The sequence below is a fragment of the Eriocheir sinensis genome, chromosome 63 (genome assembly GCF_024679095.1).
Source record: "Eriocheir sinensis breed Jianghai 21 chromosome 63, ASM2467909v1, whole genome shotgun sequence".
Lineage (NCBI taxonomy): Eukaryota > Metazoa > Arthropoda > Malacostraca > Decapoda > Varunidae > Eriocheir > Eriocheir sinensis.
The window spans coordinates 7178608-7250696 of NC_066571.1; the positions used below are offsets into that span (position 1 = coordinate 7178608).

The window sequence follows — 72089 nt, forward strand, 5'->3', positions numbered from 1 at the left end:
ATCTGTCTCTCCTAATCCACCTTTTCTTAACCAATTATTTATCGTTCCTTCCTTTCACGTGTTCCCGTTCTCTCCTTCCCCATATATAAATTTGCCGTTTCCTTCTTTATTTTCCTTCTTTCTATTGTCATCTGTCTCCTGTTTCTCTTCATCTATTATCTTCATCAATTCTTTATCCTTCTATCCCCACGCATGTTGTCTGTATTTTCTTTCCCATATATCCTTTCCCGCATATATATTTACTGTCTCCTTTATTTTCCTGTTTTCATTGTCATCTGTCTCTCCTAATCTTTTTTTTTTCTTTATCTCTTACCCTTCTCGCCCTCTTCCCCTCATTATCTAATCAATCTCTTCAAACTGTCTTTTCACATGTCTCTCCTATATTTTATTTCCTCGTATTCTCCTTTTCTCAGTCGTTTTGCCTCATCCAATCAACCTTTGTATTGCAGTCTTCCTCCCTACAAGTCTATCTACATCTATCTATCTTCTAGCCTATCTATATTTCTTCCTACCCTCTTTTCAAACTGTCTTTTCACACGTCTCTCCTTTATTTTATTTCCTCGTATTCTCCTTTTCTCAGTCGTTTTGCCTCATCCAATCAATCTTTTTATTGCAGTCTTCCTCCCTACAAGTCTATCTACATCTATCTATCTTCTAGCCTATCTATATTTCTTCCTACCCTCTTTTCCGATACAGCTTCCCTCAAGTAAATTCATCTCCCTTTTCATTTATCTTCCCAACCCTCATCTCCCTCTCTTCCTCAACTATCCATTTTCTCTCTCCACAATTCACATTCTCCAATTTACCTTCCCTCCAACCCTTCATCTCTCTCTCTTTTTCCCTCTTCCTCGCTCTTCTATTTTCTCTCCGGCAGCCTTCCATTCCTCTTCCTCTCTATACGTCTACTCCTTCCTCTCCCTCTTCAATCTCCCTTCCTCCCTTCCTTCCTTCCTTTCTTCCCTTCCCTCCATATCTCCTTCCTCACTCTTCAATCTCCCTCACTTCCTTCCTTTCCTCCATTGATCATCCATTCCTTCTCTCCATATCTCCTGTCTCTCTTCTCTCTCTCTCTCTCTCTCTCTCTCTCTCTCTCTCTTCCTTCCTTTCCTTGATCCTTCTCTCCATATGATCCATCAACCCACGACCTTGTCACTTCGCCCACACTTCACATTGTCATCCTTCGCCCCACACCATTCGCTCCCTCCCAGCCATCCCCGCCCTTGCCTCCCTCCCCTCCTCGCCCCACCGCCTGGCAGCCGCCCACATCACCCCGAACAAGAGGATGCATCATTCTTCCTTTATCTCTTTCCCAGTCCAACGGCTTTCCGCACCCCCCCCCTTGCCTTGTCTTCCGTTGACGTAACACACACACACACACACACACACACATACACATAAAAAAATACACACGTAAAGTTAAGAAAGCAAAATAAACACGTTAGTACAAATAAATCGGTATATACACGAAAACTTTCTCTCTCTCTCTCTCTCTCTCTCTCTCTCTCTCTCTCTCTCTCTCTCTCTCTCTCTCTCTCTCTCTCTCTCTCTCTCTCTCTCTCTCTCTCTCTCTCTCTCTCTCTCTCTCTTCCGTAATGCAACATAATCAACAGTGTAATATCATTTTTACTTACAAGTCAATTTACGCGCTAATGAATCATTTCACACCTGCTAACAGCCGCCACGGAAATATATGAGAATTATATGAGTCACGCGTCAGGTGTAGACAACATTAATTACCAAAAAAAATCTCAGGTAATTGCACAATGGTTTATAATTATTCTCCCTGTTCGCTTTTGTTTTTTGTTTTTTCTTTTAACCTTATTTTTAAGTGAACACGAATTATGGTTACAGTTTATCTCTCTTCATTTACACTTGTTTCATATTGTATTCTTTTATTTTTAATGTTTCCCTTCAAACTTGAATGCGCACGTTTGATTGTTTTTTCCTTTTATCATTTTAATTTCCCTTATTTTCAAGTCCACTCAGTTTTAAATTCTTCCATGCCATATATATTCCTTGCTTCCAGGTGGCCACGAATTTATATTCCTTCATCATTTATAATTCCTTCGTTTTTAAGTCTTGCAAGATCATTTTCTTTTAATTTCAGGTTTTACGCATTTCCATAATTAGTTTTTTTCCGTATTTGTGGATTTTTTTTTTTCATTCTTGTTTTTTTCATCATTCTTAAGTTTCACAGGTTCAGTCTCCCTACTTCAGATATCACGCATCCTATCCCCAACCCTTTACTACCCACACGCTGTATCTCTTGCACTGTAGGGACGGGTAACCTTCAGGAGGGCTAAATAACCTTGGCCCTGACCGGCGCAGCTGAGTGGCAGGTTAATTTATCCCTTGATTTGTTAATTTACCCACGGGAGCACCTGATGGACGGCCTTGGGAGTTTTACAGATATATTTCAAGAGAGAAACTGAATCCCCGTAATAGTGTAGAATTGAGAGAGAGAGAGAGAGAGAGAGAGAGAGAGAGAGAGAGAGAGAGAGAGAGAGAGAGAGAGAGAGAGAGAATAAATACAAAAAAATAAAAACCTGGTGAAACGAACTCGAGAAAGGGGAGCTCACGGTCCAGGGTTGTTGGTACGACTTTACAAGTATTGGGCAGGAGAGGAAGACTCTTGAGACGTAAGATGCGGTTTGAATAAAGCCAACCAGTTATCTTATTATATATATATATATATATATATATATATATATATATATATATATATATATATATATATATATATATATATATATATATATATATATATATATATATATATATATATATATATATATATATATATATATATATATATATATATATATATATATATATATATATATATATATATATATATATATATATATATATATATATATATATATATATATATATATATATATATATATATATATATATATATATATATATATATATATATATATATATATATATATATATATATATATATATATATATATATATATATATATATATATATATATATATATATATATATATATATATATATATATACGGATTTGGTACGTTTTGCTGCCCCGATTTGGTACGATCAGCTAAATCAGATCGGCAACCCTGAGCTCACCAGTACCTTCCTCCCTCGACCCGCGTCAACGTCACCTCCCCCTTGTTACAATTCTGGACCATATTCTCACATTTCGGGGCTTATTGGACGCCTGTTACCCTACGACCCCCTACACAGGTCTGCCATTTAGTGCTTTAGTCCTAACAAAGACAGATAGGCCTAAAGAAGCTGTCTCGCGCCCACGCCACATCGCTTCTCTATTCTTGATCTTTTGTTTCGCTTAAAGACAACCCAATGCAAAACAATAGATGTAAAATGTGCCCCCAATACTCTTTTAATATAAATTCAGAGATATTGTTTAACCCGGTAGCAGCGACGGGCCAAATTTGTGGCTTTACCGTGTACCAGCGATGGGGGCCAAATTTTCGCCATGATATAACCCCCCCCAAAAAGAGATGATGCATAAACTAATGACATATGTGTTGATATATATTATGAAATGGTTTACGTGAGTGATGATTTTTTCTCATTTTTCTCGCTTAGAGGGGACTTTAAGAAACATGATCCCCGCAGCTACCGGGTTAATTCTAATTTAGGCTAGTTTGTGGTGTCCCGCTACTCCGTCATTTAACCTCCGCCTCTTGTTTTATCAGAGACAACCGAGGACTAAACAACTGATGAAATATATCCCCCCAATCTGCTTTTCCTGGTAATTCAGATCTCTTCATCTTCTAATTCATTTCCAGAGGCGTCTCGCTACTCCGTCATCCCCACCTCCGGCTTCACAGGTAAAACAATTAGTAATGAGTAGGCTAACCCCGTGGGCTCTGGTGCGAGGGCGAGTAACGTTAATTACCCCAGGGATGCACCATTAAATAATATATGAGATCAAAAGGTCGGAGTTCTTGTGTGGGGGCGTGCACTGTATTTAGTGAGGTCATGTCTAATGGGCTTCTTCAGTGTTTACTTTTAGAGTATTAAGCCTATTGTTGTGTTGTTGTTGTTGTTGGTGGTGGTGGTGGTGGTGGTGATTTGTTTGTTTTCTTTATAACGCCTTTTTTTGGTTACACGCACTCGAGTTATCTATTTCCGTTTTTTTGTTCTCGTTGTGAACCGGAGATGAGCACCGCCGCCACGCGCAGCTATAGCGTAAGCTCCCATCTTTACCCGTTTACCTCTAGTCAACCTCCCCGCTGCCTGCTTCCCACACATCTCCCGTCCTGCACACGTTAAAGGGACCACTCTATTCAGGAGCAGAAATTAGCGGGCTTTTTTTTTTTTCATTATTGTTTTCTTTTTTATTACGCCCTTGCACTGTCTCCTCTGCTGTAAAAAAAAAAAAAAAAAAAAAAAAAAATATCCTACACACAAAGCCTTCAGTAGGTCCGCGTTCAGCCGTCAATCAAATTCTTGTATTTAGTTTAATTCTTTACAACTCGTCAGTTCGCACTACGTACAAATATAACGATAACTGGGTCCGTCAAGCTGGATTATACACTCAAAGACATGCACCCGCGTTCAGCCACATTTCCTGTTGTATTCAGATTTTGATAAACGGTTCACACAAATTATTGGTCAGTGGTCACTTCGCATCACCTGCACGAACAAGCATGAATAGAGTTGCCAGGCACGATTTTGTTGTGATCTTTGTTCCCCTGCACACGTTAAAGGGACAAGTATATCACACACACAATGTCCTTCAGTAGATCCGCGTTCAGCCGTCAATCAAATTCTTGTGTTTAGTTTAATTCTCACATCCTTGTATTCTTGTATTTAGTTTAATTCTCACATCCTATTCTTGTATATAGTTTAATTCTCACATCCTATTCTTGTATATAGTTTAATTCTCACATCCTATTCTTGTATATAGTTTAATTCTCACATCCTATTCTTGTATATAGTTTAATTCTCACATCCTCATTTTCTTTCCTCTTGTATTCAATTTTAGTTTTCATTTCCGCTGCCTCGTTGATCGCTTCGCATTACGTAAAAACATGAACACCCGGGGTTATCAGGGACGGTAACGCACCCACTGATCTAGTGACAGGGATGAGAGTCAAGATACTGCTCAATTCTTCTTTTAGTGAGTTGGGTAGCATAGTGAAAAGTAGCCAACAGGTTCTGGTGGTGGGTCTAAAGGCACTGCAAGAGGAGGGAAACCTATCGGACTTAAGGTCTGCTGGGCCAAGGCCGAAGTATAGGTGTATCGAGGCTTACTGGATGAAAAAGTTGTCTGTTCATGCGTGCGGCGAGGACATTCATATCTTGGAAAATTTCCCATACATTGTTAGTGTAGTGAAAAACAAAGTCACATCAAGAAATCAACAGTGGATTAGATTGGCCCACGATGTTATGGCCTCACTCAGCATGAGTATATGGCGTGGTTGATCACAGTGCATGAGGACATAGATTCTAATCTTCAAGTGGCTTCTTTTTATGCTGTGGAATAATGAAAAAAACAAATCCAGAAAAGACTAATTCAGAACTTACCGTGTGACAGAAAAGCAAATAAACCAAAGGCAGCATCACCAAACACTCTAAGAACACATTTAAATAAACCAAACAACAGGGGAGGGAGACATTACAGGGGGCATTCTAACTTATCGAGTCTATAGTCTACATAATTATCTGGCTCCCAAAGCCTCAGGCCCATATTCTCAAACATTCTGGGGCTACACACCCACATTTGATAAGGTTTTTGTAGAGGTGAAGGGTATTGGCATGGGTAGTTTCATGAGTCTAGTGATAGTGTGTTAATGTTTTTGCACCATGAATGTTCAAAACACTCACGAGAACCCAATTAATCTTCTCTGTGGCCTGGAAATGTTTTGTTATGAGAACTGATGTCGTCTGACACTACTGGCATCAGATTAAAAAAAATGTAGCTGGTCACTTACCTTGACAGATCTGCTGCACCTGAACCACCACTCTTCACCTGGAGGTCCTGGAACCGTATCATGCCATTAGCCTTGCAACAGTAGTCTTGCTACCTGTGCTGTAGTGTGTTGCTTACTCACACCGGGAAGGTTCACCCCTGCAACAAACAACTGTCAATCAAACAATCACACATCATACAAGAACAACAAACATACAGTTCACAAGGAGGCAGAGGATGAAATTCATGACTCAGTAAAGATAAGGGACAGACAGATAGACAGATAGACAGACAATCTAAGAAATTCATTTTTTCAAAGAAAATTCACATCCATAAAGCACTACAAAATGAAGAAGTTTTCTGAAGTGAAGCAAATGAAAAATAATACAGCAGTGGTACATATTTATAAAAGTGACTTTATTTTCGTTCGTTCTTACCAATACATATAAATACGTAAAGTCCTTAAGAGTTACAACATGGATGGCTTGGGAGCACCAGAGCAAGTGGCTGGCTCTGGTGCCCAATGGAACACTAAACACTAGGAAAATTATCTAAAAAATTACAAAAAATTGAGAATTGAGCAAAAAATCAAGAGAAAGCAACTTGGAGTGAGCATCGGGTTTCCTCAACGACTGGTCCGTGGACGACACAAGTCAACTTAAGACTACGTAGTAGAATAAATTAAAGTAACACAGTAGCAGCACACGTTAAAAACTACCACAGATCATTGGAACACAGAGTGAATATTGAGCAGGAAAATGAGCATTGATGTTCCTTGGGCGGTGGGCCTGTGAGGGGATCGTGTGTATTGAGCATTGTACGGCTGAGAGGCCAGCCAGGAGCCTCCTGAGGGCAGTAGTTTTGTCCTGCTTCACCTCTGGACTCTTCTGGCATTCTTGGCCCTCCAGCGACACAGAGTTAGCATCCTAGGTCATTCTATGATTAGTAGTTTACTCGATCCACACAGAACTTAACATTCAACATCTTACACAGCCTTTTTTGGCAATATTAGTTTAGTGACAGCTATAATAGCCTATCCTGCATTCTACTGCAGAGATAAGTGTACTTTGAGATCATGAATTATCATCAGCTTGGCTCTGACATGGCCAAGCCCATCAGCTACATTCATAGCTCCCTCACTTATCAAACACCTTTTTTAACATGTGGAATCTTACTCCAACAGTAACTGCACCTTGCATTCTTAGTGATCTGTATCTAAACATACTTAACCACCATTGTGCATTCCATCATCCCAGACTGTCAAATAAATTTTTTGAGCTCCAGTCAACGTGTTTTCACACCTTTTCACATAACATTAATCCTCGTCCAGAGTAAATGTCCATAATACAGTTTCCATATTTCAAAAACTTGGAATCACTTCAGTACCATCTATTTTGATATACACTTGACTATCAAGAAAATATTTTGACACAGACTTGTATGAATTTCGTTTCTGCACCATAAATGGAAGCTTCCTGTAGGTCATATAAAAGTTGAACATTCAGTATAATACTAAGGATCCATCTCATGTACTGTACAAAACTGTTTACACTACATTATTTATTACACCTGTACCTCTTCAGTCCCTCCACTTAGGTTAATCTTATCACCTATGACCTCTGCTGTAGCATGAACATTTGAAGACCTTTACTATTGCATAAACATTACAAAAGACCTCATCCTAGAATTCTGCAGCCTTGGTTATGGTGAAGACACAGCTTTATGCACTTTCCTATGATACAAACACCTTTGAAGATCATTTGCTATAATTATACACACAATTCTTACCATCAGACAACACAGTTACGAGCTAACCTCAAAACCTTGGCACTTGCCTAAGCAGAACACTAACAAAATAAATCCCTATAAGTTCTAACACTAATCTTACTGGAAGCTGTAAAAAAGGACATGTGTTTGCACTTGAATATCAGTAAGCTTATCTGGCCTTTGTCATTTGTATTAAAAATCATCTGCTATAAAAATATAAGAATACTAGTTAGTCACATTTTTTCCTTTCAAAAATACTGAAAAATATGCATGAAAACTATAGGATAAAATGCATTTGTGCTTGGATCACCTACAGTAGAAATAAATAAATTAAGAAATTGATAAATAAATGAAAGCAAAAGTACTGTAGGTACACCATTCATTTCCTCCTAAGAAGGTTGGGATGAAAGAGTAAATGCCATGATTATGCTGCCTCATGTCATTCCTTCTTCTGCATGACAGCTGTAGCACTTATAAAATTCTAGTTCCATGTGCATATAGGTGAGTGCAGTGGCAGCACCATGAGGGGCTTGGCTTCAGCTACCCTCAGCTCTCAACCTTCCTCCATAATTTTGAAACAAATAAATGTTCCTTTCTCTTGGCACAACCTTAGCTCCCCCTTGCACCAGGAAAGACCTCAGCATCCCTCCTCTAAAAAGTAATCCTGGAGCTGCTGCTGGGTGGATGAAGCCATGTGTGTGTGTAGTGTTTAGCTGGTTGTGACATACAGGAAATGAGATGTGCTCATGGGGTCCCACCTCTGTGTCTTGAGTCCACCTTGTGTGTGTGTGTGTGTGTGAGTGTGTGTATTATTGTAGTCTTTCTTATCACAGCCATAACTTAACAATGTTTTATCCAGTCTTACATTTCTTTCATTACTGATAAAAATCCCTAAAGATGCACAACTGCAGACCATCATCTTTCCAGAACACAGACACATTATGGATTGATAGGATTACTGATCAGTTATTTGCTTTGTTACCTATTCTTGTTCACTATTTATGTTGAAAGTACTGATAATTACTATTATCAAATATCATAATCAGTTTGATCAACTAATGGAACTGATAAAAGTTTTCCATTCCACTGCCTCTGATATATGCCACTCTCTAATACATATCCTGCCGCTACCTTCAATGTAGTGAGTGTGTGGGGTCAGCAGTGCAGTATTAGTTGGAGCACGGATTTGGTGAACGTGGTCTGATTTCCTTGCTACCGATGCCTGACTAACTCTGAAAATGCTGAGCAGCCAAAGATCACAAACATGCCATTCATCAACAGTACATACCTCCACTGCTCAAATGGAGCACCAGGGGCCAAAGCCAAGCAAAATTAAAAAATTGATATAAGAACATAAGAATGTAAGGAGTCTGCAAGAGGGCAGTAGATAAAACTACTGTCCAGCAATTTTAAAGACTTGAAAATGTAGAAAATCTGTATAATTAGAAACTTATCATTATAGTTTTCAAACCTCTACTTGTTCTTGGAAATGAGATTATTACTCTTAAATGGATTTTCATGTCATTTCCTTAAATGTGCATTTGCCTAAGTCACAATTTTTTGTGTGGAGAAATACCCAAACTTCTTTACTGAATGACTGAGGCAGAGGAACCAGACTGAACCCTTTGTGTTAAGACTGCTTCTATTTGTACTATACATTTTATTTCCTTCCACAGCCTACTGTCAGCAGATGAAGCCTTTTCTTTGTTTACTCATGTTTTGTTTGACAAATTAAAGTAAAAACATCTCCCATTTGCATTGTGAATGCATGACCTTTTGACCTAAAAGAATCATGCACTCAGCAGTCATTGAAATCACAGCCTTGTTTGCTGGCATGATTCCTTAGGTTTTCTGGCAATGGAGCTAGTTCAGAAAATCTTGATGTTCTTCCAAAATGACAAGTTTTGCTTGCCATTGAAATTTTATATCCTTCCCAATGCCTTTCAGCAAAACAACTAACCTAGCATCTACTTTTCAAGCCATCCTTATAATTTTCTTGGAATTCTGGGCAAAGCACAAGCTTTTCTTACTCAAAAATTTTCATTTCCTTCCCTATTCATTCCAGTCAAATAACTAGCCTAAAAATTTATATTAAAGCCTTTCTTATAACATCCAAGGAGGTTTTGACAAAATGATGAGACTGGCTTTCCTCACTCTAGTTTTATCGTTTTCTTCCCTATTCCTTCCAATAAATTGGGTAGCCTAGCATAACATATCATATCAAAACCCCTTTATCAAATTTCCTTTGGAATTTGATTTTGGCAAGATAACTACACTTGCTTTCCTCAATTTCATATTATCATTTTCTCCTTATTCTGTAGAAAAACACCCTGACCTATGTCATATTCAAGTCTTTTTAATATCCCTTGAGGGTACGGCAAAATAACTGGATTAACTCTCCTCACTCTAGCATATTCAGTTTTCACTTTTATGTTCGGTTACAGAACCAGTCCAGTATAGTATTTCTTATCAAAGTCTTTCATAGAATATCAAAAGGGTTTTGACAGAATGACTACACAAGCTTTCCACACTCTAACACTTTCATTTCATTCACTATTCCTTCCTGCAAAACATGAAGCATAGCCATCCCTATCTAACACTTCTTATGACTTCCAAAGCAGTTCTGGCAAATGCCTTGACTTGCCTTCCTTCCTCTTTTCCTCTGTATTCCTTTCAACAAATCATGTATGTTAAATTTTACAAACATCTTTGTTTCCTGCTTCTTTTAAAAATCACCCTTGAGTAACTGGACGCTTTCTGAAGTACTCGGGTTTGTGCAGTATCGTTTAATAATCCCATGACATACTGAACAAGGAGTGAGCAGGTACATTGAGAAAACGAAATAAGTGCTTTCTTAACTGATATTTAAATTATTGGGCAACCTTGCATGTACTTGGGCTTTGTACATTATGACTGACATATCCTGCTACACACTGAACTATAGGGTGTGAAATAACAAGCAATCTGAGAGAAATGCAGACTACTTCCTTTACACCTCTGAATGACTGGAGGGGCTCATAAATACTTGAGCTTTGTGGTGTAGCTTTTTCATCCCATGACACATTAAACTGTGGACTGTGTACTAAAAGGCCATCGCTGCAAAAAACAGGCAACTTCTTTAGGAATCATCAAGTAATGGAATTATTTGGCAAGTATTAAGGCTTCGTACACTATCGCTGATTTATCCTGACAAGCACTGCACGGTTGATTGGATTAGGGGGCCATCACAAGGTGAAAATACCCTAGTACATACTTATATATCTTCAAATAATTGGATAATTGGATGACTTTGCAAGCGTTTAGGTTTTGTACAGTATTGTTGACTTATCCAGCAGCACCGTGAACTAGGGAATAGTTACTCAGGACCTATCACTGCATAAACCAGGCTACTCCTTTATGAAACATCGAGTAATTGGATGACCGTAACCATTTAGGTCTTGTATGCTACTGATGACAAACTGCAACACGCTGAACTATGAAGTGTGTATTCAGGAGCTCTGAGTGATAAACTAGCTACTTCCTTCATATCATTGGATGACTTCATAAAAATTTGGGCTTTGTACAATGTCGTTGATCTATTTTGTAATACTGTGAACTGTGGAATGTGTACATAGGAGACCTTCATTAAAAAACTACTTCCTTTATATATCTTTGAGTAATTGGATGCCTCTGTGAGTATAAGGCTTTGTACGTTATCACTAAGCTATCCTGCGATGCATTAGTAAGAGTTAAGGAACGATCACAGTGAGAAAACACTACTTCCCTGCTGCCTTTATAAATCTTTTGAGGGGAAAATGTAGATTACCTGGACAGTCTTCTTTTGAAACACTGACACCTAACAACCCCTCCTGCCTAACCTAACCTAACCTAGCGATCAAGCCCATAGCACAGACATGAAATTCAAGGAGGGGGGTTATTTCCATTGTAAGGGGTTTTACATTTTTATCCTTTCCTTACTACATATCTTTCTACTAGAATAACACAGTCATGCATTTATATTTGCTTCTAAGTGAAGAACTTCTGGGGAGGCTAATGAGATCAGGAGGGTGCTAAGCCCTCCATAGCCCCCCAAGGGTACAGGCCTGCTAGGGATGGTAACCTATCACCACAAAACTTGTAACTCCATGGCTAAAGAAAATAAAGAACTGACCCAACCTGCCCACCCAACCTAGCTCAATTGCAGCTAAATTAGTAACTCCGTGGCCGTAGTAAATAAAAATGTAGGAACTGAACCCTCCTGACTAACCTAACCTATATGACCAAGCCTGCCAGACGAATCTAACTGGAAATAGTAACCCAACGGCGCTTACTCTACTCAACTCACTAGCCCTTACTTGGTCTGTTTCCAAAGACATGGTGCTGCACAGAGCCAAAAACTATATGAAAAATATGAAAACTAACTAATGACTGGGGGGGTGGAGGGTGGGGTGGCGTCCAGTTGTCCCCTGTATATGATGCCCCGGTAAAACTATAGAAGTACAACATTAAGTGAGACCATTTGAAGGTTATTATTCTCGTGGGGGGAATATTGGAGGCGCGTAGTTAATCTCCATATTTACCTAATAGTGAACTGTGGAAAGACAAACTCTGAAGGGTTACTAATAAGGGTCGTATCATCAAACATTTCATCGCCCAAGAACACAAATTTGACAAGGCTTTCATAGGAGTTGTGGGCATTTCCAGGACTAGTTTTATGCCCCTGGTGGTAGTTCGACCCTTCCTCTGTACCGTGAACCTAAAATACCACTCATGAGAACCCGACTGATCCCCTTTTCGACCTTTGGAAACAGTTGACTTGAAGGGCGAAAACGTCTAACAATACCAGCCAAATTTTGTGTGCTCAACGAACACCTGAGATCAACGTGGCAGGTGAGGGGAAGTCAGGGGCTGTGTGCTGGAATGAACGAAATGGCTGTGAAAAGAAAGACAAGAACTGGAGGAACACTTACTTATCTTTGCAGTGTCTAAGAACCTGTGTGATGGAATGAATGAAATGGCTGTGAAAAGAACGATAAGAACTGGAGGAACACTTACTTATATTTGCAGTGTCTAAGAACCTGTGTGATGGAATGAATGAAATGGCTGTGAAAAGAAAGAACGGCTGGAACACTTATCTTTGCAGTGTCTAAAAACCTGTGTGATGGAATGAATGAAATGGCTGTGAAAAGAAAGAACGTCTGGAACACTTACTTATCTTTGCAGTGTCTAAGAACCTGTGTGATGGAATGAACGAAATGGCTGTGAAAAGAACGATAAGAACTGGAGGAACACTTACTTATATTTGCAGTGTCTAAGAACCTGTGTGATGGAATGAATGAAATAGCTGTGAAAAGAACGATAAGAACTGGAGGAACACTTAATTACCTTTGAACTGCCTGAAACTGTCTGGGAGCTGGATAAAATGGCTGCGATAACAACTGCAGGAACACTTTCTTGTCTTTGTACTGCCTGGAACTGTGCCTGTCTTGTGCTGTGGTCCTCGTGGGGAGTCAGGTGGTCCCTAACATGTGACTCTACTCAGTTTCATCATCTCTGTCCCTCCACGTGACTTTTGATAGACGCGCCACACCGTACAACGTTGCCAGATTGTCGTACTCAGCCGCTTATATTTCCGGACTTCCTTCTCCCAAACTGTCTTCTGGGCTCCAATAACGAAACTCATTTATAGTTATCGTTAAAAGAGTAAGATCCTGATGTTTCTTGGCAATGGTTAGGCGTCAGAAACCGGTAAATACTATGCTATGAGTACGATAATCTGGCAACGGTGGCGACACGTGTCTTGCCGGCTCGTGACTGGGTGAAAATCAACGTGTTCGACTGTTCGATAGCGTTGACTTCAGCTTTCTTTAATAACATATTTGAATGTTTATGTATACCAAAGAACTATTACACCTTCTTATGTAAATCCCAAACATGCCGATTTGAATCATTACCATATAAACACATTTTCACCAATTCACGAGCTATGTAGCAATGAGAATGTGGCCTATCTATTAAAATTTACGTTTGTGGACGGACAGATGAAATTTAACCTTTATAAAGATGCTATAAACGGTAGCCTACTCCTTGAACTCCATCGATAAATTACCCTTCTCTTATTCAGTGTGTACTATATCGTGTTAAAGATTAGTTCCTTAAGTGATGATTGCATTTAAGTTATTCATATACCCTAATTATGAGTGTTATTATGTGTTACTACAAAAATTTATCTCTAGATGACTGAATTAGGCTTGTATAGTGTGTGTGTGTGTGTGTGTGTGTGTGTAGAGGAAGGCCTGGCAGGTGCTGATCAGTGCTGGAGGAAGGAGGCATGACGAGGAAGAGGCCTGTAGGTGGTGTAAACCTTAAACACGACCAAACTAACTTAAAACCACTACCTGGCGGGGAGGACAGTCACGCTCCCCGCCAGGCAGCACAACTTAACACATATAAATCAGCTGGGTGCCGAGGACGCTGGCTCAGAAGGGCGGACCGAGCGACACGATGCCCGGCGGCTCGGTGAGGATGGCGTGCAGGGACTGGGACAGGTTGTGCTTCATGAGGTGCCTCTTGAGAACGTCCTTGCGGGCGAACGACTTGGTACACACGGGGCAGGAGTAAGGGCGGTAGTTGGCTTGCGAGGCGAGATGGCGCTGCAGGTTGGAGCGGTTACTGAAGGACTTGTCACAGCAGCGGCACCGCAGGCTGAACCGCACCGTCTCGCAATCCTGGAAGAGAAGAGGCCTATAGTAGCAGCGGTACCCTCCACCTGCTGGCCCTCCACCTACTGTTTGCCGTGGCTGATGTGCGGCGTCCAGCGGCCTGCCGTCACTCATCCTTCTCGTTGTGACTATGTTAAGGGGTTAGGGCTGGGAGACGAGGGAGTAATGGGGGGCAGCTTATGAGTGAGTTAAATGGGGTGGAAGGGAAGGAAAGAAGGGAGTGATGAGGGTCAGCTTATGAGTTTAAGGCTACTTCAATATTAGTTTCGTTCATGCAGACCATTATTGTTGTGTCATGTTTTGAAATGTTTTTGTTTCAAGCCCAAGGTGTTCCCTGTAAACAAAGGCGTTCATGATTCATCACCTTTTATTACTGAATAACACAGGGGCGGCGCTACGCGGCCACCCACAGGAAACAAACCCGCTGCGTGCCAGTAGATACGATGTGCAAAACCTATACTCAACAAAAATAGAATTGTGCAAAACTTATTATTTAATGGAAATGTGATAAGAAAATATAGGATAACCCTTACCTACTTCCAATACTGTCGTTGTGCCTTAACGGAATAAACTAATAGAAATATACTGATCACCTTCCGTGAGGACGAAGGCTGAATACTTCACAGACGTGTGAAAGCGTTGAAACACGAGACAACAAGAAGAACAAACTGGAGGTAGAACAGTCACTTAAATCAACATGAGAGGTGACGGCAGACGAGTGAGGTAATTAACAAACACTTGATAACTGTGATCTGACACTGCGTTCACGTCCACTTTGATTATAAATCCCACGTAACACACTTCATAGAAATATAATTAATAAAAGCCTATTACAGCAGCTAACTTCCTTTGGTCATGTTGAGGTTATAAAACAATCAACTGATCATCACTGGGAGCAACAAGTGGGGGGTGGGGCGGGGTTAGCGCGGCCCCCCGAGCAGGAGAGGACCGAGGTGGCGGGCCTCGCACCGCGCCAGGTGGTACTTGAACTGGTCCTTGCGGTGGAAGGTTTTGCCGCAGGCGGAGCAGCGGAGGCGGTGAGAGTTAGGGAGGTGGCCCTGGCAGTGGCGGATCATGGACTCGGGGTAGGAGAAGGTCTTGCCGCAGAGAGGGCACACCGTGTCGGAGCCGCACACCAGGCGGGCCACGCGACGCGGAGACACCCCCTGGGCCAACAGCGTCTGCAACACACCCCAACCAGGTTAGTACCAAGTCACTGCCACCACCACCATCACCACCACCACCACCACCATGCGCCCGCCTCCACCACAGGCCCCGCGCCCGAGTGCCGACACAAGACAAGCAGGTCAACAAAGAAGGAACACAGATCACACTTTGGTGAGCCACAGCACAGGATGCGGCGTGACTTGCACGACTGTTGCCGCCGCGCGTCACACTCGGTTTTGTGTCCCCGGAAGGACTTGTCACGCTAGCAATACGGCAGCGCTCTCCTAGCTGCATAATACTGATTTGTTTCTTAATGCATAGCTGCACTGGTGTGCACATTTATGTACAGTGTGTAGGACTATATCATTATCTTCAAAATACTGCCCCATATTTCTCTCTCAATCCCACAAGTGTCCTCTGGAAGCCTTAGTTAACACGTGGTCCCTTGATTATAGTTTCCTTCCATCCTTAAAGCAGACGGTAAATGCAGTGCCGAGGCGCCTGACGTCAGACGCCGGTGCTTTGTCGGCGACAGGCGCAGCTGCCGAGAAGCGACACAACCTCATCGCCGCACGAGGCTGCTCGCGTCCCCGTTGTACACACGTGACGGCGAGTTGCGGCCACAGAATCCTCGGGGGCCGTGGAGCGGGAAGACGAAGGTGCCGCACTAGAACGCTGTGCCGTCATCCCAGGCGGCGGCGGGGGGCTCGGCGGGAAGCTGTGGCTCCCTCGACACTCTGCCCCCGCGGCCCCCGGCAGGCGGGTGGCGATGGCGCAGCATGTGGTGGTTTAAATTCGAGCGATCGCCCGTCCGATAGGGGCACTGGGGGCACGCAAAGGGCTTTTCCCCGGTGTGCGTTCGGAGGTGCGTGGCCAAGTACGTGCGGGCCGTCACGTTGCCACACACCGGGCACGCCACGCGCCGCCCTGACCCCTCGCGTCCTGCCGCCCCGCCAGACACCGCCCGCCCACCATCCAGAAAGGTCACGTCCTCCTGCGAGCTCCTGCTGAGTGCCGCCATGTACGCCCTCTGGAAAGAGCAAGAGTTTGAGGTGTGGCGGGGCTGGCGCGGGCAGGACGACCCACACATACAACACTCGCACACGCCTCGCCACGCTGCTTACCGTCAGGAACCATGAGAATGAGGGGCCCTTGGCGGGGTGTGTCCTGTGCAGGAAGGGAGGTGCAGAGTACCTTTCACCGTGCAGGAGTCTCGTCAAAACAGTGGATAAGACAACACTACTGATGCCCAAGTCCCGCCCTAAGGACGCCCGACAGAGGTTCAAGGAATGTGAGGGTGACAGATTTGTCTCCGGGAATGACAGAAGTTGTTCAGTACATTCTTTATTTACTCGAAACAAAAAAAATATATAAATAACAAAATAGAATACTGACCATACCCTTATTATGAATGCACTTCCTTACCACTGACCTTTTACAAACAGAAAGACCGAACCCCCCCTATAAAAAGCAGACAACCCACACCGACTGTCGAAGAGAGGCTCGTTCCCTCCCCCCAGCAGGAAGATTTAGCAACAGTCATCACAACACAGTGTTCCTCACAACACAGATATCGCGGCTCTGAGGCCCCGGGGGGTACGCGGCCCCGGATCACTTTTGCAGGCATGAAGCGATTCCCACAGTCAAGATTGGAAGGTTTTTGAATCCCACACGAAGGTAGAGTAAAAAAAGGACGGCACAGTGAAGATTATTCAGGATTACACATTGTTCATCACAGTCATACATTTGGCCCCGACCAACGCGTGTGTTCGTGTGTGTGTGTGTGTGTGTGTGTGTGTGTGTGTGTGTGTAGTTTGTGGATGTAAGTAAACGACTTTTCAGCAACTGAAGTCAGATATTCAGTCGTAAATTCCCTGACCGTGACTTATCCTCTTCCTCCTCCCTCCCTCCCTGTCTTCATCCCCTGAAAATGGTCTAGAGTAAACCCCAACGATGATGATCTAGTGATATTTCAGTCGCTTTTATGATCCATGTTTCTATATTTATTTTTTCATGAGCTGCCTAACGTCAATCCGTGAGCTGTCCTGATAGGTGGGGCGTGTGTGTGTGTGTGTGTGTGTGTGTGTGTGTGTGTGTGTGTGCTAGCGCGCGGGGGCGGCGGAGCGAGGGCGGGCTAGCTACATCTTGAGGGTGGGCTGGTCGGGGTGGACGCTGGAGTGGTGTCGCCGCAGGTTGGATCGGTCTCCCGTCCGGTAGCTGCAGTTCGGGCAGCCGTACAGCTTCTCGCCAGTGTGGGTGCGGATGTGGCGCCGCAGGTTCGCGCGACTCACGCTGGACCCGCAGATGTGGCACGCCGTCCTTGGGGAGGAGCGCCGCATGTCGTCGGCAGCAGCCCGCATGGCCTGCCGCACGTCCTCCCACGCCCCCGCCCACGCCCGCCGCCCGCCACCACCACCTTCCACGCCCAGCAACATCTCAGAAAACAGGCCAGCCACACCCTGCAACACCAGAAACACAGTCTCACTCCTGCAGCCCCACATTCAGGACAGAATAAGTTGTAAGCCTGACATGTTTTCCTTCGCCCCCTACCTACCACCCCCCACACGACCCCACGTGGCGGGAAGGTAAGCACAGGTGACTCAGTGTCTCGAAAACCAGGTGAGTTTACCACTTATACATCCACTCTTGCCACGTGGCCAAGAAGCCTTTTTTTTTTTAACTAATTAGCGTCTGCGCGGTGCTGGCCTGTGTTTTAATGTTTATAGATAAGTAGACATAACATGAGACCAGCCACCCTTGTCAAGTTTATCGCTTTCGTCCTATATTTTCGTGGTGTCTCTGGAAGGTCAGCCTCCACAGGTCACGGCCTAGGCGGGCAGCGGCGCCGCAGGTCATACAGGTCCCCGGGATGAGTAACACGCATGTCTGAACCAAGATAGTCTCTCTTATGTTTATTAATAAGCCATCACTGTACAAAGATAAGATAACATCACTTCCAAATAACGAACGGCACGAGTAATATCTGGGTTAAAAAAAATAATGATGTACTTGTGGAGAGCCTCTACAATTCATGCCGTGAGACAAAAGAATGGCGGGGACGTCAAAAGTTCTGCTCTGAGGACGCCATCACACGAGCCCCAAAAGTTGCCGCACCATCATCACCACCACCACCACCCTCACAGCCCCCACAGCCGCGGCACTCACATCACTGACAGGCGGACGCGTCAACGCACAGCACCCGCCACTTCAGCCACTACGAGAGCCTCACGCCGGAGCTGACCCGTGCGCGGTGGTGGAAGTGGCAGCGGCGTCGAGGCTGTGCTGCTCCGGGGAGTGCGGGGCCCTCACGTGCCGCGCCAGGTGGCTCCGGTCCCCCGTGCGGTAGGGGCAGCGGGAGCACTTGAAGGGCTTCTCCCCCGTGTGGACCCGCAAGTGCTTCTGAAGGTCGGCAGCGAAGGTGAAGCGCTTGCCGCAGTGGCCGCAGGGGTGCCTGGGGTTGGAGGCCTGCCTGTGGTACTCCATGTGACGCTTGAGGGTCCGCTCGTTGGCCACCAGCTTGAAGCACACCGGGCAAGTCACCTCCCCCGCCCCGCTCCGTGGCTGCTCCGCCATCATCAGTACAAAGGGGCTTGGGGCGCCCAGCTCCTCTTGCCCACCAGGCCATGATCTATTATAGAGGCCTGAGCGAAGTCCTTCCTCCCCGCTTAAAGTAAAATATTGGGCCTGAGCGTGAGAGGTGAGCTGCCCCGCCCCGCCGGCCTGCAAGGAGACAAGACAAGCAGCTTATCAGGTGTGTTGCATACTAAGGGGCCGCTCCCTGACACGCTCGCCCTCCACTCCCTCCACTCAGGCATGACACTCGAGCGTGCGTTACTAGTAATGGCGGCCCTCACGCTCCGCGCTGCCCCCTGGACGGCCTCACGGGGGCGGCGGAGGCGACGGGTGGTGTCTGCGGCGGTGCTTCACCAGACTGCTGCGGTCTGAGAACCTGAAGGGACAGTAATGGCACGTGTAGGGCCTCTCCCCCGTGTGCGTGCGTTCATGCTTCACCAGGTCTTTGCGGTACGCGAAGGACTTGTGGCAGGTTTGGCAGGTGAACTGAGGGTTGGCGGCGCGGCGGCAATACTCAAGGTGGCTCCTGAACCTGGCGCGGGTGTGGAGGACGCGGCCGCAGAGGGGGCAGGGCAGCACCTCCACCCCGTCAAGCAAATACATGGGAGTAATGCTGCCTCCCTTTACCTCCCTTCCCACGTCCAGCCTGACCACCCCAGCCTGAAACAAGAGGACACGCACCCTTGAGAAACTGTCCGCTGGTTAGCCTGTCACAGCCACACACTCCCCTCCCTCCCCAGGACACACACACTCACGCCCCAACACACAACAATACCTCAACAGGGCACAGAGAGAGAGAGAGAGAGAAGAGGATTCACCCGTGGGGAAAGAGAAGGAAAATCTATAAGGCTTCCACCCGGTTGAGGGGGGAAGACCACCTCCCTCCGTCAGGCACAAAGGATGAAAGCAACGCCCACGCACGGACCGGCTGGTTTATCAGCACACGTTTGACTACTGCTGGGGGTGAGGGAGCGGTTGCGTCTCTCTAGGCTGGGGCTGGTGGTGGCGGAGCTGGTGATGGTGGTGGTGGTGGTGGTGGTGGCGGCGGACGTGTTTCGAGAGGCTTGAGCGGTCTCCCGTGCGGAAGGAACAGACGGGACAGAGGAAGGGCTTTTCCCCGGTGTGGGTTCTGAGGTGTTTCTGGTAATCATAGCGGGTGCTGGAGGTCTTCCCGCACCAGCAGCAGCGGTAGGGTGAGTCTACCTGGCCGGGGAAGCGGTACTCACGCCGGGGGAGAGGAAGGAGGCCCTGTAACGAGAGAAAGTGAGCCCCTTTTGTAGCCTTCGGACTCTCCCACCACCACCACCATCACCAACCATCACCACCACCACCACCACCACCACTATAAACAGTTCAGCATCTGTCGTTTATCATCATCATCATCATTACTTTTTCATCAATCAGTGAGGAATACCAGCAGATCACAACCGAACCACCACCACCACCGCCACCACCAAAGCATTTAGCACCACAGACAAATGGCGGAGGGGAGCACACAGCCCAGCGATCCAACAATCCACGACAAGCCTTTGCCAGCCTCGACCTCAAAGCGAAAAAAAGAAAATGAAAACGAATACAAAAATTACAGTATATTTTTTTCGCTTGTCTTTTTGTTTGTTGTTGTTGTAGATGTTGTTGTTGTTCAATGGTGATTCTTCTCTTTATCTTCCACTATCTTTATGAAGGAAATAAGTGAAAACAATAACCAGAACTAAGTTGCTTTATTAAAATAAATACCAAACCTAGTTCTACGCGGTACAACTCATGACACAACAGAATGAACAAGGAGACGATCCCAAGGAGACGCCCAGTGACCGCCTCCCATCACAGCAGCGTCTCTACCCCCCCCCCCTACCTCCTTGACGAGCCACACCCCATCACCGGCCTCACCCCGACACAACCCAGCCCCATCCCAAACCCTCCTACATTTGTCCAGTCTCTTCCTTCCACCCAGCCCCATCCTTATAAGCCATCCCATACCATCATTCATTCCCTCTCACCTCGCCATACCCCGTCACAACCCAGCCCCATCCTAAACCCTCCCACATTCGTCCAGTCCCTTCCTTCCACCCAGCCCCATCCTCGCCCCCATCCACCCTAAGCCATCCCATACCATCATTTAGTCCCTCTCACCCCGCCATACCCCGACACAACCCAGTCCCATCCTAGCCCCCACTCTATCCACACCCCTTTCACTTTCTCATCTAGCCCCTCTCACCCTGCCCAGCTAAACTTAACACCAGTCCCATCCCTGCTACGTCCCCATCCAGTCCTTCCCACCCCAACAACTCCAGTCCCATTACCCATACCCATCAAGTCCCCCTCACCCCTGCAGCTCCCTCCCCCTCTCCTCTATACCTGTCCCAGTCCACACTCTTGATCGTCTCCGCGTCGCCATTACCGTGGGGGCGTTAGGGCGGTGGCTGCTTGTCCCTGTGTCTGTTCATGATGTGGCTCTTCAGGTTCCACTTGTAGGAGGCTCTGAAGGGGCAGTAGGGACACTCATGCTCCTTTTCCGCCTTGTGGCACTTCAGGTGACGCTCGTAGTAGTAACGCATCCCGAATTTCTTGTGACAGACTGGGCATGACCAAATCTGCCAGGCCCCGAGCGTGCGTGCCCAGGCCTGTCGCTCAGCCTCGCTCAATCCTCCCATTCCTCCTTCCCCTCCACCTCCCACTGCTCCTACTGCCCCTCCTCCTGTTCCTGACCCACTAGCTGATCCTGTTGGCCCTAGTATGTTCATGTTTCCTGTCCCTACTGCTCCCCCACTCCCAGGATCACCTGCTCCTACAACCCCTAACATGCTCATACCTCCTCCTCCTCCTGCTGCTCCTCCACTGCCTACTCCCATTGGTCCTAACACATCCATACTTCCTCCTGCTCCCATCGGCCCTAACACGTTCATACTTCCTCCTCCTCCGCCCTCCGCAGCGAACACTGATGGCAACCGCTGCAAAGAAATAACAGCATCTTAGGCAGGGCTCCTCACACCCCCTCCTCCACCACCACTCCTGCTGCACCCCTCCTCCCCCCCACCACTGCTCCCCTCCACTCACTCCTCTTCTATCCCACCACTAACCTACACCCCCACCCCCTGTTTTCCCCTTCCCCCTAGCTATTCCTCCCCTCCCTCCCCCGCCCCCTCATAACCTCATTCATTACAAAATAATATAATCGTATACGAGAGCGTTATTGATACGAACGAATACTGTGTAGAATATATGTCTATTATAATCTGCATCACGAAACAAGGCAATAAAACTTAACGCTATCGATATAATAATAATAATAATAATAATAATAATAATAATAATAATAATAATAATAATAATAATAATAATAATAACAACAGTGGCAATGGTAAAGCTTTCTCGCCTCTATGGGTGAAGGGAATTGCGTGCTCATAGTGTTTCTTTCAAAGGGGCAGCATCACACCTCACCAGCGTTGCCAAATTATCGTACTCATCGCATTTTATTTTCGTAATTTCGGACCGATAATTATGGCAAAAAGAAAAAAAAGAGCATCAATAAATAACAGCTTTAACGCTAACTTTAATTTTCTATCGTTATTTGTGCAGGTACGAGAGTTTGAGGCTTAAAAATGATAAATACAATGTGGTGAATACGATAATCTGGCGACGCTGCACCTCACCCTCACTACACACGCTACACCCCCCCCCCCCCCCACATACATACAGACATACCCATACAACCCCCACACACACGTACACAATACATTCCCCACACACCCACATACAGGACCCATGAACATCACATTGCCCACATGAGCGTTGCGACACCCATATCTATACACCCACCCACCCACATACACCCACCCACACCCACACCCACACACACACACACACCTCCCTAACCGCTGCCTATCACCTGCCTACTGACCACGTGCGCCCAAGACCCCGGTGACCCACGCGTGAAGCCGACGTGTCATGCTTCAGGAAGGTCACCAGGTAGGTCCAGGGTCATGTGGCACTTGTGACCTAAACACCCTACCCTCCTCCTCCTCCTTCTCCTCCTACTCCTCCCACTACTATTTTTTTTCTGTGGCACCTCCCGTATTACACTAGAATAAATAGATTTACTATTACGTGCACCCCTTATGTGGTCCTCTACCCATGTAATATATAAAGGTTGTTGTTTTTTTGTATCACGACTAGGCTGTTTCCCCACCCCGACACAGCAGGTGCACCACCCATGACCCCAAAGTCCCCGTGTCACTCACACGCCGCCGCAATGTAATCCAGCACGACAGAAAACAATAGCGAACGAGTGGCGTCCCCGCGGTGAAGGTAACAAGCCCCCACGACGCAGCGCCACCCACGAGCCCCGGCCCCAGGAGGCATGTTTCTACCGTGGGGCACCCGGCACCAGGGGAGGGAGCGCGGGGCTTCAGCCGATGAACCTGCTGTCCGGGTTGCCGTTCCAGGGCGGCGGCTGGCTGGCGGCGCCGCCGGAGGATGGCAGGTACAGCTTGTGCACGGACTTGAGGTGTACGTTCAGGTTGGAGCGCTGCGCCGAGCGGTACGAGCACAGGTGACACAGAAAAGGCTTCTCCCCTGTGTGGGTGCGCATGTGTTTCTCGAACTCTGAGCGAAAGAGCACCACGCGGCCGCAGACGGGGCAGTTGAGAGGATTGCTGGCCCGCCGTTGGGGGCGAGGCGGCGCCGCGGCCATTATGACGCTAACGAGCCCTGCGGGGTTCGGGGTGGCCATGGAACCCAGGTCCGAGGAGGATGAGAGGCCCACCACCCCGAGGTTACCGGAGAGGGCGGCCAGACTGGGGTAGGACTGCACGCCCAGGTACGGGTGGGCGTGCGCGACACCCTGGTTGACCCCTGCCTCACCCTCCTCGGGGTCGCCTCCACCCCTCTCGCTGGGCTCCGACTTGACGCGTGCGGGTGGGGAACACGACTGGTCTCTCAGGAGAAGCTGCTCCAGCGGGGACACCTCCTGCAACGACAACACCAGGTGTCAGTGGCTGCCGAGCACCACCTCACCCTCATGTGTCCTCTGTAAGGTGCTGTGCTGAGGCAGCTTCTCCCCACTGTGTGTGTGTGTGTGTGTGTGTGTGTGTGTGTGTGTGTGTGTGTGTGTGTGTGTGTGTGTGTGTGTGTGTGTGTTTGTGTTGCTCCTCCCTTGACGCAACCCGCCCCCCCCGCTCAGTGCCAAGGCAGTGTGCAGATAACCCCCAGGTGGCCAGCACCCCCTCCAGGCTTTGCTCCCCCGATGCTGAAGGCAAAACCGGCGCGGCACCTGCAGGACACGGGCGTCAACTCATAACGCGTCTGCCAAACAGAGGTTTGTTGGAGGGGGGAGACGGGTCAGCCACCCTCCTGTAGACAATTAAACTCGTCACATTATCAAAAGTTTTATTTAAATGTCTGCATTAAAACTATACACCAATAACCGCCTTGATATACTGACATCATGACGAACAGTCGTTAAATGCCTAACACAAGCCACTGGGAACTGAGATGAGTGAGTGCTGAGGCCACAGCCGCCGCGACGCCTCCCTTCGGCCCGCTACTGAGTGTGGGGCGCCGGGCCGGGAGAGGAGGTTGCCGGCGGGTGAGGGAGGATCGACGGTGGGGAGCCGGGCGGCAAACCGGCGGTGGCGAGGTGCGACCGATGGTGCAGCTTCATGTGGTACTTGACCTGCTTAGCCCGCTTGAAGGAGGCCGAGCAGAGGGGGCAGGAAAAGGGCTTCTCCTCGCGGTGCACCACGTCGTGCTCCACCAGGTGGTGCTTGAGCTTGAAGGCTTTGCCGCACACCGTGCATGTGTGCCGCCGCTCGCCCGCGCCCCGCAACCCGCCGCGCCCGCAGCGCCGCCCCCACAGTGACTCCAGCTCTGACGGTAGCGCCGCCGGGGACGCCGAAGGCTGCCAGTACGACACCGGGACGTTCATGGCCACCGACACCAAGCCCTCACCACCAACATCACCACCAACACCACCACCATGCCTCGCCACGCTCATCTGAAACACACACACAGGCGCCAGTTAGGTGCGGCCACCACCACCACCATCCCCACCACCATAACCTTCCCCACCACCACATTCATCCATCATCACCCTACCACCACCACCACACCATAACCACAACATACCAACCACCACCACCATCACCACCACCACCACCACAGCATCCACAACCACAACCAATCATCTTTACTCGGAGAGAGAGGAAGCCACAACTAGTGCATACTCGAGACGCCTCACCAGTGCATCCAAGGCAAAGAAACGTAACTAACACTACGAGAAACGGAGGGGAAAACGGCTGCCTCGGAGCGGAACACGACGAGGCCCGGGAGAACGTGACGAACAAGACGGCAAACTGACCCCTCCCCCCACTCCGCCCCCTGCCTGGACCGGGCCCGTCCCGTCCCGTCCCGTCCTGCCGCCACTCTGCCTCGTCCGGCCCCCTCCCCCCCTTCTCCAGTCAGGTTCACAAAATAAAATTCCAAAACATAAAAGTTTCCCCCAGTGTCACAATCTATGCTTTCCTTGTTTGTCCACTTTGGTTTGTGTGTGTGTGTGTGTGTGTGTGTGTGTGTGTGTGTGTGTGTGTGTGTGTGTGTGTGTGTGTGTGTGTGTGTTTGAAGCTCTGTTAAGGCCTAAACCAGACCACAAACAATTCTGCATTTCAATCAGCCGCCACGTCCCAATACTCCAACCTTCTTGCCATACTGAACATAACAAACCAATCCATTAGATATTCCATGCACTGGCTTATACCTGACACAAGGGGTAAGCAGCGCGACACAGCGGGAGTCACGGCTGCTTGTCACTGTCCTCTCCCAAGGAATGATTGATCGATTCAGGCGCCTTGCAGCTGGTCGATATGACTACCGACGGCGCAAGACTAAACATAACTACGCCACTGATCAGTTAACGTCACCATGGATACACGGAAGCATAGCATAAGCGTGGCAGACATGATAAGCATGCATAGTGGCCATCAAACTTCAACAAGTCTTAGCGAATTTGCCTTGCCATTGGAGGCGCCATCAGATGAGGCGGCTCGAAACGGCGCGAGTGAAGCAGCTGTGGCCAAAATACATTGTAAGTAGCCTGGAGACACTAACTGTGGCCTGGGAGCGCTAGTTGTGGGTCAGCTTGTGGACCACGACCACGTGCGTCTTGAGAGTGCGCGCCCGGGTGAAGCTCTTTTGGCAGTACTGACAAACGAACGGCTTCTGGCCCGTGTGCAGGAGGTAATGTTCCTGCAGGTGGGCTTTCTTCTTAAAGGACCGGCCGCACGAACTGCAACCATAAGGGCGGGAGCGGGACGCGGTGGCCAGGTAGACCGTCCACGGCACCACGCACGCCCCGTCGACAGGAAAGCGAGCCGAATCCACATTCCCCTGCAAAGACCGTAACACCCCACTATTACTCCCCTGCTCCTGAAGTATCCCTTCTGGCTACACTTACTGACACCCCCTTTTACCACACCCTCTCTGGTTGTCTCAAGCATGCAAGCCACCCGGCCCCCGCCTCGCTGGCCTCCTCGCAGCCAGCCGCCTTACCGTTGCTCTGCAGCGCCAGCCCGCCGCTGGTCCCCGGGGCGAGGTGTCCATCATAATGAAAATATCCATCACTGTGTAACACAGGTTTATTATGCAACAGATTTTCTGAACAAGTAAAAAATACAGTACAGAAACATTTTTCCATAAATGAGACAAGTCACTGTGTGTGCCCCTTGGTCACCAGCGAAGGTGGCGAGGAGCCTGGGGCACCCGCTCTCCGCGAGGCAGGGCGCTAGGCGGCGTGCAGGTGATGGAGGTACTGCTGCTGTTGCTGCTGCTGTTGTTGCTGCTGCTGATGGCTGCGTGTGTGGGTGTTGAGGTTGGTCTTCTTGGCAAAACTCTTGCCGCACACAGCACACACGTAGGGCCGCTCACCCGTGTGTGTCCGTTCGTGCTCCACCAGATGGTCCTTCCTTTTGAACCGCTTGGCGCAGAAGCGGCACGCAAAGGGCCGGCACTGGTAGAGGAGGGAGCCCGGCACTGCGGGCTGCTCCCCTCCGGAGACAGCCCCGGCGCCCCGGGTGGAGGGGCCGGGAGAGCGTGGTTCTCCGGGCAGCGGGTCTCCCACGGCATCATTGAGGCAATACTCAAAGATGTCAAGCTCTGGCGCCACCGTGCTTCCCCCACCGCTGGCAGATGCGGGGAGCGGCGGCGGGGGCGGCGGCGGCCTGCGGGAGAACGTGGTGGCCCCTTGGCCCGCGCCGCCACCCGCCTCACCCAAGTCCCCAAGTATTAACCGCATCGTCTGTAACGACACACAAAGACAATGTCAGGCCTTCTCTCACATCTCTAACACGGGGAGGGGAGCAACAGCCCGCCACATCACTAGCTAGTCACACTCATCCGGGGTCACTGCGGGTGGGGGAAGGTGGTGGGTGTGTTTAGGGGAAGGGTGGAGGGGGAGGGGGGCAGGAGGTGGAGTCGCATGTGCATGGTGAGCTCCTCTCTGTTAGTGAAGCTCTGATTGCACGTGAGGCACACCGGTGCCGTGCACTTGGCCACCCGCTCGTGCTGCCGCAGGTGCTGCCGCTGGACGAACGAGCGGCCGCAGATACGGCAGGAGAAGGGGCGCTCCCCTGTGTGCAGACGAATGTGGTCCCGCAGGTGGCTGGTGTTGATGAAGCGCTTGCCGCACACAGAACACTGGTGCGGCCGCCGACAATCGTATGACCCACGCTGGTACGTCCGCCCACCCAACACGCCCACGTCCGCTGCGTCAGGCCCCGCCCGCCCCTGCAACAAACACCACCACCTTAGACACCTCCTTCGACCCGCCACAAGCTCAGTAGCCCGCCCCGCCCCGCCCCGCCCCGCCGTCACGCACACCCCCTCCACCCGCTGCCCAGACGAAGCGTGTCCCACACGAGGCCATGGCCTTGGTTCACCCCTCCCGCCCCCCCACCCCCACACTGGCCATGCATCCCAGGCAGGCCGGAGCCAAGGTTACGCCATCCAGCCAAGCCGCCCGCCCCCCCGCCCCCCTCGAGCAGCGCAGGGCGTCGCCAGGATGAGAATGCACATCTAGACCCCACCGCCCCCCGTGTGTGTTACGCCTCGCCGCCCCCAGTGACGGCAGGAGGCTGTCTTGGTCTGCCCGCCGCTGTCTTTCCCGATGACACACTTATCAGGTTATTTCGTGCGTTATAACCCACCCAGCACCCCGGCCCTGCGTCCCTCCTCCCCCTCCCCCTCCCCTTCACCAAAGAAACCCAGAACAAATACAACCGTTTGTTTGTTCACTCAAACCCAAATAACGACTCTCTCTCTCTCTCTCTCTCTCTCTCTCACACACACACACACACATACACACACGTCTACGTTGGATCGGGCTGGTGCTAAATACTTGTTCTCCTCAGTGTGGACCCGTGTCTGCTGCACAGCCTCGCCCTTGTTGGTATTTCACTGAATGCATAACTCAGATATGTTCACCATGGCTCCATTGATTCTCTCTCTCTCTCTCTCTCTCTCTCTCTCTCTCTCTCTCTCTCTCTCTCTCTCTCTCTCTCTCTCTTACTTAGCCAAGGTATTTCATTTGTTAATTGCTTGGCTTCGTGATCCAGTCTTAGGAAACACTATGCAGTTATTCTTTATCTTCATTTGCTCATCGTCACCTTCCCTCGCCTTCCCCGACTCGTGTATATTTCCATTCATACAGAAACCCTCATGTTCCTCTGAGAGATGTGAAGCAGTAAGGGGATGTTAAAAATATGTAAGTTCCGCTTCAATATTTATTATTTAAATAATAAAAACCAAACTTTCACTAATTTATGGATCCACTCCACATAAGCAGCACTGATGAACATAAAACTGGCAGTAGTAATACAGCAGCGTGTGATATATCAAAACAGAGAAACAAAAAAGATATAAATAAATAAAAAATAATGCCCGTGAACAAAACCGTACACATTTGTTCTACAGAGATGATGAAATGAAGTTTTGGCAACACTGTGAGGGCTCACACCTCCCCCCCCCCACCAACAGACACAGCACACCCGGCGTGGCGGCGAGCGGCGGCGATACAAAAACATACAACTGATCACGACTGAGTTCCCGGTTTCCCTTCCCCGGAGCGGCACAGCGGGGCGGAGGCGGCGACAGAGCACAATCCCACACCAGACGGGAAGAGAACAAAAGTGAAAGCACCAAGACACCCAAGCACAGACTCCACGCGTGCGGCCCGCCCTCCGTGGTCACGTTATCGGCGCCTCCGTGAAGGCCGCGCCGCCTCAAGCCTCGGGGACAAGGGGGGCGGAGAGCGGTCAGGTTTTGGGGTGGTACGGGGCAACGTTTTCCTGGGGGTGGGGGCCAACCAGGAGCTGGGGACACTTGACTCTGTGACGCCCTAGGGCCATGCGGTGCTTGAAGGTGTGGCCGCAGAAGGTGCACTTGTATGGCCGCTCCCCAGTGTGGATGCGGAGGTGCTGCTTGAGGGAGTCTTGGCGGGTGAAGGACCGGCCACAGTGCGGGCAGGTCGGGGCGGCCGGCGCCGACCACCACCACGCCTGCAACACAGAACCCTCATCAGCAGCGCTTTCACACTCTACACTCCACCTCACACCCACCACCACCACCACCGCCGACACGCGGGGAGGGCCGGCCGATACTCCCAGGCGTGGGTCGTGCCCGGCGGGTCGCAGCACTAGTTGGCGGCAACGCAGCCCCGCAGGCGGTGGTAGTGGAGGGCCCACCGCTGGGAGAAGGAGGAGCCGCAGCGGTTGCACACGTAAGGCCGCTCGCCCGTGTGGTTCCTCTGGTGCTGACTCAGGTTGTCCCGCCGCTTGTAGCTCCGACCGCACACGTTACACACGAACCGCCGCTCCCCGCTACTCCCCGCCACCCACCCCTGGCGGCCACCTCCACCCACCCACGGCCCGCCCTCACCCACCTGCGGCCACCCACACGCCGTGACCCCCCGACCACTCTGCAACAGACAAGAGGTGGAACGTTACTCCTCCGCTTGGCACCCCTGGCACCCACCCACCGCGGCCCTCCATGAAGGGCCCTTGCGAGCAAGGGAAAGGACGGTCACAACTCATCCCCCCCCACCGCCTCCATCCCCCCCCCTTCCCCGACTCTGGCCGCCAACTCACACCGCTGCCCTGTATTCCCTCCCCTCACTATATACAGACCAAACAAATAATACTGAATACAAAAGGTGAACGAACATATTTCCTGCTCCAAATGATGGTTCGTGATCTTTGGTTTTGCTGAGAGCTGGTGCCTCCAAGACAAAGGGACTCGCACACAGTCGTCCCCTCGGTGAGTCACGCCGGGACTCGGGGCGACACACCCTCCCCCAAACGGCTGGACAGCGAGTCGCTCCTCGTCCACCAGGGCCACTAGGAGACAAACACATTAACACTCACACGACGACGGTTAGTTAGACAGGTATGTGTTGTCTCCGGGGTGCCTGCGGAGCCGGTGGGGCGGGTCGCGGCTGGACTATCTGTGGTGGTCCTCGCGACAGGCGTTCAGCTTGTGGTAGTGGAGGCCGCTCTGCTGGGCGAACTTGGCGCCACACCGCGGGCAGCCGTACGGCTTCTCACCAGTATGGAGGCGCTCGTGTTGTCGCCGGTGGTCGGAGCGTTTGAAGCGGCGGCCACAGTAGGTGCAAGCATAAGGGCGAGGGTCGGGCAGCGCCTGCTGGTGGTGGTGCTGCTGCTGAGGCAAGGGCGCCGCCCGGACAGTCAGGCAAGACCCTCCTGTCAGCCACAGGTGCGGCGGCAACTTCGTCGCCATCCTACCCAAGCCACCACCACCACCACCACCACCACCAGCCTGCAACACATGGCAAAGCCTCGTCACACACCCTCGTTCTCCTTATTTTAACCTAGTATACCTAGTTACAACAGTCATTATCACAAGGCAGGGGAAGGGGGAGGGTAACAAGTGAAACACTCAAAAGTCAACAATAACAAAGCGGGAATCAATGGGTTAACTACACGTCCTAGGCCGAGGTCCCTGCCCGCCCGCCCCACGCGCTGCCCCTCCAGGCGGTAGGCACGGGGCCTGCGGGAGGCTAGCGGCAGATGCTCAGGTGGTACATGAGCGGGCTCTTCTGGTTGAAGCCTCGGCCGCACCGCTCACACCGGTACGGCTTCTCGCCCGTGTGGATGCGGACGTGCTGCGTCAGGTGGTCCTTCCTGCGGAACTGCTTAGTGCAGAAGGGGCAGCAGTGGTGCTTCGGGGCAGACGGGTCCCCCCCGCCCCGGCCCCGCAGAGAGATGGGTGCCCCCATCACCCACGCCGTCACCACGCCCTCCGTGGGCCGCTCACTCACCTCCCAGCCCTGGGAACGAGAAAGCCCACCTTCACTTTACAGAACAGTCTCCGAAGATCAAAACGCTCTCTCAAGTAACTAAGTCCAGTTTTATGTAGCATGCTAAACTGTCTCCACTGAATATTTTCACTATCTGTTACTACCACAATAACAAAGCTTGCTGGTCAACTGTCACTTCACTTTTAAGTCAACCAGCTGACGAGAGCGGCGCCCCCAGCTCACGAGTGAGTGACGGAGGGGTGGGTGGAAAGATCCCCGCCCACGCCCAGCCCTGACTCGGCCGAGTTTGTAAGGGAGACGAAGGCGTTCATGACATCCGAGGGGATACCGACGCATGACATGCTGGAGGACGCCCCAGACATGCCCTGATGGGTCATGTCGGGCAACAGTCCGCCGCCGCCGCCCATCCCGCCAACCCCAGCCTCCATGCCAGGCTGGGGATTCGCCTTGGGCGGCGCCCCGCACGCCATGGGGGAGGCCGTGCCGGGGGCCTCGGGGGTGCCGGGGTGGTGGGGCCCGCACAATTTTTTCTTCATGTGGTAGTGGTAGCTGCTCTGCTGCGTGAAGGTCTTCCCGCACAGGTTACATGCAAAGGGCCGCTCCCCAGTGTGGATGCGGCTGTGCTGTTTGAGATGATGGTTAAGCTTGAAGCGTTTCCCGCAAATGTGACAAGCGTAGGGGCGGAAGGGGTCGCCGGTGGGTGTGGTGGAGGGTGCGGGCAGCGAGCCAAAGCCGAGCGACGAGTGCAGGTTGGTAAGGGAGTCAAACAACACGCTCTGCAACAGAAAAGGGCACTGCTTAGAACCTGCCCACACCTGCTGTTGCTACACCCAACACTCCTGCTAACCCGGCACACCTGACCTCCACGTACACCCCGCCGCCACTGCTGCAAAACCTGCAAAACACCCTTGGAAGAACCCTGACAATGACACCACTACCTGCACACACCAAACAACACCTGCAACAGACTTCCCCAACTCAACCAAGACCACCGAGCCGCCGCCGCCGCCGCCGCCGTCCCTACACCGTCGACAAGGGGAAACAATACCACAACGCGCAGCTTGCTGCCGTCCCTCAAGCAACAAACAACTCACCCTCCAGCGATCAGCTGCCATGCCTTGAGGAAGATTACATAGCCACACGGTGACACGCAATGCTAGGGGCGACGCTGCTCCGTGAGGAGAGGGAAGACACCTGTTAGGTAGTAAGCCACACACACCTCCGGCCGGCCAGCCAGCTACTGCACGTGCTCCTCAGCGGCGCCCTCCTCCCCGGGGTATCAGTAAAACGTTTGTGTCCTTCACTTCACTTTATTCAGCAGGCGTTACCTGACCGGAATTGAGGGGGAGCTGCTATGAGCCCCAATACAAAGAAATACAAAGTCTACTGGCGCTGCCGCAAAACTTACACAATAATGACTCAATAAAGCTGCCTTAAATACCAAGACAATCATTACGAAATAATATCTTAATGCTGCCACACTCGGGGCTCTTTATTGGTCTAAGGCGTAGAGGGCGTTGGGCGGCTCCGCGTGCTTCCTCTCCAGGTGGTGCTTCAGGATGTGCATGCGGCTGAAGGCCTGGCCGCACAGCGTGCACACGTACTTCTCGCCGGTGTGAATCCGCTCGTGGTTCTGGAGGTGCTGCTTCTTCTTGAAGCGGGCGTCGCAGAAGTGGCAGGGGTAGGGCCGCTCCACGCTGTCGTCCAGTCGCACGCCCCCCGCCACCACGCCCATGGGAGTCATGGGTCCATGGGTCTTCCTGTCGTTGCGGTTCGAGGCAGCAGCAGCATCCAGCAGGGCATGGTAGGGCATGCCGCCGGCAGCCACTGCTGCTGCTGCCGCCGTGGACGAGTCCATTCTCAGTATGTTTTGGGTCACGTGGGAGCCGAGCCCCAGCAGGGGCTGGGCTGACAGTTCCGGGTTTGGCTTCATGCCACGCCTGCCGCCGAGGAGGGCGTCCCCACAGCTCTGCAAGAGACCGACACCCGTACTTTAGTCTCGAGGGGGAGCAGCTCCGGAGGGCCGCCGGGACGCCTCATCTCCCTCACACAGACTCTATGCAAGACAATTTTGCTGCCTCACGCCACCACGTGGAAAAATATAGCCATCAACAAGACCAACACTCAACTACACCCCGACAGCCGGACCTCAGGTGTTTAGTAGTAAGGCCCGCGGGGGATTCGGGCGCCGCTCCTCCACCTGTGGCATATGCTGGCGGCCCAGGCGAGGGGGCGGGGCCCAGGGGCGGGTCCCCCGCACACATCACACATATCACGAGATGATCGTCTCGACCTGCATCGTCTTCGCGGCCTGCGGCGACGCCGCGCCTGGATCGCGGCGGCGCCACCCCCTCCCGCAGCCTGCAAGAGTGATCAGCTCTGACGCAGCCCTCAGTGCCTCGCCGCCAAACCCCACCAGGCAGCCCTGCACGGTACTTACTGAACCAGCCACGTACCTCTTTTCTCTCATTAACACACTGCCCAATATCCACCGCTCTGGCCATGGCAGCCTTTTAAGGAAGTAAAAGCTAAGGGAATGATTCGTGTTTATTTCCTTACAATAATGTACAAGCACAAGATGCCACAAAGGGCGACTCTGAGAACAATAACCCTAAAGCCCTGCGTCACCCTCCGCGCCGGGGAGGGGTGCCCCCCCCTCAACCCGTTACTCTACCCATTGTTCCGACACCGGCCCCCCACCCACCCACCAACCCCGACCCTCGTGTGTGTGTGTGTGTGTGTGTGTGTGTGTGTGTGTGTGTGTGTCCACGAGTCTATCGCTTCAGCACACGGTCAGAGAAACGCGTGCAGGGGGGCGAACCTCGAGATTACTTATGGAGGATGACCTTCTGGCAGACCTTCATCCGCACGTGCTTGAGGAGGGAGCTGCGCTGCGTGAAGGTCTTGCCGCAGGAGCGACACGCGTACGGCCGCGACCCCATGTGGATGCGGACGTGTTCCTGCAGCGTGTAGCGCCGCTTGAACCTGAGAGGGCAGTAGGGGCACGGGAAGGGCCGCTCCTCCGTGCCCACCGCCGGCATGCCCCCCCTCGCCTCGCCCCACCCCATGCCATAGCTACCCCCACCAGCGCCTACGCCAACCCCTACGCCACCGTCCACTGCAGCCCACCCACCCCCACCCCCACTAACGCCCCCGACACCTGCACCACCGTTACCCTCCGCCATGGTGGTCACTAACACCCTCATCCTATGTGACAAGCTGCCCTCAGGTGCTCGTCCCACACTATCTTGGAAAGGTGATAAGGCCAAAATGTCCTTGGCTTGCACCAGAGCGCCCTGCAACAAGAGGAGACCTACTTTAGAGGAGAGCAATGGAAGACAACCTCTACTTCACATCCTTCTACTGCACACGCCCCCCCGCCTGCACCCCCTCCCCCCCTCCCAGGAAAGGCCTACAACACTACGGGACGAGGACGAGGGAGAACAAGGACGAAAATAGGTTGCAGTTAGGAAGAGGAAGTGTTCATCAACGCCATTAACGCCTAGGCCAAGAGTTTGTGTTGCCCCCCACCCCTACACTATCTTACCCATACATGCTTGCCCATGGGGAAGAGTCAGCTGGGACCTGTCAGCACTACATGGAGGGAGGTTGAGGAAAGGCCGCCTACCGCTACTGCTGACGTCACAGCCACAAGCCACATCACCAACTTCCAGATGGAAACTTTTAGACAAACCAAACCAACACCAGCCTTAAATATCTTTGATGACAGCATTCCTTTCTTCTTCCCCACCCTAGCCTCCCTCCCAGCCCGCCGCCACCCTGCCCAGCCACCCACACACGAGGCACCCGCTTCTCGGCCCGCACTCCACACTTTCAATACTTGTGTGCCGGACTGTGACTGTTGAGTGGGGGCGAGTTTGTGTGCTCGACGTGGTGCTGTCCAGCCAGAGCGTAGGCGGAGGATGAGGGCGGGGGAGGGGGCGGATAGGGGAGTCGAGGGACGGGCCCGATCTCGAGGTGGGCCTTAGCCATGTGTCTCTTGAGGGGCGTCATCTGTGTGAAGCGCGCGGGGCACCGGGAGCAGGCGTACGGCTTTTCGCCCGTGTGGAGCCGCTGGTGCTGGACGAGGTGCTGCTTCGTCTTGAACCGGCTGTTACAGAACAGGCACGAGAACGGGCGTAACTCTGCGTCCGTAGTGAGGGAGGCGACCTGAGGGTTGAGGGCGGGGGCGCAGTGCAGGGGGACGCGCGCTAGGCCGAGGATCGGGGCCTCGCCAGGGTGGTGGTGCTTGGACAGCCCCGGCCACCCTTTAGACTCCTGCAAGGAGAAACAGTCTACCTTAGTCCAGCGAACGGCACCAGCCGGCGGGGGTCCTCACGGCTCAACACTAGATGGTGAGTCTGACGGCACCGCGGCAGCACACTACAGCTACAGGATGGAATGGGTGACACAATGATGGGGCCCTTCTCTCCCCGCCCCTTCTTCCGTCCTTCCTTCTGTACCCTCTACACCTCGCATTCCTTCCGTCAGGTGGAGATTGACAGAGCATCGTAAATATCAACAGATTTTATTATTAGAAACTGCAGAACAGGTATTTTGAGCAGCAGGTGGACACTTACTCCGGGCCCTTGACGCTCGTCCCGGAACTATCAATAAGTGTACAATGAATAAAATCTGACAGGTTCGGTCACTGTACGGTCTCCGGGATCTGACAGGGTTCGGAGTAGCTAAATAAAAGCCTAGGTGTGTTTGTCGAGAAAATACATACATTCACTTCAGGTATTATTATAAACGTAATAGTGGAAAAAGTGTGCTAAATGAAGCAGCGTTACGTACAAACATTGTTGTAGAGATACAGTAATGAAAGACTGCGTGTAAATCATCACAATAAACAAGAGCTAAGCGTAGAACTACACGGAAAGTTTATTTGGTTCTCTGATGAGTCACGCAGAGGATGCCGATGCGAGGGGCGGCACGGCCTGACGCGTCCACCGCCCAGGCCCGCCCGCACCCGCTGACCCACACACACGCACACACACACACACACACACACACACACACACACACACACACTCACACACACACAGCACAGCCCTCGCAGTCTCAGCCTCAACAAGGTGTGTCAAGAGAGTGGAACCTGGTGACAGCGCGTCTCAGTAGTGCGTGTGTTGCTGTTGTTGTTGCTGTTGTTGTTGGTCGCCGCTCATGCTGGGGTGAGCGGGTGGCGCGGGGGGCGGGGGCGCGGTGGGGTAGAGACGGGGGTAGTTTGGGTCTGCCGAGTGCTTGCGCCGCACGTGGCTCATGAGTTGGTGCTTTTGTACAAAGGCGCGGCCACACAGGCGGCAGGCATAGGGCCGCTCCCCAGTGTGGATCCGTTCATGCTCGATGCGGTGGTCTTTGCGCTTAAAACGGCGCCCACAATAGCCGCACTGGTGCGGCCTGAGCATCTCCTCATCCAACGAGGCCATTTGGTAGTTGAGGGTAGCCATCAGCCCCTGGAACAGAGCAGAGGAGAGCTGCTTAGCAAGGTCTACCCCAGCTGGCGGCTCTACCACCCTATCACCACCACCACCACCACCACCACCATCACATCACCATCACTACCACCACCATCACCTTTACCATCACCAGGACCACCACCACCACCACCCACCTCCCGCTAACTCACCGACTCTCCTGCAAACTCTATTTAAAGCTTCGCTGAGACATCATTGTATTAATCATTGTAATATTGGTCCCGTGGAGGGAGGGTTAGCGGCGGCGCTACACCGGGTAGTGTGTGGTGAGGTGGGTCCGCCAGCTCTCTCGGTTCTCCAGCACCACCCCGCAGATGGCACAGGTATTGGTCTCGTCGTGGTGGATTTTCTCGTGAATCTTAAGAGAGTCCTTCCTTTTGAAACGCTTGCCACACACCAGGCAAGCGTGGGCCCGCACCTCGGAATGTTTGGTGAGGTGGTTGCGCAGGTGGGTCTTTTGCGCGAAGCGGTGGCCGCACACCTCGCACACAAACGGCTTGTCACCGGTGTGCACTTTCTCATGGATCAAGAGGTGATCCTTCCTCTTGAAGGCCTTGTGGCAGTAGGTGCACACAAAGGGGCGGTCGCCGTCGCCACCCGCTGGGTCCCTGAGCCAATCCAGGTGGCAGGCTTGCCAAGCGCCCTGCAACAGATGAGAGGAGAACCTGCCTTAGCCAGCAACTCTACAGTGGCTACTTCTGCAGCACCAAGGGCCGCGCCACCCCCTCCCCTCCAGCCTCCTCACACAACCCACTACTCGAGATAGCCCTCTGGCGCCTCCTGACAACCGCAACAGCAACCTCCCCGGAGCAGCAAAACGGCGGCGCTGTAGCCGCACCTGACGGCCTGCTGCTGGCCGCGCTCCGTGCGGCACCAAGGCCGCATAGGGTAACTAACCCCCCAGGACATGCACAAGCCGGAGCTTTCCAAAGCGCAGAGCGTCACCTCACCGCTGAGTTTATCACCTCCGCCACTGCACGCCGTCAGCCCGCCTCAGCCGCCGGGGTGCCCAGCACAAACTAATAGATTCCATTGTCCTGCAATAAAAAATAACTTCCCGCGTCAAGCTTTGATTCCCCACTGCATGGCACACCCACGCCCGCCGGAACGTGCTCGCGGACACGCACTTGCTCCCAAGACAGCTCCAAGGTTACTCCCGCTCGATATATCACAGTCCCGCCGAGGCCAATCAATACCACCCTTGGAAGAGTAACCACTTCAGCGATCTACGACCCAACGCACACGACTCCTCCGGCGGGCTGACGCCGGCCTCACGGGAGCCACCAGGCGGCCCTGTGCCCCTTCAACCACAAAGCATCCCACCGGGGACCTCAGGGGTCGGCCGGGGAGGTATAGTCACCCTCGAGCTGGGGCTCAGCAGTGTCAGCAGCGATGGCGGCTGCGGCGTTGTCGCTGGCGTGCGCTGCGCTGCGCTGGAGGTGATACTGAAGGTGGTAGCGAGTGTTGAAGCGGCGCGGACACAGGGGACACTGGAAGGGCAACATGCCGGAGTGGAGGCGCAGGTGTCTCCTGTAATTGTCTTTGCGCTGGATGATCTGCCCGCACACCTGGCACCCGAAGCCCGGCGGGAGGGGGCCAGCGCCGGGGTCACTGGGAAGCAGCGCGCCCTCGGGGTACGGGAATGGCGGCGCCAGACTAAACACCTTGTCGACCATACCCTTGACAACCTCTTCCTCATCACCACACCCATCGCCCCCACCACCTCCACAACCCCTCTGCAACAAAAAAATAAGCTTGGCGTCACAATCTACTCAGGAGGCGGCCAGTAGTAATGTGCTTCCCTTTCCCGCCCTCACTACATACCACGTCCCGTCCCGCCCGTCCCGTCCCGTCCCGTCCCGTGCTGGCGGCAGGCGAATTAGATGTTAAACTTTCTGAGGTTGGTGTGGTGCCCAACGCTGTGGATCATGTGGTACGTGTAGTGTGACCTGGAGGAGAAGAACTTGTTGCATATAACACACATATAGTTTGGAGGGGCACGGGGGCGATCCTCCCTAACCTTGGAGTCCTCCGCGGTGGGATCAGGGGCGGTGCCGTCCGCTGGCGTAGTGGCAGGGTCCAAACCCTCCAAGCCCGAGGTGGAGGCGGAGGTGACAGCAGGGGCCAGGGGGGTGTCGGGGTCGTAGGCTGAAGTGACGGTGGAGACAAGGCCAGAGGTGGCGGCTGGGGCGGCGGTAGTAGAAGAGGAGGTTGAGGCAGGGGTTGAGGAAGAAGCTGAGGCAGGGGCGGTGTCGGTTGTAGTGACAGGAGCGGAATCAGCAGGAGCAGCCTCAGCAGCAGCAGAGGTTGCGGCTGCAGGGACGCCGACGGAGGAGGGGCGGCTCCGGCTGCGGCCGCCCGCCTTGTTGGTGCGATGTTCGAGGCTGCGGGTCACGTGGTAGTTATAGTGCGACTTGTTGATGAACTTCTTGTTGCAGAGGCTGCAGGAGTACGGGAGGTCGCCCGTGTGCAGACGCTCGTGCTGGGTGGCGTCGTACTGGCGGCGGAAGAGCTTGCCGCAGTAGTCGCACGGGTATCTGCGGCGCGGCTCCCCCGCCGCCCTTGACACTATCCGCCACTGCAAAGAGACACAAGCACGCTGCTGCGCCTCAGTGCTGCAAACACTGACGACCACTCCACCACAGCCACTCACCCTCGCCCGCCCATCCCGCTAAGACACCTACAGTACAGGAGCCTCACGCTCAAACCACACTACACACTAACAACTGGACTCACTATATATATATATATATATATATATATATATATATATATATATATATATATATATATATATATATATATATATATATATATAGATATATATATATATATATATATATATATATATAATCCTGATGCATATTTCCTTCACGGTGCCTCGTAAAAGCACAGGAAAAATTTTACTATCAGCATTCCTCAAAGTGGAGCGACGACTACAAGGCCACAGCCCCGCCCCGCCCCGCCCCGCAGCCCGGCGGTCGACCCTGGAGCTCAGTGTTCCAGACTCCCCGCCGGCCCCCCGGGCGCCCCGCCGCCTCGCCCCCGCACCATGCCCCGCAAACCCGCTCCAGCGCCGCCCCCTCCCGCCCGCCAGACGAGGGGTGAGGGGGAGCGGGAGGAACGGCGGCTAACCTCACACTGCCCCTCGCACCCCCAACACCCCTCCACACCGCCCCCCCCGCCCGAACCGTTCTTCCCAACACTGAGGAGAAATACCAGACGCTTTGGTAGCAAAATATTTATTCAGGAACACAGTTTGCACAACACACACACACATACACACACACACACACACACACACACACACGGTAAGCCTTCCCGTGCGTAGCTCCACGTTCACATTCTCATAAAACTTTCCAGACACTTTTTGAGCGCTCGTCAGTGAAACGCAGCGTCTGACACGTCCAGTCAGTCATGTTGGCACGCCTGTTACAGGTAAGGGTCGTGACTGAGCTCTTAGAAAACAAACGTGTGACATGCAGGGTTTATGCAATACTCAGAGCTACGAATCCCCTCTATAACTTAGTGTGTGTGTGTGTGTGTGTGTGTGTGTGTGTGTCTCTCTCTCTCTCTCTCTCTCTCTCTCTCTCTCTCTCTTACCACTACCTCGATTGAAAAATAAATGTGTAGGCTTCACCCGACAACTTCCCCACCATCTCCACAACTTGGCTCACTCCCCACTCCTACCTTGTCACCCCAACGTCTGAACACCCGCTCCACCACCCCCCCATTGCCCCCCTCTCCTGAACAACCTCTGCTCACCCCAACTTTTATCTGCGTCTGCGATATTTATCATTGGGGGAAGAAGGGGGAGGGGAGGAAGGGGAGAGGAGGGGAGGGGAGCGGGGAAACCAAACCTGACATCTCACACAATGGCGATTCACACACACACACACACACACACACACACACACACGACAGGTAACACGTCACCTTCACTACATCTACAGGAACTTAGTGTTATTCATCTTAGGAGTAATTCTTATCGCTATTGTTAACTATGATCTTACTGCCTTGCTACTGACGCTATACGGCTATCACTACCGTCGCTACTACTACAGGAAGCTGAAACTGGCTGTAGTGAAAGGACGCTGTTGGGGGGCGCCTCCTCTCAGGTAAGCGAATTAAGGTAACCCCCCCCCCACCCTCATTAGACTTGTGGTGATTAACTCCTTTGTTCTCTCAACGCCCGTCTAATTATTCTGGTAATTAACGTGTATTTATTTTCTGCTAGGTTGGTTGGTTTGTTTTTCTCATTGTTGTCTTTGTATGTGTGATTCCTTTTATCCATTTTTTTTTTGGTTATTGGTCTTTTTTTATATAATTCTGGTCAATTTCATCATCACTTTTGCATGTTTTTTTATCCCCATATTTGGATCTGCCGGAATTCTTCACATGCCAGATAAGGGAATATTCTTTTTCACGGCCTGACCTGCGCAAGTTCAAGGCTGACAAATTTTCAGGTCAGAGAGAAGGTCAAAGTTCCCTTCACTCCTACACGACTCTTCACTACTCACAACTCGCCACTCAGTTCCGGGTCATCCAACTTGTCTTTTTTTTTCTTCCTTTTTCTTCTTCATAAGGAATCCTACCACTGCTATTTATTTTCCACTCACTGTCTCAAATGCTTCATCACTCTCTTGGCATTTTCTTCATTATTCACTCTATTCACGCACATCTCAACCAGTTTTTTCTTCCTTATTTTATGTGTGTCGCTTTACAATGACCCTCACCGGTTGCTATTGTTGTTGTTGTTTCCTTTACTGTTATTGTTTCCTACTCTTTCTCTTCCTCACTCTTCATTCCCTTCTGGAGCACACACACCCATATATCTTCCTTCCTCTTCCTTTGCAAACTCTTCTACTTCTCTATACATCACGTCGCCTCCACCAGTTTTTTTTTGTTGTTGTTGTTGTTGTTCTTTCACGTCACTATCGTCTTCCTATTCTTTATTCCTGTCTTGAGAATCCCCGCCACTTATTTTCTCTCCTACTTCTTTGTCTCTCCTCTCATTCTACTCCACACCCGCCTTCACTGCTAGATGTCACTGTCACCTTCATCCCCATCCCCAAAAAATGATCCCTCAGCCATCGCAACCTAGCTATCTATCCACCCTTCAACCTCCACTTCTACCCTTCTCTCACCCTTCCCTCCCATGTCGCCTCTCCATTACAATCACCAACATCCAACGGTAAACAATGCCAATAGACGCCTAAGGAGCTCACTAGGATAATCTCTTTTTGATCCCCACAAAATGCTGATTCCCTTCACGCAAATCACCTCATTAGCATTACCGCCCGTCACAAGTCACTCTCTCAAACTCGAACATGGATGAAAATAATAACTCAAGACATCTATTGCGTTCGTCTTGTACAGTCTCCATGGCAGCTCTCATCGTCAAGTCATGTAACACCCTTCAGGCCACCCCCACTACACCATTACCCCCCGCTTATCACCTTCTCCCTCAGGACTCTCATTACCATCTTCATCACCGCCACCCCCGTGCCCGCCACACACCTAACGCATCGTTTCCGCATGCTCCTGCCGGTCGTGGAAGCTCCCAGTGAACGAGGATGCCACCGCGACCTTTACCTTGCTCACCCTCCCACACACCCGCCTCTCCCACACTCCCTCCCTCCCTCCCATTCCAGCACTTCCCTCTTTGTCTAGCGCTCCTCCTGCACCCCCCTCCCCCCACCCTCTCTTCCATGCGCTGTGCAATTCTCCCTCTGCCTCCCTCAACATTTTCCTGTCTGGCGCCCCTCTCCCTCCCCGGCCAGTTCCTCCCCAGCCAGTCTATCACTGAGGGTGCTGCTGCTGCTGTTGTTGCTGCTGTTGAGGGTCCGCGGGCCCCCCGAGGCCGCTCAAGCTGAGGCTCTTCAGCTTGGTGTGATGCTCGAGGCTGCGGGTCACGTGGTAGGTGTAGTGAGACTTGTGAACGAATTTCTTGTTGCAGATCTGGCACGCGTACGGCTGGTCTCCCGTGTGGCGGCGCTGGTGCTGCTTGGCGTGGCTCCGGCGCAGGAAGAGCTTACCGCAATATGCACACGGGTGCTTGCGCTTGCAGGAGTCCCCTGCCGGCACCGCCCCAACCAGGCCGCAAGCCCCTGATAGCCCGGTAATCCGCCACTGCAAAGAGACACGCCGCTGCGTCTCAGTCATGTCCACAGAGAGGGGGGGTGGGGGCTGCTGTGTGGCAGTGATCGTGCTGCCTATATTAGGTAACAACACTCCTCAAAGCTACAGGGCAAGGGTACCTCACCAACACCTGGGGTCATATACACCTTAAATGCAAAGAGTTTATGCCTACAGGTTACACTTCAGACGTCTCGCCCGGCCCTCCAAGCTCGGCAGGCACCATCGGGCGCCACCCCGAGGCTTGGAGGGAAGGGTGGCACGACAGGTAAAATAGTGGCGTCTTCCCTCAGTGTGAGCGCCACAAGGCTCCAGCCTGACCCTCCCCAGCATCAGTGTGAAGACCCTCCCTCCCCGCCGCCCCGGCCACCCACAACAAGGCTCGGCATGCCCCCTCCCCCGCTCCCGCATTCACCCAATGCCCGTGACCCCGGCGGGACTCCCAAGACTGCAAGCACTAGAGATGACCAAGAACGATCCCCTCCCCCTGGCGGCGAGCTCCCCCCCTGCCCCTCCCCAACAGGTCAACTAACGTGCAGGAAAAAGAAATGGACAAAAACAAAAATTATTTTGTTTATTGTTTCCAACACAAAATAATCTAGATTATTTAAAGCATATTCAACATATTAGTATCTTTTAGATTTTAGACACTGATAGATATTAGTTCACTGTGTTCTCCAGATTAGTGAAGCAAGCAGCAGCAGCAGCAGCAACAGCAGCAGCAGCAGCAGCAAAGCCTCACAAAAGGCTAGCGGCGGCCGGGCAGCGTACAGAATGGTTTTTGCAGTTACTCTTCTGGGCAAAGCCTCGACCACAGTGCTGGCAGTGGTAGGGCCGCTCGCCCGTGTGGAGCCGCTCGTGGTCAGTCAAGTGGTCCTTACGTTTGAACTTCTTATAGCAAAAGCGACAAGAGTACGGCCGCCACTCAGGGCTCGGGATAAAGGGCGGCGGGTGGTCGACAGCGGCGCCGTGAGGGCGGGGGGCAACCACCGCACCGCCGCCACATTGCCCGCCCACAGGCACATAGTCGCCTACTACTGCCCCGAAGGCCGCCCTCTGCAAATGAAGGAACACTGCCGTCACTCTCAAGCTGCCAGGCACCACCACATGCTGGCCCCGCTCTGGCACTCCCCACGCTACCTCAGGAACTATTGGGATTTGACACACAAAGGGCGGGCCGGCTGGCTGCCTGCCTCAGGCCGCCACCCGTGACTACAGGGGAGGGGCGGCTGCACGGGGCAGCCAACCCATTAGTAAAAAATAAACGAAAACTTTCCAAGCTTCCTCCCTATGCATATACTGTATCTGAGTAGATATATATATATGTAGTAAAAATATATTGGCACATTGTTATAGCTAGGGTTAGGCTGACTAGCTTTCCAGTTCTACAAGCGCTGCGCTCACCAACAGTACAAGCACTCTAGAAGCAACGATCCCTACCGCCGACACCTCTACAAACACAGACCCGGGCACCGCCCCGACCACCACCACCACCAATGACCACCGATCGCGCCCCCTCCCCCCTCCCCTCCTCCTCACCATCACAACCACCCCAAAACCAGAAGGGGGCGCCGCGCCATCGGCCGGGTATTCTGCCGGCCACTCTCCCTATCACGGAGAGTCGGGCACTGCTGCCGCCGCCGCCGCAGCCATTTTCTTCCTCATTTTCTCCCGAAATTTCCGCTGCCGCAGCTGCCCGCTGATGAGCCTCTCCAGCTCTTTCTGCAGGCGTTCAGCCTCGTTCCTCCGGCAGCCTATTTTCACCTCCACCTTGGCGGCCTCCATGTCACTCAGCGTGCCCGACTCCAGCACGGACTCTAGCGTGGCGGTCTCCGCCTTCAGGAGACTCATCTGAGCCCTGATCCTGTCCTGGCGGTAGCGGCCTCGCCCCGCCTGGTGGTGGGGGTGCGCGTACAGAGGGCCCGGGGCTACGGTGGCGGCAGCGGCGGCGGCCATGAGGGGAGAGGAAGGAGGAGAGGAGGAGGGGGGCACCAACTTCCCCCCAAAGTCTCCGAACAGACTGTGGGGTCCATGCTGGTGGGCCGCCGAGAGAGCCACGGGGCCCGCAGGGGAGAGGGGAGAAGCCGCCACAGAGGAAAATGGGCCCAACAACTGGAAAAGGGAGAGAGACTTGTGTCAGGCCACTCTCTGGGCAAGGGAGCGCTGGCCCGCTGGCCTCCCGACCCTCGGTGTATGGCCGACTGAGCGGCGGCGAACAAGACGACCGACTCCCCGGCGAGGCGAGCGAGGCGAGGCCTACCTAGCTAGCCTATGTCGCTACAGTGTGTTACGACAGGTGCGCCGAGGCATCAGAGTAAGGTCAGTACCTTGTGCCTTGTGATACAACAGGATCTGTGAGTCCAAATTTCTTCACAAAGCCAAGACTTATTCCCTGCACCAGCTACAAATATACATTCAAAGAACTTGCAAGAAGGGAATTTCACCTTTAACAGCGTGGAGTGGCCGGGGTTTGAGGCCGCCGGCCACTTCACAGCACACAGACAAACAGGCAGACAGACAGATTGGGGGAGCGTAACACTTGTCACCATGCTAACAATGGCCACATCACTTTGATATCTTGATTTAGAGCTAGTGGTGAAATTCTCTCTATCAAGTACACATATACAATATCAACAATTACATGAGCAAATTACTCCAGTCTCAGTTCCTGCCCCGAGACAAAATCATGACGTGCTACTGGACTGAAGCTCCCGTGCCAGGCAGAGCACAAAGCAGCAGGAGCAACAACAACAACAACAACAAGACATCCACGAACAGGGACTGGAGTAAGCTGCCCGGGAATGGTGAGTGACTCCTCCTCTAACCTCAAAGTCTCAAGCACAATGAGCCACAAGAGGCGACCAACACGGCCTCGTCAAGATACCGGCCGCCCTCAGTCACCCGAGGGCGGCCCAACCAGAGTGCCTCCAGTGTGCAGGTGTGTGTGTATGCTCGTGTGCGTGGCGGAGTGGCGTGCTTCACTCCCCCCTCAGTGCACAAAAAGGGCTAAAGGAACCACTGACATACTTCCCTATTACTCCTTTCTACAGTGCACTGTATGAAGGGGGGGCAACTGGTGCACAGAACAGGCAAAAACTCAAGTTATCCCATTAGTTTAAAACATCCATTAACCAAAATATTAGGCACTGATCATAAAAAAAGGGATTTGCTTACAGTGCACTACAGTGAATAGGTAAAAATAAATAAGTTACTTTAATCACTTCAGTGCCTATCATTTGGGAGGGAGGGAGAGAGAGAACAAGGGAGGGGCGAGAGGGAAGCACAGGCCGCTAGACACACGGGAGGCACTCAAACACATTAGAGGAGAAGTCACCGATGTGCTAACAGGAAATATGTGTGTGTGTGTGTGTGTGTGTGTGTGTGTGTGTGTGTGTGTGTGTGTGTGTGTGTGCGGATGTGTGTATGCAGAACTGACCTAAGAAAAAGCGAGTTGTAGAAAAAAATAAAGGGAAAGAGAAATAAAAAAAACAAAGAAAAATACATGTAAAAAAAAAAAAATGTAGGAAGCTCGGACAGGAGCAAAAGAAACGGGAAGAGGAAAAAATTAAAGAAAAAATGACATGGGGGAAAGACGAGGATGAAAAATAATGAAAAATAGAATGAAAAAATTAATAAAACAGGAGAGAGAGAGAGAGAGAGAGAGAGAGAGAGAGAGAGAGAGAGAGAGAGAGAAGAGAGAAAGGATGAAATGGCACAAAGGGAAGAAAAGAAATGGAAGAAAGAAATCAAGCGAAAAATAATGAGGGGAGGGCACAAGGCAGGTGTGTGTGTGTGTGTGTGTGTGTGTGTGTGTGTGTGTGTGTGTAAGGAGTTGAGAGTGGGTGTTGCGGGTTCAGCAGGGTGAGTGTGTTGGGGAGGGGAGGGAGGAGGAGGAGACTGGTGGGCTATATGTGTGTTCTCTTTGAACGCCTTTATGTGTTCCATTAGTACCTCTGTATGTGTGTGTGTGTCTGTGCGTTGACTGTGTGGCCACGGACTCTGTCACAATGGGGCAAACCTGACACCTATGTATGTATGTGTTGCTAACTTTGCTCCTGTGGCCAAAACTGTCAATTACTATAGTCCGTTCACCTAAGTCTGACCCAAGCTGACAACATAAACCTAAGCGTGTTTGCAAGCTGAGTGCTGATCGGCTTCCATGCTTTCTTTAACCTCTGTGTTTATCTCAAGCAGCACTTTCTGCTAATCTGCACTGTGCTTACGAACACGCTTAGGTTTATGTTGTCAGCTTGGGTCAGACTTAAGTGAACAGACTATAGAATTTGGTTTAATATAAATGTTACAGATTTCATTGTGTCTGGCAGAATGTTAGTGTTAACTGAACATTAACCAAAAAATGAGTAAGAAAATGTTACTGTTAAATAATTGGTAAGTTTTAGTAGTGTGAAAGTTACGGTAAAATAACATGTAGTGCATATATTTCATAAACATTATATGATGCTGTGTTTTGAACTGTATGGTGAAGTGTGGTGTGAGTATGAGAGGATGTGTGGAACAAGTATGAGGCCTATGTATTGTGAAAGAGAAGGGGACGGAGGGAAGAGGGGAAAAAAGGAGGAGGGGAAGGGGGGAAAGAAAGAGGGGAAGGAGGGAAGAGGGGAAAGAAAGAGGAGGGGAAGGAGGGAAGAGGGGAAAGAAAGAGGAGGGGAAGGAGGGAAGAGGGGAAAGAAAGAGGAGGGGAAGGAGGGAAGAGGGGAAAGAAAGAGGAGGGAAGAGGGGGAAGAAAGACGGGAAGGAGGGAAGAGGGGAAAGAAAGAGGAAGGGAAGGAGGGAAGAGGGGAAAGAGGAGGGAAGAGGGGAAAGAAAGAGGAGGGGAAGGAGGGAAGAGGGGAAAGAAAGAGGAAGGGAAGGAGGGAAGAGAGGAAAGAGGAGGGGAAGGAGGGAAGAGGGGAAAGAAGGAGGTGTGGTCTGCTCCCCCAAGACAGCTAAGGGTGGGATGATGGGTCTGTCCATGAGCCGCTGTGACCTGTCTGTCCATGCTTAAGATTTAACTTATCTTTTCTGTATGCAGCTTTAAAAGTAATTACTAAAATGAACACATATACAAATGATTAAGAGAAGGGTGCAACTATTCAAGTCTCAATTTCTCTCAAAATTCCAAAATATATTGCAACTATTTCCTAACTCAAAAATGACACTATCTCATTGAAATCTCTATAAAGGTATACTTGTTTACCTTTATTGAGTTATTCATTTATCTTTACTGACGTCTTTATGAAGGTTTAAATCCATCATAACCTTCCCAATATCACGATTTTTTTTGTAATCATTGTAATCTCATGTCTGCTAACACTGAAGGTAAATCATCAACGTGGACAGGCAGCTCCGAGTGACCATTTGAGGGGGAAAAAATAAAGAAAAGACTACAGTAATGTGTGACAGATTGCCTAGGTAACGAGATATATGTAGCATAATACGGTATGGCAGGATATGTACTGTGATGAGATGCTATGTGGCGTGTGGTGGCTACGATAAGGGGTGGTGAAGTGAGATGAGATGTCAATGTTTACGATGTGTGGCAGGTTTGGGTATACCTATTTTTCTCCCCAATTTGCATGGTTAACAAAAGGGACCATATATGAATGTCAAAGAGGGCAATGGTTTTCTCTCTTTGAGGTGGGATGTTGATGGTTGTGGTGTGGTGTAACTGCTACATAAATAATCTTTTCAGACGTATGGTAAAAAATGTGTCATATATTTCAGAGGGCAGTGTTTATCCTTAGGTAAATAAAATATGAAATAAAGAAAAGGCTACTTCAGCACGTGTGGTGGTGGTGGTGTGGGTGGGTACTGTATATGAGAGGTAAAAGGGCATGGGTGGGAAAGGTGGTGGTGTGGCCAATGAACTCAACTCTTGTGCTAAGTTGTGGCAGTGAGTTGTGTGATCCCTCTGTGGTGTGTGTGTGCGTGTGTGTGTGTGTGTGTGTGTGTGTGTGTGTGTGGTACAGAAACTGGCATTCTCTCTCTCTCTCTCTCTCTCTCTCTCTCTCTCTCTCCATAATGATGCCAAGGTCATGCCTATCAGCCAATGACTCACACTGCTGCCCAGATACATGAGGAATTTGCATGTCAATTTTTGGACCCTCTTCATCCTATATTATTATTTTTTTTTATATCACACCATTTTTTTAAATTATTTCCTCAGCTGACTCTTGCTGGACATACACACTAATCTCTACATACGGCACATTCTCACCAAGCCTTTACCACTCTTTCCAGCATCAATCACGTCATTCATAGCCTTACAGGTCACTCTGTAATCCTTCCAATACATTGCTACATTGCCCCCACACATACACACATACATTTTTGCCTGGTTCAATGGCTAGTAGCTCCCCACACTTTTCAGATTTCCTGCCTGTCAGATAATCTGCCTCGGGGTATGGCTGGTTACAACTCACACATTACAAGGGGCATGTGACTGGTGCTCAAGGCAGTGGTGTTCCTGCCAGGCTAGAGACTGGTACTTATCAAAACTGTTCCTTGTTAATTGCTCACAATATTGGCTCTTAAATTCATTCCTGACAACTAAAGGCAACAGGTCTTACTAGTGACACTGATGATAGAGGTTATATTTGAGGTTTAATCTCTATTTGTTGTCATCACCTTGCTGCCATTTCAGCTTCTTTCATATTAGATCCTATAACGACTTTTGGATTTTAGTTCTGCTTGACTATATAATCAGTAAAGCTGTAAATCAATTATTATTGGTAAGAGAAATATACTGTTTCCTGTTGCACCAAAATTGTTGAAAATGTTTCTTCCCATGATCAATGAAACACTCAAAAAGTGCATGGAAGCAGAAACACAGCAAGCTACCAAAACAAAGCCTGTACACAACAGAGCCTCTAGTCTGAGAACAACCCTCCGGCACTGCAAAATAATTTAAAAGCAAAACAAAAAGCCACAAGTAAATATTCCTAAAAAAAAGTAAAAAAAAAAAAAGTCTGAGAACCAGTTTTCCTTCTCAGCATTACCCTGCCTTCCCCTGCTACAGACCCATCAGCCCAGCCCTTCATACGCTGGCTTCAACAGTCACACCTTCACGCACACCTCACTCAAACTGAAGCAGCATCTGAAGTGAAGCAAAAGTACCATGTCATGTGTGTAAAAGTGTGTGGTGTGTGTGGTGTGTGTGTGTGTGTGTGTGTGTGTGTGTGTGTTTACTTCCTGCTGGCACATCAAAGATGAAAATACATCAAATGGAACACTCACCATTGCAGGATCACCGGTGGCTGGCATGGTGCCGTCGCTGTGAGGTAACATTACTTCAGGAAAATTTGGGGGGTTTTCAGTCCCCATGGAGGACTCCCCCCCTCCCCCATCCCCCTCAACACCCCAATCCCCTTCATCATCTTCACCCAGGTCCACCACATCTTCCTGTTTTATTTCCTGCAAAAGATTATAATATCAGAGTTAATGGTCTGAAAACTCACCTCAATCACAAACCACACATCATCTCAAACAATATGTAAGCTTATCACAGACAGCACCCACCAAGCCCTGCCACAAACAGTCGATATACTTACAAACTCTGGCTCTTCTTTTGACTGGTGGTGTTTGTGCAGCCCCGAGGGACCGGGTGAAGGCTCCTCTCCGCTCTGGCTGTGCTGGAGGGCATCAGCTTGGGCCGCCGCACTGTCACCAGCATTCGCCTGTTGCTGTTGCTGTTGCTGCTGTTGCTGCTGACAGTTGCCTCCGCCCGGCTTGGCACTTAGACTAGGAGTTGTGCTGGTGTTCTGTTCACTGAGGCCACTGAGACCACTCTGTATGCTGGTTCTGCTGTCCTCATCCAGAGTGGCCTCGACAGGGGGCATGCCAACCTGCGAGGACCCAGAGGAGGCGGGGGGCTGGGGGGAACGAGATCTGGAAAGCTGTGTGGCGGAGGGGGGGTGCGAGGAGATTGGCTGGTTGACTTGGGGTTGGGAGGGGGAGGACTGGGGGGGCGATCGCTCTCTAGGCCGCGGTCTCTTGGCAGGGGGACTGTGGTGGTCCAACTGTGTTCTGCTCTCCCTCTTTTCTCTGTCTCTGTCCCTGTCTCTCTTTGGAGCGGGTGGGTCATCAGGCACAGCTAAACCTTTTATTTGTAGTCCTTCTGCAGTTTTAATTAGAGATCCTAGACTAGATTGAGGAACATTCACTTCGCCATTATACATAAAGTCCAGTAGAGCTTCGAGATCACGTGACGTCACATCTTTCATGAACACTATTGGATGTTTACTCGGGTTTTTCGTAAACATCTGCTTAAAATAGTCACTACAGGTACTTAGCACAAACTTGTGAGCTGCATATAGCTTCCCACCACAGGCCAATGTGGCATCCACAAAGATTTCCTGAAAAAAGGAATGAAATAATCAAATACTGTTCACCCAAAAATAGTTCATTCAGCAAAGTTTTCACAGAAACTCATGTATTAGGAAACCTTACTTTAATATCTGCATGGCAAATCTTTCCTTCATACAAGTTGGCAAATTGTGTGTATTTAGAGCTGCACTTTAGGATCTATATGATACTGTGGGAAAGGAAGTCTATTACAGGTCCCAACTGCCTCCTCACTAGAACAATCTTTATCAGTTAATTTATGTGCATTGCAAACACTATTCTTTCTGCCTGTGCTTGATCTAGACGCAGCACACAGCCAACATTGGTAATGGTCCACAGGGGATGGCACATTACCTGTTCCCGCAGGAATGTGAGGATGTCCACAAAGTGGGCCTGGTGGTTGTTCCACTTGAGGGAAAGAAGCTCCTCAGCCATTTTGCCACACCTGAGGGAAAGATACAATGAATATTTCATAATGAAATGCTGATGAAAATGAATAATAACAGTTCTGCTAATTCCACTTCCACATCAAGATAAATCAACAGCTTGCATGTGGCAGACTCTCCATCAAAACTACTTAACTAGGCCAGTAAACCTCTCACACCTCACACAGAACAGCCCGCACACCTGCATGGCCAACCCTGACTACCTTCCCGGCACATGCTTCACTCAGCAAACACTCATCCTAGTCCATCTGCTTGTGGCCCGACAATACTACCACCAGCACTGTTGAGTCAGGAACCCAAACCAACATATGAACAGTATTACTTTACTCTTTATGACCCATCTGTTAAATCTTACATCCTCTGGCTTGTGAATCTAAGGTTCAATTGTCTTTAATATTTCCCTTTTTATTGTGCTGCTGTAAGAAAGTTTACATATGCTAATTTCACCAATCTTCTTTGTCTTGACAGCCCTAACTTATGTCCATATGGGGTTGCTGGTTAAGGGTTGTGGCTTGGGGTTCAAGGCTGGATGCCCTTCCTAACATCACATGGCAGCACTGGGGTTTGAACCACCTCGCCACGGCTCATTCCTTCCAAGGCTTGACACTCCAAACCAGTCAACCACGGCAGGTCTAGGCTAATTTCATCCATGCATCCTATATTTAAACAGATCAATACTATGAATATCCAATATTTGCTTCTTGCAGCAGTTTCTTTATTCTGTAGTGCAGGTAAAAGGCTGGGGGCATACCTCGGCATACCTCATCTCTATCCCAATGCCTTCTGAGCTTGTGGTGGGTAAGAACTCATCACCCATAGGGCAAGTGCAGCGTCCAGGTTACCACAGTTCACCTACCCCAGGTTTTCCCTGGTTCCCGTTTAAAGACCTGCCCGAAAGGAAGGATGAACAGGTGGGTGGGTTGCTCACCTATCGCCGAGCCCAGGACTTAAACCCACACCCACAGATAGGCATGCTAACCACTGCACCATGAAGGCGCTATAAGCCAGGAATGGGCTCCATCTATCACTCAAGGAGGTTGAGGTCCTCTCAGACTCCCTCGAGTTAACACTGAGGCCCATACAGGATATTCAAGGATAGATGGGGGAAAACCAAGCGAAGAGGGCAGATTTTGCAAAATAAAGCTATGCAGTTGCATATTTAAATCACAGAAGAGTTCTACTACACTAAGAGTAAGAACCTTTGAAATAAGATAGATTTACTGAGGGCTAATATAAGCATAAAAAATTTGGCATTATAGTAATTACAATGAGTGAAACATTTAACAACTATGTCCTCACAGTCATTGTATAGGATGATCAAGTGACCATTCCAGGAGGGGATCAGGTTTCCAGAAGCGAGGATAATGTATGCTGCCCTCGCACCCGCAGCCAGGTGCAACAAAAACGGTGCTTCTGCTCTAAACACTAATTAGCGAACATCCTGTGAATCAGCATCCAAAAGATTCTGCTCAGAAGTCACCGCTGACTGTAAAGTTTAGAATAATGCTAGCAATGGATAAAGTCTGAAACACAGTGAACTATTCTCACACAGCCATGGCAAGGAAAAAAAAATGCTGCTATGCCTGCTGACTGGTGAGTGCCCATTAATTAGGGTCAGCCTTTAGAAATGCTGGTTTTGAAGCCATTGCTGATCAGAAAACTACTTTCTGGAAAATACAAAATCCCAGAAAACTGAGTTTACTGTATTCACACATTTCCTGTTCAGCCATGTTTCTGAGTGAACTAATGCTGTGAAAGCTTTCCTGCCTCTAGGCAGAGTTTTGGCAAGTGAGCTGTAATAGGTAAACTAACATGGCAGGCAGCAGAATACCTATGAATGTTCATCACAAATCTTGTGGAAATAAAATCAACTTCAGTACTGTAAAATGCTATCAAAGCTTGAGGCAGACGAGTAAGGGAGTGATGAGCAAGTCATTCTTTAAGGTGCAAGATTGTACAGGAGTTTCCTAGAATATTTTACTTTTCTTTAATATGAATAGTTGAATTGTGTGGGTTTCAAAGTTTGACGACAAACTTTTCATCATGCTGATATGGCAGTACCTAGTGACCATGTACACTTCACAAATGTCACCTTATCTGGGTTATTATTTTATTTTTATTTACAAATGATTTTCCCAAAAGTTAATGCAGCAATACATTAAAGGGAAAATTACTCCTATACAGTAAACCCTACACTTGGCAGACTAATAAAGGGTACAGGTTATCTTAAAAGTCTGAGTGTCCAACTAATTGAATAAAATAAAAATATAAATAAATGAATGAAGATGACCGTATCAATTGATAGGCATTTTTTTTTTTTCCCCCTGCCAAATGCAGACGCCACACCAGAACCAAGCCTGTTTACGTGGAGCGGTCACACACTTGCGTCTCTTCACCCTCTTTTGTTACTCTGTATAATAGTTTCTCGAAGATGAATGCTGCAGCCACCCTTAGCCCAGCTGTCCAGTACCGTGTGTGTGTCCATGGAGTGCCAGCCTCGGCATGTCTTTTCGTGCTGTCACGGTGATCATTATTCACCAAAACCAGGTTTTTCCCTCAAGGCTTACAAACTTCACATTAAGGAGCATGTAGCTTTGCACTATCCTTTGCTAAATAAAAGCTTACCATGGTTCAAACACTATTTGCTCACTGAACAGTACAATGAGTATGAGACAATATTTGAATAACACAGGAGAAACAACACCAATGTGACTACATGGCACTAAGGATGCTAAGATAGCAGTGTCCAGTTATAGCACCCTCAGATGAGAAGTTAATGATGCATTATTCATGTACAGAGGTTAAGTTTAGGTTAAGCATGATTCACCTATCAACAATAGCTTGATTAAGATATAGTAACATCAGACCTAAAAAGTATCAGTACAGCCATATCAGTGATGCATACCAGTGATGAATAAAGGCTAGCGTTCTTGGAAAAACTTTAGAAACATTAGATGAACATCAGCATCCACTACTCTGGTGATATACTATCAGACAAGGTAATAGCGGCTGTTAATAATCATGTTCCATTTTAATATGATTTGTTGAATTTGGTCAACTGATGCCAAATGATACTTTTAGAGCAATTTCTCATGAATTCAGTCATGGATTTGCTGTGAAACAAATTCATCTTGAATCAGTGACATGTGCAATGCCCTTCAAGACAAACAGCAAGCACACTATATAGTTCACCACATGCTGAACAGGCAGTGGTGGGTGGAAACTAATATGTCAAACTTGACTCACCTTATCCATCTATCCACATGAAAAGGAAAAGTATCTTATTTTATAATTAACAATAGTATATGAATGAATTAAAAATTCATGAAAAATGAAATATGAACTTGTTGAGCTCCACACAAACTTTTAGTATGGTAAAATCTTGGGGAAATCTATTCTCAAGACAAATATGCTGAATAACTTAGTGCACCTTAGGCCTCCAAGCCTAATTCATGTGCCAAACAGTTATAATCTATAATGCTACATTTAGTTTTATGCCAAAGAACATCTGCCTTTACTCAAATAATGGTAGCATTGAGACACACTCACGTATTGAAACCAAAGCCGAGGTTGATGCCTGATTCTTTTAAACATCAATTGGTATTTACTTGCAGTAATGCAACTTTCAGGGAAGAGTTTGTGATCTATAGACAAAACAATGAAAATCCTCGACAACCATGTTACTGTTGTAATCAGGCCACAATTTCTGGTTATAGTTTTAAGAAAATGACATTAAAGAAAGTGTGGCAGTGTTGAAGTATATCACTGATGTCTAACCTCATGAGATCATGGGAAAACCTGACGTTATCCAAAAGATGATAATGACAGAGTTCCTTAAAAAGCATTAGATATATGCTTTGCTACCTCGGAAAAATTTTAAGGCATTGGCTATTAACAAGTTGATCCCTCATATTCATATGGCACGCCGATACCAAAAGGTCCAATCCTACCAAGAATAAAAAAGTATACAAGACAGTGCCAAATTATCCCGTCTATATCTTTATAGATGAGACAAAGGGGCAACAGCTTGACCCATTCACTTGCAATTGGCAAGTGAACAACCTCATCTCAGCTGCAAGCTGAGTGTGCATACCTCTACACCACCAGGCAACATTGCGTCTTGATGGGTTTCCGAGCCCGTGTTATATCACTTTTCATGAATAACTTCAACAAAGCAACCGATAAGGATACTTTGGCAGAGCATTATTTCAGACCTTGCCAAGATGCAAATAATTAAGGTGCTTGTAAGACATGTAATGATAAAACACTGCAGATGAATCATGAAAAGCTTCCTGTTGTGAGGCTAGCAAACCTCGCTGTGCAGACGGCATTGTGTTCATGCACTGGGAGGCCAACATATTGTACTGTGTTCAGCATTGATGCCCGAGCTCTCCAGCCGTGACCAAAGCAGTTGAGGTGTTGGCTCACTCAGCAGGTGGGCTGGCAGTCTGATTCCATGACTGAGAGCTAAAGCAAGGTTCTCTTAACTGTTCTGATAACAGAAATGAGAAAATAAAATTAACCTCACAACAGGAAGCTCTTCATCTGATGGGTTTCAACATTATGTCTCTTATCAGTGTCTTAATTAACCACATCTTGTTAAAAAAATATTGAAAATAGTGCACTGTCCAAAACATGCTTTGCAAAATTATCATCTTTATCCCACACTTTGTTACAAAGTTATTCCCCAAAAAAAATATATAACAGCCTCTGAAACCCATAGCAGGCTAATGGCACTCACAGGGAGAAGCAGGAGAGGCGGTGGCCGAGTGGCCAGCGTAGACCTAGGTTCAAGTCCCACCAAAACACACTGATTTTTCAAAACATCGCAGAGTGGCGAGAGATTACCGACATATTGCCCAGATCTCCAATCAACCCTAACTTCAGCGACTTCGGTCAAGAGGAGCACTGGTGGGGTCAGCATGAGCCAAGCAAGAGTCTACAACATGGCAGCCACTATAAATAAAATTCGCCTGCGCCACTAACGGACTAAGGTCACTGAAGAGACCCTTCAAAAAATCCTACTGGCATTAAAGACAGCATCTAAAAAAATAATAATAAATAAATAAATAAAAAAGTTTGGATACTCTGTGCAAGTAAGGTTTGTCAACTTGGAGCTGACCCTCCAAAGACTAAGCCATCAAAGAGATGTCCATTGGAAATTCATGTATAGGAGAGGGTTGGGACTGAACCAGGATTTCTTGGCTGTGAGCTGAGAATGCTAACCATGGCACAATAAAGTACCCGATAATCATTAATAATTATTACTGTTAATAATGAGGCACATTTATTACAACTTTGATAAATACTTATCACATCATAAGTTGTATTATCTGCATGGATGCCAAATTCCATTCTGTACTTCCCTATTACAGGGGGGGGGGCTCTTTTACACCTCCTCACAGGACTTACAATGCCTGCTTCTCTATCTTGTCCCACAAATGATAACTGTACATATTCCCAGCCAGCAATTGTACTTACAAAATGAAAAATAGAAATTTCTGGATCCTGTTTTCAGTAGCTACACATTAAAAAAAAAATAAGGAAGAAATTGGATATTATAAAATTTACAAACATAACATTATAGAATTCTGCCCACTCAATTCATATAGTTGCAGCAATATCTGCAGCATGAAATAAAAAATAATAATTGTGACACTTCACACCAAGGAGTATTGAGGGGCTAAAAAGGTCACGCTGATCATTAGGATAACTGTCCGAGGCAAAAATAGGGTTGAAGAAGTGGTTAGTCCTATATTAGCAATAAAAAATGAACAATCAATTGTGCTTTAACCTGGTGCTGCAGATGAGTAGGCTGTCCACATTCTAGTAGCCATTGGCAGTTTGGGAAACGGCAAACTGGACAATCTTTCCCTGTTTTGTAATGTTCTTAATTTGAGTGCATTCTTTTACATGTCAGTGTCTAAGATGTTTGTTATGCTCCTGAATTTTAGTACATACGTACTTGGCTCCCAATGTAACAACCTAATCATAAGCTATGGGCCTTTCATCCTGTTTGGGTGGGACTGGTAGAGATGCCAACCTTCTGCTATTTCATATATATAGGTGATTAAGTCCTTGTTGCAGCATCTAGCTGGTAACTATGCCTCATCCTTGACCAAGTTTGGTAGGGCAAACACCCACTCTCTCCTCATATGCCTGGAACATGCTCACAAAGATGCAGTTAAGCAACTACCTGCACACACAATTTATAATTTTCATGTGGCCGAGCAGCAATCTGAGTGCAGACACGTGACTCAAATGTATTACAAACATGCCAGTGTAATGGCTCATTAGGTAAGAAGACTTCAATAATTAATATTCTCCACATCAGTATATTTACAAAAAAAAAAAAAAAAAAAAAAAAAAAAAAAAAAAAAAATTTTGTCTCGTCCCTCCAACAATGCTGTTCTAATGCATTCTACGGTGCTAATGCATGCATTACCTAAAGCTCTGGAACAGCACACAAAACACACAGATTAGCAACTACATAATCATCATAAGAGTTTAGTATCACAGCTGAAATGTCAAAATGTATCTCATGCAGATTTTACAGCTAAGGAGACAGTTCAAGGGCGTAAAGAAAAATATAAAGAAAAGCCCTATATATAAAAATATAGCCATGAATTAGTCAGTAGCTACTATTGCCATGGCAACTACTTGATGATTCTTGGCTACATATCTGAGACTTGTATGACGTGTATCTTCTCGTCATGATTCTTATTTACAGGCAAGCTTGAAATCATTTACCCATACTTCAATAGTCATCTTTGAAGTTTGCTAAGTTGGAACACTACATATAGAAATACTTTATACACCAGTATATATAATTGATTAAAATGGTCACAAATTGTTAACTTATAACAAAGTTGCATTATCAATGTCTTTAGACTATAAAAATTTGAGTGCATAGTAATCAGGCCCTTATCTGATAGCAGCCCCTCCCACTGAGCAACAAAGGGGAGGAGTTACCAACTGAAAAACACATTAATGCGAACACATAAGACACCATCCCCGCCATACATCATAACACAAGACCCTGGCAACAACTTAACAAGCCCAAGACGAACATCGGAAATGCTCCATTAGTCCCGTTAGACAAAGCCTTTCAGCCAGACCAGCCACCAACGGCCGCCTCTTCCACACACACCTCCACGCACACCCCCACGGCACCCCACACACCCAGCAACAGGGGCGGCCAGGCTGGGGAGGGAAGGAGGCACCCGGGGGACGCCACAGGGGAGCACAAAGCCACGCCGGAACCCACCCACCCCGGGGACGCCCATTCACCCCATCACCCACACCCACCACACATACACCCCCATGGCACCCCACACACCCAGCAACAGGGGCGGCCACGCTGGGGAGGGGAGGAGACGCCCGGGGGACGCCACAGGGGAGCACAAAGCCACGCCGGAAATCACCCAGAACAGCATCCTTCCACCCTTTCATCCCCGCCTTCCACATGCACACCAGCCCCTCCCCAGCACCCCACACACCCAGCAACAAGGGGAGGGCAGGAGACACCCGGGGGACGCCACAGGGGAGCACAAAGCCACGCCGGAAATCACCCAGAACAGCATCCTTCCACCTCATCCACCCCTTCATCCCCGCCTTCCACATGCACCCCAGCTCCTCCCCAGTACCTTCTGTCACCCCAGGGTCGTGAGGTCACCATATCCACGCGCCATGTCATGTGTCAGCGGGAAAATGCTTAGCAGGTCCAAAATGGCGCCTCCTTCACCTCCTCCCCAAGCCAGCGTCCACCTCATCCCTCCACCTCCACAGCCTCCTCCACCTCCTTCCTCACCTTTCTTCCCGCCCGCACGCCTTCCATGGGCACAAATTATCCACCAAGCACCACCGAGTGTCCACCTCCTAAGCGGAAATGCTCAGCAGGACCAAAATGGCGCCTCCTTCACCTCCTCCCCAAGCTGCGCGTCCACCTCCTTCCTCCACCCCGGCTGCCTCCACACCGCCCTCCACCTCTCCTCTTACCTTTCCTTCCCGCCTCACGCCTTCCATGGGCACCAACGCGTCACCAAACACCAACAAGCGTTAATAACACGGCTTACTTACATGTATATCACGAATTAATCGAGAACATTGTAAAAGAGTGGATGGAGTTGCCGTCCACTACGCGCCTCTCCGCCTAGAGCCCCAAAGAGTTGCCAGTTCTTGGGCGGCTCATTACCAAATTCCTCTTTTCTGGCGACGCTCTCCTGTTTATCATCATCAATACATCATTTTTAGAGGGCTTCTTCCTATATTCACTCCTCAGTAATGACATATAACCGTAAGAAGTTGATGTAAGTTAAATAGCAAGATCGCTACTTCGTGGTGGTGAAAGTTGAAGAAGGGATGGACAGAGGCACCCACTCCACCGTCGCTCTCAGGTGCAATACCAAACCACGTTAATTCATTACCAATCGGATTTATCATTTACTAATCCGTCATGATCCCGTAATGTAAAATACCAAACGGCAACCTGTACTAGAGCCGCTTCAGGTCCCTCCCTCCTGATTGGCTGCCCTGCTGAGGTGCCTCCAAGAGCAACCGGCCTTTAATTCCACATTTACCCCCACCCTCAGGACTAATTATCAACTGGAACTCCTCCCGGCTGTGTCCCTGATGATCCCCGCCGTGGTGTGTGTGTCTGGACATGGCGTGAGGGGGATGCACGGTATGCGAGAGAAAATGTTCCCCATCATAGAGCTTTGTCAGGCGACCGCGTCCCCCATTGGCTGCCTCCCCCTGCGTCCTCTAGCGGGCTCTACAAATATCACGAAAATCAATACATAGCCGTTACTTTCTCTTAACTTCTTGGATTACCCTTGAAGTCGCCGGCGAATGAAAGAGGAATCACCTTATTCGCGTTTACGTTATCAGAGTATGTCATGATCCCCTACGGAGGCTAGATTTAGAAAACTATCTGAGGGGGAAGGACCAACGGCGAACAATGAGAGGAGGATGGAAGTTTTGGGTCCCCGGCACAAGCTGAGGTTAAGATGCATGACAATGGGCAAGTGTTCGGTGGGGATAAACACTCATACGCATCCACAATAAGAACCAAGCTCTTCATATCACAAACAGACGCCCAGTCACAAGATAATCAGTGGTAGGAAGGAATAAAGATGAGCTCCAGCGGTGTTTCAAAGCATCCTTCTCACATACGGGGTAGAGTTCATTAATTAATCTCCGGAGAAATATATGCAGGGTGGAGATAATTAGTCAGTGCTCCGGAGAACGCCTAAACAGAGAGCGGGAACATGGGGGTGATAAATATATAGTTCATAGTCCTTAGCACGTACTCCACGCCTCATCACTGGCAGGGAATAATTCAAGGGACAGCAAAACACGCCTTGCATGAATTATATCTTTTTCAGAGGGACCGATTCATGGCTGGCGTGCTGAGTGTGGCAGGGGAACTAAATATATCATATGCCTGACTGGCTTCATTGTGAAAGACTAAGCATGTGCATAATATTATATGAATGGGAATGCCGTGGTTCCATGCATGGTAACTTGTTCAGCAATGGGAAAGTGTCACGGAGAAGCAGGTTAGAGTTTTGTCTTATTATCTGAGCTTCAAACTGTCGTGGAGGGACAATGTTTTAGTAGTAGTAGTAGTAGTAGTAGTAGTAGTAGTAGTAGTAGTAGTTGTAATAATAATAATAATAATAATAATAATAATAATAATAATAATAATAATAATAATAATAATAATAATAATAATAATAATAATAATAATAATAATAATAATAAAGATAATGATGATGATAATAATAATAATAATAATAATAATAATAATAATAATAATAATAATAATAATAATAATAATAATAATAATAATAATAATAATAATAATAATAATAATAATAATAATAATAATAATGAGAAGAAGACCATAGTATGATGATACTCATAGTGATGAAAACGACGATGATGATATGATGATTATGATTATTAGCACAACAATAAAATAATAATAGTAACAGCCATAACTAATAAACGTTTAAAGAGGAGAAGAGGAAGACCCAGTGGTGTGAACAGAGAGACGTACGGTAGAATTTGAAACGTAGAAGTAAGATTTTGAATACGTGTAAGTTCTGCGAGAGGTCATAGAAATCAACACATTCCCCATAGAGTAATCCAATACGCTATAAATCAACAGGAGCATTATAGCCAACACACAGAGAGGCTCACACGTCTCTGGCAGCTGAGTAACTTATGCATGAAAGTATTCTGGCTCCAACTTGACTGCACTGTGCCGAGACGTGGACAGCGAACACGAAGGGCAGAAGGAAACAACAATCTGCCGAGATGAAAGTTTTGAGATCGTGAATGGGAAAGACGAGACATAATTAGAATGGTAAGATCTAAGACCAATATAAAGAAAACCATCACGAGGCTCAGCTGATGTAGACAGGACATCATAAAGGAGGGATAAAAGGGAAAACCGCCAAATGATGAGAATAGACACCAAAAGAAAACAAACTTAGAGGAACACGAATGAGAAGATGAAAAAAATGTAGTTAAAGAGACTCTGGGGAGGTATAATATATGACAAAATTAGAAGAACTTTGAAGAGATTAGACAAAGACACTGACTGAAGATAGACGTGAATGAAGGAAGAAGCTAACCCAACTGACTGAACCATCTGAAGTAAATAAATAAATAAATAAATAAAATAGATAAATAAATAGCAATAATAATACCTACCAATAACAATTAACGAGCGAATAGGAAACTAATCTCCATGTCGGCGAAAGAACAAGAGTATTGGTAAACTTTATAGTCCTTGCAATTTTTACCATTAGCGAGAAAATACCAAACACTCAACGGGAGATAAAAGAGAGTACCCTTTTATAATGCATACGCTTGTAACCCAACACTCTGAAGGCTGTTGTGGGTGAAAACACTTGTCCCTTCAGCAGTGTTACGTGGGCATCGTCAGCGCCACACAGTATTGACGTGCAGTGCTCAGAGATTCCGCGCATAGCTCACATTCCTATTGGCCATTAGAACTGTAGGGCCGCATAATTCATGACGGGCGGGCGGACGGCAGGGAGGTGAATGACGCAACGGATGTTTAGATGGACCTGAGAATGGAGGAATATTGATGGAGGCCGGTTGTTCTTGTGCAGCCTTGTTTGTGTAAAGTAATATACAGATAAAGAGAAGTCTATCGGAATATATAGTTATAAGTAAATCAGCAAATAAGTTTATGAGTTGTAAGAATATAATTATAGTAAAATAACAAAAAAACGGATATAAGGAGATGCAGCTTTTCACATCTCCAGCTATATAGATAATAAATATATGGAAAAATACATATATGTTCGTTAATGAGTAAATCAGTCATAGGAATAAAATTAGATAACAAAAAGAAAAAAAAATACAGTAGTTTACATCTTCATCTCACCTTGGTTAAAATCAATAATATTTCTCATTTTTTACCTTGTATGTCTAATATTTTCACGATGTAAGTTAAAAAAATTGCAGGGCTTATAAAATTTTACAGTATATCCTTATCCTTTCGCTTTTTTTGGAATTATTTTGCCGATATGGGACATAATTTCTTACTTACTCTATTATCATTGTTATTCAAGCATTTATCTATTTATTCATTGATTGATTTTATCGTTAATTTGCCTTTATCTTCCGCTCTGCAGCCGCTCCATCGCTTACCTCCCCGCCATCTTCCCACCATGAAAGGATTATGTGATCCTACACTTCCAATACCCAATGAGGAATGTGAGGTATGCACGGAATGTCTTGTTCGTCCATACTGAGGTGGAGGCGAAGCACACTAAAGAAAAAAGTGCAGTCACCCACCTTCATTCTACAGTCTTTCCTCCTTTCATCAGCTTAAACTCCTGCGAAAAGCGGAAAAATATCAAACACTGAACGGGAGATAAAAGAAAGTACCCTTATATATAATACATACGCTTGTAACCCAACACTCTGACAGCTGTTGTGGGTGAAAACACTTGTCCCTTCAGCAGTGTTACGTGGGCATCGTCAGCCGACACCTCTGGACTTCAGTTTGATATCCTATTTGGCAGAGTTTACCAGTGAAAGAAAAAAAATACATATCTAGATGACTCTAACATATTCCTGACCAACATGAAAGACATTCGATGCCATATGAGAAGGGAGGAACGAGACAAACCATCACTTTATATATACTAGCTGTCCAAAGCGTTCTGTAAATCCAGCAAGGTGTTAAAAGTCCACTGCGGCATCATACCAAGACAGCTGGTGTGTCGTGAATGCATGCTAGCGAGGGGTAGAGATAAGAATGAAGTGAGTCGATTACTTAACATGCTGTCCAAAACGTTCTGCTAAATATGTAACCCCACGTCAGCTGTATGTATCTGAGTATGCTTATAGGAACGTAGTAGACTTGTTTGTGATAGGAATGAATAATAGCCGAGGGTAAAGGAAAGTGGGGTTACTATTGCAGATTTGAGACGGAAAGATTAAAGCTGTTGTAGTAATAATGGGAGTAAGAGTGATAAAAAGTTAATAATAATAATAATAATAATAATAATAATAATAATAATAATAATAATAATAATAATGGAAATGAGATGAAGAAAAAGAAAAAGAAAAAGAAGAAGAAGAACAAGAACAAGAACAAGAACAAGAAGAAAAAGAAAAAGATGAAGAAGTTAAAAGAAGAAAGAAAGAAAAATGAAGAGAAGAAGAAAACTTATAAAACTAATAAAGTGTTCCTGCAAATGCCTTCCACTAACCAAAACATGAGATCCAATCCTATTCGCGGCATCTTAACCATCTTTCAATTCTACGAAACTACTTCACTGCAACTTTTCATGTATTCGCCAACCCCGCTACACTCATTAACCCTGTGAGGCGGAGAGGCAGCTTGTTGTGAACTGTGACGCCCCCGATGAAGGGAATGAAGCCAATTACCCCTCAAGTTCCCTGATTGACATATTATATTACGCCATTAGGGATCAAATGAATGTAACAGCGCGTTATGTGACAATGGGGATATGACGATGAGGCTGATGGTGTTGATAAAAAGACAGACAATAATAATAATAATAATAATAATAATAATAATAATGAGAGAGTATCGATTGCAACAAAAAACGTGTAGTATCTGTATATATCTCAACAAACACTCTCTATATTAACATACAAAATAAGCATACTTATGAAAAAATAATAATAAAGCAATAAAGAAAGCAGGAAATTGACGTTTGAAGTTAATGAATAAATCCGAACCAATGGATTCACACACTCCCTTATGCCCCAGAATCTCAAAAAAGGGGGAAAAAGAAAGAAAATGGGAAAAGGATAGAAAAAAAAAGGAGAAAATCGAGGGGTAAACTAAACAAATCTAGGACTCGCGTATAAAAGTACTCAACCACACTCACCTATTTATGCCGCGGCCTCTCAAAAAAAAAGGGGAAAAAGAAAGAAAATGGGAAAAGGATAGAAAAAAAAAAACAAGAAAATCGAGGGGAAAACTAAACAAATCTAGTCCACACGTATGAAAGTACTCAACCACACTCAAAAAAAGGGGAAAAAAGAAGGAAAATTGGAAAAATGATAATAAAAAAAAACAAGAAAATCGAGGGGTAAACTAAAGAAATCTAGAACACATTTATAAGAGTACTCAACCCCTTCCCCGCCTTCCTTTCTGCCTCGTCACCCCCTCCCCCCTCCCGCCATGTTTTCTGTGCCGAGGAATGATAACGGGAATTTCCAAGTCTTGCACATTCCCCGAGCTCAGGGAAGCCATTCATTTGCTGTCTGTCTGTCTGTCTGTCTGTTGATTTCCAGTTCAGTGCGTCCTTCCAGTGTCACTTCATCCCTTTCCTCCTTCATTTCTTTTTCCTCCTTTTCTTCCTTGTATATTCTTCCTCCTCCCTTCCTCATTCCTCTTTCCCATCCTCCCTATCTTCTCATTTGCTATGCTTTCTCTTTGTAGCTTCTGTCTTTTTCCCGTCCTCTCCCCTCCCCTCCTCCTCCTCCCTATCTTCCATGTTGCTATGTTCCTTCCTTTCTTCAACCCCATAACCACGCCTTAATGCAGCCTAACCTACTGCATGGTATGATTCCCCCCCCCTCTCTCTCTCTCTCTCTCTCTCTCTCTCTGGCAGGGTCCGCTCTTAATATACTTAGGTTCTTGGGGACCGTCACGCGATCTTGTAGTACTCGGCGGAGGAACTGTAGACGCTCGGTGCTAAACTGGGTACTCGGAAGAGGGACTGAATACGCTGGATGGTAGACTGGGTACAGCCTGAGGCGATGACTGATTCCAGGGGTGGTCTCATCATATCAAACACCGGAATGTCAGGCACTGCGTAACGTCGTCAAATTTCGCGTAAATGTTGTGGTATCGTCAGACATTACTGCGTGCGATGTCACAAGGTATTTCGTGCGCGTATATGTTACTCTTTCAGGGGTGATATAGGTCACCATTTTAGCGGCGATAGTAGGTTAATATTAGTTAGGTTAGGGGGGGAAGGCTTCTGTTTCTGTTATTTTTTTTTTTGGGGGGGGGGTCAATTAATAAACGATTCTTAAATGATAACAAGGCGATAGGTTACTGTTTAAAGCATGATAAGTTACCATGTTACGCTAATATGTTGACGGCGATAGGCAAATATTTGAAGGGGCGATAATTTACTGTCCTTAGTGGCGATAAGTAAATATTTGAAGGCGCGATAATTTACTGTCTTTAGTGGCGATAAGTAAATATTTGAAGGTACGATAATTTACTGTCCCAAGTGTCGATAAGTAAATATTTGAAGGTACGATAATTTACTGTCCCTCGTGGCGATGAGTAAATATTTGAAGGCGCGATAATTACTGTCCTTAGTGGCGATAAGTAAATATTTGAAGGTGCGATAATTTACTGTCCCTAGTGGCGATAAGTAAATATTTGAAGGTGCGATAATTTACTGTCCCTAGTGGCGATAAGTAAATATTTGAAGGTGCGATAATTTACTGTCCCTAGTGGCGATAAGTAAATATTTGAAGGTACGATAATTTATTGTCCCAAGTGTCGATAAGTAAATATTTGAAGGTACGATAATTTACTGTCTTTAGTGGCGATAAGTAAATATATGAAGGTGAGTCCCTAGTGGCGATAGATTACTGTTTCTCGGGCGATAATTTACTAATCTTGTAATGGCGATAGGTTACAATTGAAGAGGTGACAAATCATTAACCATTTTTTTTACAGCAAGGGGAAACAGCTCAAGGGAAAAACAAAACTAAGCAAAAACAAAAGAAAAACAAAAAAAGCCCGCCAGGCGCTGCTCCGATGAAAGGAAACAGAATAGGAGGCCAAAAGAGAGGTCAGTTTCGGGATTTTTTTTTTTTTTCTTTTGCGTGATAGCCCGTCATTTTTTTTTACAGCAAAGGAGACAGTTCAAGGGCATAAATAATAAGAAAACAATAATGAAAAAAAAAGCCCGCTATACTTACTGCTCCTAAAAAGAGTGCTGAGTGGCCGAAAGAGAGGTCAATTTCGGGAAGAGATGTGTCATGGCGCAGGCAAGCGTTTATAGTGGTGCCATGTATTCTTTAGAAACAATAGATTACTTATTTTGGTTGATTAAGTAAACAGGTATATTTCGTGGACCTTATCAAGTGGGCCATTCGATGCACCCTATATATATTAACTAACATTTCGCTGTATTAATTAAGATTTCGTAAACTTGAAGTAACATTCCACTATATTATCAGACATGTTGGAAATTTCAGGTGCCATTTCGCTATATTACCCGACGTTTCGCGAAAGGATCTCGTTCCGCGTTTTGATATGGCCCGCGAATCCATTTTGAGGGGTTTCGCCTCGGGATGTATCCAGTCTGTATTACCGACCAGGAACTACACTGCATCTCTCTCTCTCTCTCTCTCTCTCTCTCTCTCTCTCTCTGAATTTACATATATGCTCTTTTTTTTTCTCCTTCAGCCATTTCCTTGACTACCGCCCTTTTTTTTTCCCTTTCTTCCTTTTCAATAACGTTAGCCCCCTTTTATCACCCTTACTCTTTCTATCTCAATCTATCTATCTATTTATCTATAACTATATCTATATCTCTTTATCTCTCTATCTCCCTCTTCGTCTCTTATAATCTCCTCTCTACTATCTGTTACTATATCTCTCTTTCTCTCTATCTCTCCCTATCTACCTGTATATATCACATCGCTGCTCCGTCCTCTCTCTCTCTCTCTCTCTCCCTCTCTCCCCGCCGCCCGTGATGCAGGCTCAGTTGACGGCAGACGCCACCCCGGAATTAAGGCATTGTCACGAACCAACGAGTTTATCTTTCAGGTGGCGAGTTTTTACGATGCCGCGCAGTAATTATCTTCCGCCGGATTTGTCTTTCCTTTCTCCTTCCTCGTAATTTACTTTTGTGGCGGTGGTTGTGGCTATTTATGTGTGTAAGGGGTTAAAGGGGTGGGTATGGGATGGGGTGTACGTATATGTGAGGTGGAGGGTATGAATGTATGGGTATAAAAGGGGTGTTGAAGGGGTGGATATGGGATGGGGTGTACATATATGTGTTGTGGAGGGTATGAAATGGGTATGAAGGGGAGTCTGAAGGGGTGGATATGGGATGGGGTGTACTATGTGGGGTGGAGGGTATGAATGTATGGGTATAAAAGGGGTGTTGAAGGGGTGGATATGGGATGGGGTGTACATATATGTGTGGTAGAGGGTATGACTTTGTGTGTATAAACTGGGGTGTGCAGGTGTGGGTATGGGATGGGGTGTACTATGCGGGGTGGAGGGTATGAATGTATGGGTATAAAAGGGGTGTTGAAGGGGTGGATATGGGATGGGGTGTACTATGCGGGGTGGAGGGTATGACTGTGTGGGTATAAAGGGGGGTCTGAAGGGGTGGGTATGGGATGGGGTGTAATATATGTGTGGTAGAGGGTATGAATGTGTGGGTATGAAGGGGGGGGGGTATGGCATGGGGTGTACTATATGTGTGGAGGGAGGGTATGACTATATGGGTATGAAGGTAGGAGTGCCAAAGGGGGGTGAGGGGAGGGGTAGTATTTTGTGGATATGCCTCATTTAATATTTTTTTTCTTCTACTTCTCCATTCTGTTTCCCTTCTGCTTCCCTTCTATTGTGTTGTTTGTTTTTCCTTTTGTTCCTCTTCCTCTTCCTCTTCTTATAAGCTAAAGAGGGAAGTTAACATTTCACTATTAATTTTTTTCCTCTTAGTTCTCCATTTTGCTTTTCCTTCTTTTCCAGCTGTTTGCTCTTCAACCCTCTTTCCTTACAATCGAGGAGGCTGGTATATCTCACCTTCTTCCCTTCTACTTATCATTTTTTTCCTTTTTTTATTTTTCGTCTGATTCCTGTTTCAATCCTTTCCCTCCTACTGCTCCATTTCCGTCTTACATCACTCTTATGGCCACGGAAGCTACTTGAGTATTTTTTTCATTTCTTTACTATTTGTCTATACATTTTCACAGTCCTGCACGAAGCAATCAACGATACAAAGATGAAGCTGGAATAGATACACGGGCGCGGCAGAGGTTCAGAGCGTCGGGTATGCCATGCGCCACAGCAACAAATACTTCGACGGTCACGCACGCAGAGTTGAGGGGAAAAAAATAGGCAAGAAACATGAAGGTATGCAAGTAAACGAACTGATGCTTTAACGAGGTAGATAAATAGATAAATATATTCACATATAAATTCATGCATAAATATATACACACATTACAAACATACATACATACAGAGAGACAGACAGAGAGACAGACAGACAGACAGACAGATAAACATAATTAGATACATATCAGTAAATAGATAGATAGATGGCGCGTTAGTTAATCAGAGCCGTAATTTCTAGGGGGTAGGGGGTACTATAGCTCCCAAATATTTTTCATATCGGCCTCAAAATATCCTTAAAAGCGCTCATTAAAAAAAAAATCCCCCGCTTGCACATTCTCGCTTTCCTCGTCACCCTCCCCCCCCTCCACCTCATGAACCTAAAATGTTATCTAGCCCCCCCCCCCCCTCAAAAAAAAAATAAAAAAATAAAAAAATCTGCCAAAATTATGGGCCTGTAGGTAGACAGATATATAGATAGATTGTTTGACTAATACAGTGACATATTTCGAGATTTATAGATAAATAGACATAGATAAATAAATGAATATGTATGTGTATAATAGGCAATTAAACTCAAAGACAGGCAGACAGACTTATAGGTAAAGGTAAGTAAAATTAGGGGCATACGCTGTAGCTGCGCTTGGCCGCGGTGCTCATCTTCGTCGCATTGGGCCCTGAGCCTGTGGTGGGCAGGAACCCCGGGACACAGGACCAGTGTGACATACGGTTTACTACAGTTTACCTTCCCTAGGTTTACCCAGGTACCCATTCATCGACCATTCCGAAAGGGAGGATGAACAACTGGATGAGCTTCACGCCGACTGCCCGGGATCCGAACCACGGCCTGCTGATTCGTAGCTAGACACGCTAACCACTGCACCATGAAGGAGTCGAGACAGATCAGTGACCGAATAAATTACTATAAAAAGAAATACAATAGAAAAATAAAAAAATAACCTGATAACTGAATGTTGTGGAGGTTGCATGCAGGGACCACGCCCCGCCACCTGCACTCACTCCACCCAACCCCGCCCCGCCCCGCCCCGCCCCGGCCTACAGGTATATCCATTTACTCCATGGTTATCCTGTTCTTATTCCATTAGTGTCTATTATTACCCTCATGCCACCTGGAGGATGAATTACTCGCTCAGGTAAACACTAATCAAGGAAGCATCGATACCAGGTGATCGAGACGTCTCACCTGTTATGTTTTTTATTATCAGTTTTTCGTGTCTTCCTTTCATGTGGAGTTGCTTGATGTGGGTATTTTCTTTCACTTTTGTTATCTAGTTTTGTTCGTATGTGTGTGTGTGTGTGTAGTTTGTCTTCCGTATAACGTTTCGCTGATAACAAACAAATCAGTTTTTCGTGTCTTCCTGTCATGTGAAGTTGCTTGATGTGGGTATTTTCTTTCACTTTTGTTACATAGTTTTGTTCGTATGTGTGTGTGTGTGTGTGTGTGTGTGTGTGTGTGTGTAGGTTGTCTCCCGTAAAACGTTTCGCTGATAACAACTCACAGTGAAAATACTAGTGATGGAAGTGCCGTTACCAAGGTCATGCTTCACCCCATCAACTGAACCTCAACTGAAGGAATATTGTTTAAGTTTGTGTTTTTGATAAGTCCTTCTGTGATGTCTATCGTCTAATGAGTGTCTCCCCTATTTATCTTTATTTTCTAAGTGGTTATGAGTGCACCATCATCATCATCATCACGTCTTCCTGTAATGTTTTCCGTTTACAGAATGTCTCCTTTATTTATTTATTTTTGAAGGGGAAATGAAAGCACCCTCAACAATCAACATCGACAGCCATTATTAATCTTCTGAAGCACGAGTAATTTTCTCATTTCCCACCTCTCTCTGATGTTCGTGCACTCCATCCTGCTGCGGCAAAGGTTCTAATTCCACGTTTCCATGCACCTGTGTCTCTGTCTGGCCTGGCTTATACATTCCTTGGGTTGCCACTCCGTTACTTTGGTTGTCCGTCTGCTATCGGTTATGTCCCCGTTATATACATGATGAGAACACCCCAAATCCACTTCTATTGTTATTAGTTCTATAGTTGTTATTCGTCATTCAAACCAAGAGCTAATGATGAAAATATCCCTGCAGTTTGATGTTCCAATAAGTCAGTTAGCGGATGAGCCCTTCAATAATAATGATCTAACTTGTGTGCCTAAAAGTCCGTTTCTAAATATTTACTAGTCTCATGGAAATGGTGCTTTGTAGATTAAATTCAGGCAACTTATCATTTTAAAAGGAGAAGAGTTTTATTAACCTTCATTAACAAAGAAACTCGAGGAAAGGAAAATACCTCTCCACCCGAAACTGACCGATCTTTTGTCCACTCTTCTGAACTTCTTTTTTTTTTTTTTTGTAAGGCCAGTGATTAGCGTTTTTTTTTTTTTTTTTTTTTTGCCCTTGAGTTGCTTCCTTTACTGTAAAAAAAACTCGCACATTTACAATTATAATTTACTGGTCTTATGAGTCAGTAAATCTACAAACAATAAGCAGATTATTATTATAACTATTATTATTTTTTATTGCTTGTTTTTTAATTTTGTTTGTATTTTAATCCAGTGCTTGTTACGGCTTCTTATAAA

General features: G+C 48.0%; 3 protein-coding genes across 15 annotated transcripts; all 3 read right to left on the reverse strand.

The window, feature by feature from the left end:
* Positions 1–17694: 17694 nt before the first annotated feature.
* On the reverse strand, positions 17695–19129 carry LOC126986790 (zinc finger autosomal protein-like). Its single transcript, XM_050843160.1, has 2 exons — positions 18786–19129; positions 17695–18043 (listed from the first exon to the last, which is right to left on the reverse strand). The coding sequence occupies exons 1-2, from the start codon at positions 19127–19129 to the stop codon at positions 17695–17697; spliced, it is 693 nt and encodes a 230-aa protein (XP_050699117.1).
* Positions 19130–20835: 1706 nt separating this feature from the next.
* Positions 20836–60087, reverse strand: LOC126986937 (longitudinals lacking protein, isoforms A/B/D/L-like). 13 transcript variants are annotated; one of them, XM_050843460.1, is made up of 7 exons: positions 59505–59625; positions 51767–51857; positions 50620–51423; positions 50306–50482; positions 38952–39509; positions 37084–37574; positions 36784–36910 (listed from the first exon to the last, which is right to left on the reverse strand). In XM_050843460.1, exons 1-6 carry the CDS (start codon positions 59552–59554, stop codon positions 37179–37181), a joined length of 2076 nt encoding a protein of 691 aa, XP_050699417.1. In that variant the 5' UTR covers positions 59555–59625; the 3' UTR covers positions 36784–36910; positions 37084–37178. The 13 variants fall into 13 exon arrangements, with proteins under 13 accessions (XP_050699423.1, XP_050699421.1, XP_050699424.1 ...); XM_050843456.1 differs by lacking the exons at positions 36784–36910; positions 37084–37574 and adding an exon at positions 34778–35732 and having other exon boundaries at positions 59505–59626; XM_050843462.1 differs by lacking the exons at positions 36784–36910; positions 37084–37574; positions 59505–59625 and adding exons at positions 34779–35732; positions 59857–59904.
* LOC126986941 (replication initiator 1-like) lies at positions 24504–26382 on the reverse strand. The gene is made up of 2 exons (XM_050843472.1): positions 26234–26382; positions 24504–25124 (listed from the first exon to the last, which is right to left on the reverse strand). The coding sequence occupies exon 2, from the start codon at positions 25122–25124 to the stop codon at positions 24672–24674; it is 453 nt and encodes a 150-aa protein (XP_050699429.1). The 5' UTR covers positions 26234–26382; the 3' UTR covers positions 24504–24671.
* Positions 60088–72089: the final 12002 nt, after the last annotated feature.

Coding starts and splice junctions, on each gene's coding strand:
- LOC126986790 (XM_050843160.1), bottom strand. CDS start 19,129: ATGGCGGAGCAGCCACGGAGCGGGGCGGGGGAGGTGACTTGCCCGGTG. Junction 18,044..18,785: donor GCGCACGGGTCAGCTCCGGC/GTGAGGCTCTCG, acceptor GTGGGGCTGCAG/GAGTGAGACTGTGTTTCTGG.
- LOC126986941 (XM_050843472.1), bottom strand. CDS start 25,124: ATGAGCGTGGCGAGGCATGGTGGTGGTGTTGGTGGTGATGTTGGTGGT.
- LOC126986937 (XM_050843456.1), bottom strand. CDS start 59,554: ATGACATGGCGCGTGGATATGGTGACCTCACGACCCTGGGGTGACAGA. Junction 51,858..59,504: donor CGACCCTGGGGTGACAGAAG/GTACTGGGGAGG, acceptor TCTTTCCCTCAG/GTGTGGCAAAATGGCTGAGG. Junction 39,510..50,305: donor CCACCGGTGATCCTGCAATG/GTGAGTGTTCCA, acceptor GTCTCTTTGCAG/TGGCGGATAGTGTCAAGGGC.